Consider the following 54,803-nt stretch of genomic DNA (forward strand, 5'->3'; position numbering starts at 1 on the left):
AGGCCGCAGTGGGGAGCTGAAGGCCAGACTCCGCCTGGGGAGGGCCCTGGTGGCCCGGCCTGCGGAGCGCAGAAGGGTCAAAGCTGGAGGAAGGTCGCACAGACACCCTGTCATGTGGGCTTTTAGAGCGATAAGCCCGTTTCGGCTCTTTGTGTATACACATAGAGATAAATTAGCATCTCCTGCCCCAGTCACACTTCAGGAAGAGTTTGCCCTAGACAGTCCAGGGTTGGAGTTTTTTCCCATAATGGGTCATTACTTTGCATATGATTATTTGAAAGTTACATCAGAAGTGGGAACATAACGTGTGATCTTCCAGCCCTCTGCTCGTTTCATGACATTCATTAGCTATTCACCAAATTAACTGAAGTCATTAAGGTCTCTCATTCCTCTGAAGCCACTCCAACAGCAGCCCATGCAGATTTTCCAGTAAGCTTCCAGAGAGCTGCTGACAGCTCCAGACCTGCAAGCGTAAGAGCGCAGAAAGGTCCCAGCTCCTGGCAAAAAAAGCCTCATATTTACAGCAAGAGCAATCAATCTCAGTGTGATTTCATTAGACGCGCTATAGGCACATTTTCTGAAGCACAAATTTTATGAGCATTATTAGCCCCGTAACACTGATCATGAGATAGACACCAGAGTCGCAAAGCCTTAGATACTTGCACCTGAAGGCTGACGTTTTTGAAAGTGGTTGTTTTCAAGCCATAGCTGGTTTCCGTGAGCAGCTTAAAAAAAAAGAAAGAAAACCAGGAGCAGCACCATCAGCACACGGCCACCAGCTGCTGCCCAGTGGGAACCAGGTAACTACTGCATAATGCCAGAGAAAGATGCTCTAAGCATCCTCCCTCCTCAGCTACTGCACATGGTTTACCAAAACTAGTGAAATGGCATAAAATGCTAAAATCCCAGCACCCTGCCCTCGGGTGTGGGCAGATATACGTGAGACCAGCTTTAGGTAACGGGGAGGGCAACAGAGGGGAATAGCTGATGTGCTCGCCTCTGTTGTCACTTTCCAGGCTTGTTTTTCATCCTCTCTTGCCTCCTCTTCTTTGAGGGACTTCCCATGTCTGATCTGGCTTCGGTACGTTCCGCAGGGATCAAGGTCTTTAGCAGTTTCGAGTTAGCCAGGTGCTAAAGCCAGGAGGAGCGCAAGTCAGGGCAGCTGACCCAAGCTGGTCAACAGAAGTATTCCAAACCAAAAATGTCATGCTCCCCATAAATTTAGGAAGTGTTCTGGGAACAGACTTTTCTTCTGATGGCTGCCATCCCTGGAGGGTCTCGCCCATCATGCTGCTTCCAAGACCCGCTCCCATTTGCTGTTACCGTCCTGTTGTCACTGGAGCTGTGGTACTCACAGAGTGTGACATCCACTGCTGGGAGCGCATAGCTCGTGGCCGCTACTTGGGCTAAGTATAACTTTGTGTACTTTCTACTCATATTAGTGTTAATACTAATATTAGGGGGTTATTACTATTATTTTATTAAATCCCTCTCCATTTCAACCCACGGGTCTCCTTTCCTTTCCCCGATTCCTGTCCTCAGGGGTGGGTGATCATTGGGTGATAGAACAACTGACTAAACAGAGACAATCACACATTCCAGCTCCTTCTCCTATCACCCTGTCCAAAAAAAAAACAACCAACACAAAAGTTCCCTCCCATCATTAAAAAAACTCAGGGTTTTTTTTAAATCAGCTTCCAAAACATGTCATTGTGAGGAAAAGAGACAGTATATGTCTTTCTCCAAACACTCTGCCCCATCCTTCCTGACATTCTTACCCATTGGCATCTCTTTACTGGTATTATTCTCATCTGCTCTTGTAAGGAAAGAGCTACTTCTAGTCAAACTTGAGATCAGCGCTTTGGGGTTTGTGCTCCCCTGGTGTCTGCCCTGTGCTTTCATGGTATCTGGTCCACTGTTTACCCTTCCTCTGTTCCAGACAACTTGATTCTCCACTGCTCTAGACAACCTCCTCCAGCTGTGAAGCATGCCCAGCCCTTGCACAGCTCTGGCCCCGCTCCTCCTCCATCGCCTGACAGTTTTACGCTCACCGCCACCTTCTGCTCTCCTTGTTTGTTTGCTGCATCCATCCACCTACATAGGAAAAATGTATGTTGCTAGGGGCATGGATTGTTCTTTTAAAATATGTACAACACCCAGTCTAGTGGGAGTCCAATCCCAGACTATTGCAAGACTGGCAGAAAAATAACCGAAACCCCTTATTATGCCGCAGGCTTGGGAAAATCTGCTCCTCTCTTAGGCAGCAGCTGGGAAAATGAAGCTGACGGCGCTTCCCCGCCTTGCGCTAGAGAGCCAAGCTCTGGCTGCTGGGACTGAACGAAAGAAAGACTGAGGATGCAGTGAAGAGCACGGCAGGGTTGGTGGATGACAGACCCCACGTGCAGAAGAGCCCGTGCCTGACTAGGACTGTGACACACAGGCTGAGGCACAGCAAATTTGTAGAAAAATAACTAACTCTAGGGATTTTAATTCTAAATTTCCAAGTATTTATATTTTTTCATAAAGCCTCCATTACTTTAGTCCTATTTTTACACTGGAATGTCACTGCTACTATTAACAATTTTAATACATATGTTAATGTCGATATTAATAGCTGATTTAATAATTCACCTTAACAGGCTTGTGCGTCCAATAAAATGCACCTGAGGAACAACCTGGGAAATTCAGTTATCTGAAGACTGAAATAAACTAGCTATTTTAAAAGCTTTCTTTATATTGATTTGTTAGGTGGGTATTTGGGCAAAGCATTTTTTTTTCTTTTTTTTACTAAAAAGATAATCACATTAGCCTCACAGATCTAATACAGCTACAGCCCAGCAACCTAGACTCTGCTCCAATTACAGCAAAAGCTGATGCGTGACAGAATGTGACGGTCTCAGAGCTGAAGCATGACTTGGGTTTTCATATTTCAAGAGGACTTTGTCATGCTGGCAATTTTTTTTTGTAAATAAGCATTTGAGTTGTAATTGAAAACACTTGGATCATGAAATCAGTGAGAAAACCAAACAAGGGACAGACTTTTCTGTGCTCCATTAGGGCCCTTTCTGATGACGCTTATTAATTCATGACATATCACTGTAGATAAGTAAATCCCCTTGCATGTTAACCAATCTATGGCATAACAACCTTGCCTCTAGTGGCTTGTGTTGCTGTTAAGGGTGATTTTTCCTTTCTTGTTTTTGCTTTTCTGTTTGCCCGAGCTGGGCAGACAGGTCGAACACAGTGTTTCCCTGTCCCACTAGCTAAGAGAGGCTGTAACCGTGCTCAGCACCCTGGGGGGAAGCGAAGTGCCCCCGTGAGCTCAGCTTCTCCGGGGAAGGGGGAGCGTTTCAGTGCTGTGCATGACAGATTAGCCACACAACTCATTACTGGCAACTAGAGTTGCATGCATAATCTGCTAGACATGGTACTAGAGATGTGCCCCTTAGGGTTTTTTTGGCTCTGATGTGCAGCAGCACAACACAAGAGTCTTTGTTACACTCACATCTCAGCTTCTGTACTTACAAAACCTCAGCGTCTTAAGAGGGCTGCTTTCCATGCAGTCCTCCACTTCAGGGTTTCAAAATACACGTCTTTTGATACGAGCGAGCGACAAGAACAGTAGAGCCTGTCTGGCATTCAAATCTCAACCTCTGAAACACAAAGCACGATGCAATCTTTTTTTTTCCTGTTTTTTAAAAGCCAGTTGCATTTCATCTTCCCAGGAGATTGCTGCTCTTCAGATGAAATTCACTCTGGAGATAAATTGGCCCAGTTATTGTGGTAGAAGGGAGCCTAAGAAACCAACTGCAGCCCTGGTGGGGCAGCCCCCCTTCCCCCCTCAAGCACAGTAGCGTGCCCCTTCCCCTCCGAGCCTCCCCACCAGAGAGTGCTGCTTTATCAGCCCCTGTGTATAATCTAGTATAATGGAAAAAAACAAAATAATCTTTCCCCCTGCTAGCAGTGTACATGCTTTCCCAACGGCGTAACAGCTTTTACTTACATTATGAAAGAGCTGCTTCACCCTCTTCACTTAAATTATAGATTATCCTTTCCTTGAAGCAGCTATCTTACAATTTAACCTTTTCATGACTAACATTATTTTTCAGTCCTCTCTTACCAGTTGTGGATGAAGGATTTCCAACCACAGTACGTGCACCGCACACCCTAGGGTAATAGCAGCAAATTGCAGACTGGTTTTCATCCATATACACCCTGTATTTTCCATTGTTATGACGGCTTTGTAGATAACTGTTGATGTGGTTAAAAAATAGTAATAAAGCAAGCCCAAACCACACTTCTCTTTATGTATTATATACATGTCAGGCTTATGCTTGAGACAGCAAGTTTTATCAAACTGATCACATATTTGGACTGGGATTTGCCAGGGTTTTGTCCTGGTTGCTATCCCTGACTTCAGTTACTCTTGCTATTCTCAAAATAGCACATTTTGAGACCGGCAGCAGCCTCATCCTCTGTTAAAAACTTGCAATTCATTATTGAAAATACAGGCTTGTTATAATAAAGTCAATCTAGGAGGAAGTAGTCTTTCCTCACATCTTCTTCCCAGGTTACCTCTAAGCATGTACTTGGACACCAAGTCCTCCATATTAACAGATTTAAAATTTCCACAGTGCCCTTTTAAAACTTGAATTTCCTTGTTCACTGTTTTTAGTAATTCAACTCCTTCTAAAACCAACAGGAATTTTATTTGGCTGCACATCCTCTAGAGAAAGTAGAGAAGTTAATCTGACAATACCCAAACCAGAAAGTGTTTCACTGATAGGCTGTGAATTATAAAAGTGTATCAGTAAAACCTTATGAAAACTTATTCATGGAACTGTATTAATTAGACCATAAATGACAAGGGCACAAGCTTGACACTGTAAGGAGAAATCTGTAACACGTTTTTTTTAAGTTGCCTTTGTGCAAAATTTAAGTGGTTTTCCCAGCAGAGAGACTTCTTTAGGAGGAACACTTTGAGACCTTCTCTGCAGCAACATTATTGCACGGGTAGACACTAATAGTATTTTTTCCCCAGTCATTCCCAGGTCAGGCTTTGTAGGGCAGTAGTGGAGTGCCTCAGTCTTTACAACTGTAAGACCAGTTGTTCTCTGGGTACCCAGCCCCTTGAGCTGGAAAATACGGACAGGGAACAGAATGAATCCCCCATAATCCAAGGGGAAAAAGGTTAGTGACCTGCCTCACTACCTAGACATGCACATGTTTATGAGGTGGATCTGTTCCAGTCAGCATGGGTTTGTGAAAGGTAGGTCCTGCTTGACTGACCTGATCTGGGGGTGCTGCTTGACAGCCAGCTGAACATGAGCCTGCACTGTGCTAACAGCATCCTGGCTTGTGCCAGAAACAGTGTGGCCAGCAGGATGAGGTAAGCAATCGTCCCCCTGTCCTCGGCACTGGTGAGGCTGCATCTCGAATCCTGTGTTTGGTTTTGGGCCCCTCAATACAAGACAGACACTGAGGTGCTGGAGTGTATCCAAAGGAAGGCCACAAAGCTGGTGAAGGGTCTAGAGCACAAGTCTTATGAGGAGCAGGTGAGGGAACTGAAGAGAAAAGGAGGCTGAGGGGAAGCCTTATTGATTTCTACAACTACCTGAGAGCACGTTGTAGTGAGGTAGGTGTCAGTCTCTTCTCCCATGTAACAAGCAATAGGACAAGAGAAAATAGCCTCAAGTTGCACCAGGGGAGGTTGGATATTAAGAAAAATTTATTCGCCAAAAGGGTTGTTGAGCACCGGAACAGGTTACCCAGGGAAGCGGTTGAGTCCTCATCCCTGGAAGAATTTAAAAATGTGTGGATGTGGTGCTTCGTGACATGGTTTAGTGGTGGACTGGACAGTGTTAAGTTAATGGTTGGACTTGATAACCTTAAAGGTCCTTTCCAGCTTGAACGATTCTATGATTTTATGCAAACCACATGCGCTGTAGGGTGTTTATTGCTTGGAAAAAGAAATGAGATCACCTCAAACCAGAATATGTCTCATAGAAAGTGGAGCTACAATTTCTCTAGTAGGGCCTGCTGCAGGTATGCTTTTCAGTTTGGAGCAGTGGACACACCATTCACCTAATTCCAGGCATTTGTTTGGATCCAGGCATGTGTGAAGCTATAGCCGTGCAGCACCAGAGGTGGAGCTGAAAAGACCCTTTCACTAATGGGAGACCTTCTCAGCCAGTGGCACACTGAGGCACACAGAGACCACCTATGAGATAGGGGCAGCTTCTTCAGAACCATTCCCACCAGTTATTAACAGCATCTGGGTAAGTGACAGTTACGTTCTCTTGAACATTTTGATCCTCAAAGGCATTTTGGTGGGCAGCTTTTACTTTAGCATCTAACTTTGAGCATCTGAGGCATTGGTCTTTTAGAAAAGGCAAAATAACCTGCAGAACAAAGAAACTGTTAAAGGATAGTATAGGCAAGCAGAGGAAGAGCATGTAAATATTATTGTGTTCTATATAAACCTGACCAGCTGTTTATGATAAATGTTCTCTTACTCCATTTTTCCTGCCCTCATTTCTTCCCCAGATTTCTAGCTGTGGAAAATGAAATAGTACAAGTTCTTGCTTTCATTACGTGCAACACCTGCTGTCTGTTCTGAAACAGATGTCTAAAGTATCATTAGTCAAATATATCTTTAGCTTTTTTTCAGTGGGACTGATTTCAAACATCTTTGTGCTAAATCCTCCTCCCTCAGCTTCCTCCAAATTTCTCATCCTTTCCGATGTTTCCAGAGTTCCAAAAAACCTCCTCTCTCTATCAGTTTTCTCCTGTTATGTCTGTCCTGGATCCACGTACTCATAGAACAAAGAGAGAAACTAAAATTATTTTGAACCAGGAATTAAGTTCAAGAGATTTTATTGGGGAAAAAAGGAAAAGGTGATGGGAGAAAACAATGAGAGCATATTAGTCAGCAGTGTAGGCAGTAGTTTCAGACCAGCAGCTGGCTTGTTACAGCTCTGTGGTATTTTTGTGGATGTTACAGCAAAGAAGAGGTTTACATGCACACAACTCCTACACTCTCAGTGTGAATGACTTAAATTTTGGCAACAGGAGGAAGACCCAAGTCCAAGGACCCTTTTAATTTCCCTATCGCCTATGTACCTAGCCAGGAAAAGCACATTAGAATCAGGTAGGCCCGCAGGGCTTGCACAGTTCTATTGTTGGGGAAGTGATTCCTCCCTCCTATTTCCAAATATCACTGTAACATCTGGATGAGGTCTCCATTCCTGTGAGGAACCATGAACTTTCCAGGTCAATAATGGACTTGGCACATGCTTCATTTAATCACATTGGCTGTTATGCAGTGACATACATTTGTGATTCATCTTCTGTTGTTCACAGCAGAGGTGGGACAACTTTTTGTCTGCTTTATTTTTAATTTGGGAAATTAAAAAGAAGAACAAAGAAATAGATGTCTCAGCCTAAATCTTCTGTGGAAGCGGTAGCTTAGCTGTAGCCATTTCTCAAGTTTTCAAGCAAGACGAGCAGATATCTTGGCCTTTACATGCTTGTCGATTAACAGCTTGTTCATTGCAGGCCAAGGTTCTAGCTGGTAGGGACAGAGCACTCATTCCAATCAATAACAAAAATGCAAGCTAAAACAAGAGCTCTAGGACATGTTGTGCCAGGTTAACTGGCACCGTACTTTTCAGTGGTTCAACACTTGCAGAAAATTGTTCCTTTAGGTTATTTCTTTCACTAGCAAATTCCTGGTTGTGCCCAGGCAATCTTGTTAATCTGGGCTGGTTTCAACTTGTAAATTACTGTGACTAGATTAGCAGAGCCTCCACTACACATTTAAAAAATATTATCAGTAATAGGCTGGTGGCACACCTAACCATCAGTTATTCAACTTCGTACCCTGATGTAGATGCTATAACTTTACCAGATTTTAATGGCTTGACTTGTAGCTTCCCAACATGAATGTCTGCCTTAAGGTAATCTCTCTGAGGAAACTTCAGGAAAAACAGTCCAGTCATTTCTTAAAAGAGCACTGCAGAACAAGTACTTGTGGCAGCTGAAGTTACTGAAGTTAGAAAAACAGGTTCCTTGGGACTGTCGTGTGTGTGTTTTCTTGAGTGTTAGATGATTGAGTTTCTTCCTTCCCCTGAACGGAGGCACTAATTTGGGCTTCCTCCTTCCATCAGTTTTCTAAAAATGTGCAAGACCATACCAGGTCAGGGTCCTTCAGACCTCTTAGCTAGTTAACAAAGTCACTTAGGGAGGCGAGGCAGAAGTTGACAAATGCCCAGACACACAGCATAATCACATCAGAGTATAATCACACTTTCCCGGAAGAAAACAGGCTAAAAGCAGCCACGCTAACTCCTAAGCACACAAACTGCAAGTCCACACCAACTTTCCAGATCATGTCTGCAACGAAACCTGCAAGGACGAGACAGTGGCAGATAGCTTCTGTCAGAGGTGTGACTTGGGCTTCCTCCGCTTTGGGCAAGACACAGGTGGTTTATGTTTTAATCACATTTATTTTGTACTTGGATACCTGCAAGAAAATCACCATTAGAACCTTTAAGAGTGTTACTGAGTATCTGGGAGAGCGGGCTGTAAAAAAGTGTTGTTTTCCTGAAATCACAGCTCTTTGTTGCCACAGATAAATGATATCTATCTCCTCTGGTGCCTGGACAAGCAGCGAGGCACAGCCTGCTGGAATGAGAACAGGCTGTGAACAGTGCCAGGTCAGTTAGGCAAAGGGGTTATACTAGAAGTTTCAATTGCCAGATGCTGACAAGGATATTTGAGTTTGAAAGGAAAAAGGGAACAAAGTAGGGAGGAAAGAGGTTTGACCAGGATCAGTGGTGCAGAGATGAATCATGAGACTGTGAATGAAATGAAGGGCCCAAGAAATGACACTTAGAGAGCAGAAATAGATGAAAGAAATTAGGGGGAAAGCCTCTGTGTCTGACAAGGCATATTGCTGGGAATGAAACCCAAGATCAGTGGCTCAGCACTTCCCTGCTGCCAACAAACATCCACAAAAATGTTTCTGCAATGCTGGGGATCCTGGAGGATGGTAACCAGTTATTAAAACTATTCTTTTATCTTTGTGGCTGAACTTTTGTTTGGGCGCTAGCCTGCAAGTTTGGGGTGGGAGGGCTGGAGACTACACTGAAAGACAGCAATAAAGATCATAGCGCCGCACTGACAGGAAGTTTCACAATTCAGGTTACTCACGGGATCTGAACTTGCTCCCTTCCCATTTAGGGGTAAGTAAAAAGATGCGTATCTCCTAGGCACTTCTTTCCCCCACAGGATCATCTTACTTCCAAAGTAAACCAAACTGTTTCTTTGACAAGTGGATTTTCCATACTTTGTCTCCTAATTCTCCATGTGGCTCCATGCCTCACTGGCTGCTCATTGATGCAATTTCTCATTCTGAATAATGAATTAGCAATTCTCTCCATTTATGGTGTTCATCGCTGTAATACACAATCTGTCTATACAGATCCACAAAACCAACAACTTTCATTCATGTAGCCAATCTTTAATTTTTTCATTTATGACTTCAAAAGAAAAGCTTCATTTCCCAGGTAGCTTGTGTAAAATACATCATCCCTTCATGGGTACGAATTTACAATCCAAAGTTCTGAGAACAAGAACCAGAAAAATATTTGATACAAATGAAAACAGGAAGACCATCATTGTCTCATAGGACCTGGAGCACAAAAAGATGAGACAGGCAAAGCAACATACATGTAGAGTGAGGTAGAGAAAGAATAAAGCTATCAGCAAAAGTGAGGCTTGGATTAGAACCGAGTTCCACTTCAGCATCTATCCATTCACCTTCTCCCACACAGCCACAGAGTTCTTCTGTCACAGCTCTCACTGACAGATCTCGAGCTTTTAATGACTAACATTAAGAAAAATTGAGACTCATACTCTAACACAGGGAGCTGTATTATCTCCAATTCACAAAAGAGGGATGAAGCAACCTCATCTCTTCTCTCACCTACGCAGACAGCTTCAGGGACTGAAGGTAGAGTTGTTCCTTTACTACCTCACCAGAAAAGCAATCGCCTTACATTTTGCTAGAATATGAAGATTCTTTGGTAATTTTTGTTCTCAGGTGCTGTATTTCTGTGGAAACATAGCTTTTTAAGGTAACAAAAATGCTGACTGCTTTTAAAAACTCCGTTTCACTCACCTGCCTTTTACTGCCATAACTGTTTCTATGGAAACTAGACCTGGCCATGAAGCAGTCCTTGAACATGAATTCTCACTTGTCACTTTTACATTAAAGGGCCACCTTCAAACTCCTTTAATAAACCTGTAATAATTGTGTTGCCTAACAAGTTTTCAAATTAAACAAAACGAGAAAGTGTGCTTTCCCTGAATGCTCCACACAATATTTTGTAGGTGTGGTCTAAGAATTTTAACAGTGTGCATGATATGACTCTCTTGGTTAAGGACATGATCTTTAAACAGAGAGACAGTTTATTAGCAGTAAAAGCCCTAGTGTGTGTAGTTAGACTTACATAAAGGTGACTTATACCAATATGGGTATGTCTAGACTGCTGTCACAGAAGCATACTGTAGAGATACTGAGTAAATGGGTAAATCAACCTACAGTGAGCTCTGTGCTCTCACAGCTCGCCGGGGTACTGCTGTGCAGGCGTATGCACGTGGTATTCCCTGTAGGTACAAAAGAGGGAATGCACTTATCCAGAGTGCTAGTCTGTGTTGGGTAGCCACTGTGGAAAAAATAAAGCATGCAAGCTTAAGGCACAACTATTCCACATGGTTATTCAAAATTAGAATCTGTGTAACTCTCTTCCATTAATTCTACCTTAACCATTCACTCTTGTGAGAACTGTAGGCTCCCTTGTGTTCATTCATATTACTTCCCTGAGTTAACTCAAGTGAGAAAAATCCTTTTTCTTTATTTTTGGAGAGCAATCTCTAACAGAACACACTCTCCATCACAAGAGTTCAGCATTGCCAAGAAGGGCCAACTCAAAAACTTCCAAGGATAGGTCCTTTCCAGAGTAACTTACCCGTCTCTCCTGAGATAAGTTCTCTCCACCTCATCTCTGAGGCCTCGCAGTTTGTCGGTGCTTTTAAATTTTAACAGGAGCAGGATGCAGAGGGCAGATGCTTTGTGTCTGCATCAACTTCCAATGCAGAGAAAATAGGTGGCCAGGGGTTTAAGGCAGACTTAGCACACAGAAACACGTCTAAAATACGGGAGGTGCGGCATCAAAGTTGAAGGCAATAGAACCCGTTAGAAGCTGCATGTATGATTACACAATCTCCAAAGGACAAAGAGGCAATCCTATTTGGGTATGAATTTATTTTAAAGAGTCCCTAAAGAACAATATAATTTCCAGACTATCTTCTTCTCCAATATTTAGCTGAGCAGAGCTCCTCTCAAAACTTATCCAGCCCATACAACTTGGCTGACACCTGTAGGAGAACCAGGGACTGTCTGTCTTCTAATCAAAGAGAGGAAGGAGATCACCTTTCCCACTGAGCTAGCGTGTTCCCGTGTTCTTTTAACCCTTTTCCAGTAAAATCAGCTTCTGCTAATACAGAAAATTTCAAGAAAATGGCCAAATCAGTCTCTTAAATTACATGTCACGCTCTTTCATATGGTCCAAGACACCACATAATTTCCTTTAAAATATCCCTAAACTCATGCCAAGTAGGCAATTTGTCCATAATCAAGCAGTAACCATGGTTAACTCCTGAAGTTAGTATGAAGTTTGGAATCAATATTTCAAACTATATTTTCCATAGACATCCTTTGTTTTCAAGCATCACCTCAAACTGATCGGTAGTCAGAACAGGAATGTGAAAAGCAAATCTCCTCTGTGGCCAAACAGATCTTTTTATAGGCAAAAATTAAAGTTGAAATTCCCCTCAGTAACACTTCACTTGGAATCTGGACTTTCTTCCAGGACTTCCAGAGATGGTGGAGGAGGTGGTGGGGAAGACTTCCATAATTCTTTCTTGATCCTATTTCCTCCCGCACAGGTACTTCCTCTCAGCACCTATTCAGGCCCATACAAAGAGGTACCCAACTCAAAAGAGAGCAGTAATGCTAGAAGTAGGGCAGCCTGAAGGAAAACCAACTGTTTAGCCCTGCAGCAAGTCAGGAATTCACAGCAAAAGAATGTTTCCTACATAGTTTTCCACTATGGACAAATGTGCCACCTCTTAAGGGCCACAGTTTTCCACAGGTCTCTGAATGCAAATGCCAAATATTTTGTCATGCCTTTCTCTTAGCCTATGTCTCACTACAGCCAGGGCTTGGAATGAGGCATATAATATAAAAACAAACGAAAGACCTGGCACACATGGGTCTACTCACTGACTTTCCTCATATCTATGGTTTATTTTCCCTGCTACATCAATCCTTATAGGGCTGTACCACTACCTCTGCCTCCTGGGAGTCTGCTATTTCAACTGTTACAGGGAAGGTGCAGAGGAAAGATACATTCAATCCTTTCTACTCTTTTCATGTTAAAGTTCTCACCTCCACACCATTAATTAAACAGATGAGCCCCTGCAGGATAAATATTGGATAAATATTCTAAGGATAAATATGGAACAGCTTCGAGCTTTGAACTGTGGCACTTAACAGAGTTGTGATTATCCCAGATCAAACACCGTGCATGGCAACCTTCTTTAAGCCATTGTTATTTCAGTGTCTTGTGTTCCTCTGCAACCAGATAGGGATAGTATTTTTCCCCAAAGGCAACAAGGAACAGAAGACACAGAAGGCAACAGGGAGCACAGGGATTACAGTGTGTCTTGCTGGCTTTCATATTTTCTCTTTCAAAGCATCTGATTTATGGTTCACCATTTGTGATGTAGGAAGTAATTTAAAAATAGACAGCAAAACAGTGGCTGATTTTGAGAATTCTAGTCTGAACTGAATCCATAACGTGCATCGGTAGCACACATGGTAGCCAGGGGAATCCAGACACGCTTCGCAAGCAGTGGGCAAGGCTACAGGATGGGGAAGGGATGCAGGACCCCACTCCTGAATATTACTTTTCAGAGAGAGGTGAGGACTGCTTTAGGAGCAGGCAAGCTGTGCACATCCAGGAATACACATTTACAGACACACTGCCAGGAAGGACAGGCAAATCTCTTGATTGTTTGCTTGCACGGCCTTTCTCTAACTGTCATAAGGCATACATAAAACCAAAGATCCACAGATACCACCACACGGGAAGATCATAACATCAGTCTTCAAGTCAGAAAAATGAGTCCTGATGTGACCAGTGCTGTAAACGGTGCTCTTCAGCAAAGACTTTTCTTTAAGGCTCTCGGGATGTAAGTGAGGATGGCTCTGCCACATCTGACTGCAAGGAATGAGCCCAGTTTCTTTTTCAGCTCCCCGGCTGTATTAGGATATCTGGAATCAGTTTGATACAGTTTTGACTAAAACAAGTATTTGAACAACTTCTCTGGAGCTGGAGAAAAACAGCATTTGGACAATCACAATGCTCTTTTCTCCCCTCCTCATCTAGATCATACCAGGTGATAGTAGTTTTTCATGGTCACTCAATCTCTCCTTCTTCCCTCCTTTATTCTGAATGGATCAGAATGAATGTATCCTATCTTTAAAACACCACATAATATCCTTCCATAGTGCTGACAACATCACTGTTACTCTCCAGCAGTTCCAAGACACGGTGCATCACCACTTCAGCCAGAGATGGGTTGTAGCTCTGCCGAACACATGTCAGGACATGAAGGAAATGGCAGCCTTTTTCAGCATCTGCAGGAAAAAAAAATGCAGGCAGGCAAGAAGGAAAGACTTCAGTCTAACTGCCTCTTTTTAACTATTATAATCCAGATTAGTCAGGGGGAAAACCCACAGCTGTCAGAGAGGAAGAATGCTTTAGGTACTTAAGCAGACATGCATGTATTCAGAGGGAAGAGATCCACTGTGTGCCTACAGTTCTCCAATTATCAACTGTTCCCACTGACTTTTCTGGGAAGTGTCAGGGTTCTAACACTGGTAGTGAAGGTAAAAAGATCATCAGTGTTGCAAACTCAGGGCTCACAACCTGATGATGAGGTTAATAACCTAAGAGTACCTCCACTGTCCACTTATGCAAGCCATCCAATTCCTGCAAACACAGAAGGAACAAAATGAAAATCCTTTTGCTCATACCAGCTTCAAAAACGTTTAGGTCAATCCGTGGTCAGGACCTGTAACTGCTTGTCCAATGCTGGCATCTTGTGGAAAAGCTGCTGCAGTGCAACTTTCATTGACCTAGCAATGCAATCCCATCCCTGCACTTGAGACTACTCAATTACAGGAGTGGAAAGTCACAGAACTTCTGCATCTAATTTTATCTTCTTTTAAGAAAGATTCCTGAAAATGTAGAAGAGAACAGAAATCTAAAAAATAACATACAGAAATGTCAAAAATAGCCAGAGACAAAAGGTCCTTACTGGCTGCAGTACTGCCCACAGCTACTATGTGCTGGCGGAGCCATCATTTGAAGCTCATCTGTCCCAGTCAACATCTCCTCCAACAGACCCTGTAAGCCCACTCATCATCAGTGCTGTGGGCTTCCAGTTTCCCCAGGTGCTGAATTCCACAATAGATTTCTTTCCGCCGCTAACAATGGAAAACCAGCATAAATGAGACACATCAGCACAAACAACTTTTCTATTCTTCAGCCCACATGACATATGGCAGGTTCGATAAGGGTACTGAGAAATTGCCATAGGCCGAGGAGGTCCCTGTATTTTGGGTTTGCTGCCTCTGTTTTTATTTTTGCTAATGTCTACTCTAGAATCAGCTGAGCTCCAGAACTGCCTTTGAAGCTGGTGAGAAAAGCCACTGGTAGATAGGAAGCAATGCCTGGTAAACAAACAGTTCAGCCTAATTCCTATTAAGCTGTGAACCAGGCAAAGATATTTCTTTAGAAGGCAGTGACCTAGCACTTCTGTGGCTGGTAGCCAAAAATGCATCCACCACAGGTAAGATGGTGCAGAACAACACCTCCACCTGGTCATAATGACTGCTGGTGCAAACGAAGTGGGTAGCTGCATTTTGCATTAGTCATGGATTTGTCATGAGATAGTCAAAGGGCCCATCCCTGATCTACAGTAACTTAGCTTAAGTCTTGATGAATTATATTAGTGACTCAGGTATTACCCAACAGGACAATACATACTTTCTTCCTAGATGCTGGTAGAAAATTGCATTCTGAGGCAGCTGCAGGTACAGACAATTATTAAGTATCCCCAAAACATTCGTGTGGCCCAGCCTTGAGGGAATACACTCCTTGCAGCAATGCTGTCCGTCTTTCACTGACACACTTGATTGTAGTTTTTGCCCACTAGCTGAGGTAAGCCAGGCTGTGATTAACTGTCTTTCCTGACTACCAATATCAGATTCCAGTTATAGAACAACAATGATTTGCTCATTGTGGACATCTCACACAGCGTCCATTCTGAAGTACTGAATTTAACTTCTGGTGGTTCCGTTTTCTTCCTCTCTGCCATTAGTGCCGTCTAAGCCTAAAACCAGAGCAAATTTGTCAAAAAAAAAATCAAACAACACCAAATCAAAACTGGACTAAGCCTACCATTTTGCAGTTCAGTCTGGAGTCAAAATGTACTGCAAGCCTTTTCTGCCTATCTTAAGCCTCTATATAGACTCACAGTGGCCTTGCACGAGGGCATTTAAGATCAGGCTGTTTGGAATTACAGTTTGAGCCAAGGGCTAGGATTGTTACGTGAGCATATTACAGATCAGGGTTTGTGGAGCTCTGACTAGGCACGTCGAGGATTTTTTTCTTTGTACAATAGTTCCAGGCAGCTGGGTTGGGCCCGAGAATGTGTCACAACTAAAGCAATGAGGTGTGGTGCTGCCTTGAGAAATTGGCAGAGAAGCTCCTCATTGGAGAGAAGATTTGGTTTATCGTAAATCAATCTTCCTGTTATGGAAGATTAACATTAATTATTAATTACCACGTTCTTTTTCTCCCTCGGAGCCAAGCGGGTGGCTCAGGCTGCCCTCCCACCCGCAGAGGGCGCCCGAAAGTTACGCTGAGCTCTGCGCTCTTGCATCATTCAGCGACGGTAAAAATACCCGCAGTACCCTGCTGGTTTTGATTGAAGCTTCTTTGGCTTTCCGTCTCAAAAAATCTACTCACAGTAACCAGGACATTGAAATGGTCCTTCTGAAAACTAGCAAAGAGACACTGACCTGGAAATTGTCCTCCTTACAACAGGAAACTAAGTAAGTGGAAAGCTCCCAGGAGAACAAGAGGCTCTGTAAAGCAGTTACTATTTTTAACCTGCTCAGTATGGAAAACATGGCTTTGAGGACTCAGGACTCTTCAAAGTCTTTTCTGTGACTGATCTACAAGTTTCTCTCTGCTGTTGACTCTTCCTGAATGGGAGAAAGAACCTCCCATGGAGCACAGAGTACTTTAATAGTGTGATAACACACAAGAGAGGAGTTAGAACACCAGATAGTGGGTCAGTGCCCTGTATAAAGGTTCTAGTCTTTATAGTGGCACAGTTACTTAAATAAAAAACAAAACAAAACACCACAAAGAAAAAAAACCCAGAACCAACAAAAAAAAAACCCCAAACACCACGCAACACACATCAACAACAAAAACAAACAAACAAACCAACCAACCCCCGTATGTTCCCAGGAGAACCAGCTGGTGTATGAAATTGGCAGAGAAATTATTTGACTCTTCCAGAGAAGATGTTTGTATTTGCTAATTGGATAAAAGACAATAAAACAATGTGATATGGTAACTTGTTGCACTGAAATAGCCTCAGGCAAAGGAGCCCATCTTCACCTGCATGCCCAGTAACATCTACTCCCTCCATCCCCTAAAGACACAGAACTTTTAGCTCCAAACTTTGCCTGTAATTGTGCCAGTGCTTAAGGCAGCAAGCTGAAAACTCAAAAATAGTGCTGCTTCATTTATCCTTTTTTTCACTGCAGGATAACCATCATGTACAAGGTCCTACAAGCACTACTATAGTTTTGATAGCATTAGCATATGAGCAATTTAAGGTTCTATGCCTTATGTCCTAGTCAGTCATTTATTCTGCACTAAAGTACATGCTACCCTACAAATAGCTGCACTCCAGCAGCAAGTGATCCCTGCTGACACATTCTGCCCAATGAGTTGGAAGAAACTCTGCAGCAAAGTACCTGTGTAATTAGCAGGTGTTCAAGCACAAGCTATCACTATGGCAATAAAACACAACAGGCTTGAGGGACAGGGATAACACACACGAGGTGCATTATCTGAAAAGAATTATTTCTGTTAAACTGAAATCCCTATGCGCAAAGAACAACTTGAGCTCTAGCTGAGCATAAAATCTGCTGATTTAAGCAAGTTTAATGTTGACTTAATGGAGGCAGGGATTTCACCTTTCTGTATGGTCACTTTTGTGTCAACTCCCCTGTAGAAACTGAACTAACAAGATTTACTACTTATCCAGAGTACCAAGCAACAGCTGCTAGGTGCCAACCTACCTTCATTACGTTTGGTTCCTCCCAAAAATCTAAGTATTCTCAAAAGATACAGATCTAAGACAATGGCTGCTTATTTCAGATCCGAGAGGTTTGCTTCCTGCTAGGCACACCTGCTCTTTCTCTCTCCATGCCCAAAGGAAGCTGCTCTTGCACTGTTGCTTTTAGCTACACGGCTTAGCTACATCAGCAGCTTAGCTCCAAGTTCAAGGCTGAGGACAGGAAGCATATCTAACCCAGCAGCAGGAAGAGGCATTGTCATCAATATATCAGCACCAGCTCATCAGAGCCCTGATCACTCTGCTACTTACGCCTGGGTTTTTGACAGTCCTCTTTAATCACATCAAGGGTCACTTTAAGCAGCTCCTTATCATGGTCAGTCACCTGGAGAAAATAGAAGAAACAGCAATTTAGAGCAGTCTATTTCACAGTTGATAGCACTGCAGTTGAAAAGCAATCCAAGGCCATGATACATCCTAAGCCAATTCTGTCAAAACTACAGTCTGCATTATCTACTATCTCCAAGACTAAGAATGAACATTAAATCATCAGTTATTATTTTTAGCACCTTTAGCAGCTTCTGTAAGTTAGGTGAAAAAAGATTATATACTGGAAGTCAACCCAAAAGAGGGTGATTGAGACTCTGCAGAACACCAGGTTTCAGCCCACCATGATAAAGAGAACCATCCCAGGCTTTGATGTGCTCAGCTGCATCCACACGGTTTGGCAACCCAGTGAACACAGACTGCCCTTGGAACAGCAGCAGTGCTTAAGTCTGGTGCCGAGTTACAAAAAGTGCAACTCAGCAGGTGATACTGAGGTAAAAAAGCAACAGTGAGGTAAGCTGCAGATAAGACTTTTGAGTAAACAGCACTTGGATGTCCACCTTCTCTTTCTGAAACATTTCTACCACTTCTGTTGACTGTGAAAGTCATGCCCCCAAACCTGTTTGCAACCATAGCTCAGTTCCTTACATGGTATAAATCCTTAGAGCTACTAGGTTTCTGGAAAACCACCCCTTCTTCTTGCAGCATCCTTATTGCTTCCTTAAAAACACTGTGAATCCTTTTGGAACTGGAGTCACTTTTTGACTTCACCTGGATGGGAAGAAAGGAATGACGTAGATAGTGAGAAATCTCAGCTCAATTAAAGTTACCATCAAAAGTTCCAGATGCTTTCAAGAACAAGAGGACTTAAGGTAATTTTTTTACACGTTTTTCTTCATTTAGTAATTCACAAATCTTATCTACTATGTATGAACTAACCAATATCCCTGAGCTTTAAAAAACAAAGAAACAAAACCCAGAAACTTGTGCTATTCTTAAAGAGCCACAATCTCCTAACTGCCACCTTTTTATTTAGCAGATATTTGATTATGTACTAAGAACTCTCTTTTGGAATAGGCTTGTGATGTTCATAGAGCATTTGACTGTTTACCTAATCGAGCTTTGCTTAAAGTTTTCCTGGTACTAAAAAGCAGGGCCATAGGAAGGTTGGTGCTTTGAAAGGTCATACTCAGAAGGAATCCAAGCGCTGGGGATTGTATTCCCATTGCCTGTTTTGAAAGTGACAAAGTGTCCAAGGAAAAGGAGGAAACTAGCAAGACCAGTACTTGTTTCTTGTCCCCTTTGTTTCCAAGTTTTTACACATATTCTAGTCATGCTCTCAAGAGTTTCGCCACTGCCTAATGAATTGAAAGGATAAAGTGCATGCAAGAAATTAAGACAAGTATACGAGATAAGGGAACAATTAATTCAGTTTTGAGGGCAGGTAGGAAATGAGTCTCTTACGAAAGGAGAATAATGTGCCTGGGAGTCCATAACTGAGAAGGTTATTTAGAACAAAGGGTATTGGGTTGCATTTAACAGAGTAGGGAGGAAGTGAAGAAAAAAAAATGTCAGGGAAAAGCAGGGTTTGTTTGAAAGTAGAGCAGAGCTAAGATAGTGGAATGACACCTAGGGAAGCAGAAGGAAATAAAGAATCAGTTGTGGTGAGAAGAAAGTATGGGTAGATAAGAGCAAGACCATGACTTCTTCTCCTCCACCTCTATCTGTCCTACTATGTCCTTCAACCTCCCATTTATCTACACAGACTGCTTCAGTTCCCCAGCTGGTCTTTCCTCAGCTGTTGGGAGCACACTGTGCTGCCTGTGGTTTGCTTTGAGAACGGAGTTAAACTGCTTTCCACAAACCAACATGTGATAACTAGAACCACAATTAAAGCAAGATTTGCCAAGTCATTTCTTCAACTACCACCATAAATGCTCCCACCCTGCTCTGAACAAAAGCATCAAACTTAGATCCTACTTCACTCACCAGATGCACTCACAGAAGCCTCGGGAGTGAAACAGGCAATCCCCATGCACTAGAATGAATTCACACAAATATGTGAAGCAGACACCACATCAGCAATAGAAGAATATCTTGTCGCAAAACGTTCACTGAAGCCATTTGCAAGTCTCAGGTGAAACTCCAACTGCTTCTAAGGCTGGAAGCTGATGTGCCTAACTGGGAATAGTTCAGAGATCCAGTAGAGATACTAGTGTTAGCATGCATCACAAGGTTCTCCATCCCCTTCCTCCAGCTGATCCTCCATATTTCAACAGGCCACAGTTACATCTCTCTCCATCCCACAACAGCTCTCTAACTTTTGCCTCTCAAAGCAACGGTCAGAAATAATTCCCTAACAGTTCAAGATAATTAACAGAGAACAATGGCTATTATTCTCAGTTCAGTTTTCTCCTTCTGTTCCAGAATGAAGGACTTCAGTGAATGAACATTTCTTTGTTCCCCTGTCCTCCACAGCTATATCAGTTTAGATAACAATAGATACTGCCTCTAATTACAAACTTGACTGTACATCTGGACACCATTCCAGCCACAGCATTACTATCACTGCCATATCCCTCTTCACAGAGCCTCTTCTGACAAACTGAAGAAACCAATATAAAACATAGCAGGAAGAGTTAAGTGAAAAGTGAACATTTTCTCATAGAAAAGCACATTCTCATAGCTATATGTAAAATGAAGAGACTTTGCCTCTCACACAAATGCAGTAATAAATCTTTAAGAATCTAAGAAACTGCTAGCAAAGCAACCACCTCAAGACTCTGATCAATTTTTAATGTGAAAGCAAACATTTGGGAAGGAAAAAAAAAAAGATAAAAATATCTCCAAAGAAGCACAATAATTATTCAGTTTGGCTTAACGCTGAGATCCCGTCAGAAAAGGGAGATAATTAAAAACAGACTCTGTGTGAACTGACACAGCTCAGCCTGGATGGATAGCGAAACGGAATCACTAAGAATGCAAGTCAAGGCATTGACAGAGCGAAGGCAGAGAGACAGGCTTGCGAGTGAGAAAATAAGTAAGCAGCTGCTACATATCAGCACCCTCTCATATATGCTGCAGAGTCCAAGGAAAAGGGCTCCATGGCAGAAGGACTGTTTCAGATGAAGAAATGCAGGCTCCTACCCTCTTCAGAGGCTTTAATATTAACCTGAAATGACATGAAAACTTCGGTGAGGGTTTCCTAGTGTGCTCTAGGACATGCTTCCTCTTCTCTATCCCTCCAAGTAAAGCAACAGTTGAGGAGCTCCTTGTGAACACAATCTAAAATTACTTAATCTGTTCTTTTCGCCCACGCAAAATATTTCTAGCATCTCATTCTGCAAATTCCTATGTCAGTAATACTTCTTCCCAATACCTCATCACTGTCTTTTATCCTAAACCATGCCCTTATTTCCTCTGGACTCGGATCATTCCTCAGAGCCAATATACACCTAAGCTTGTGATTTAGTCTATTGAGCAGAAATACACAGGAGACTGAACATGGCGCTATACAGAGAGAGAAGAAATCTAGGACTATGAAATCCTATGTGCTTTCACATCCCTGCTCTTATTTTAGGAGAAGATTAAAAAATGGTTTCATTTCAACAATTACAAAGATGTACCGTAGCTGTTAATGTAGTTCCTTCTGACTCATAGCTTATTAGCCAACACTTTACTTTTTACAAAGATTTTCATCTGAGAAATGCAGATATTAAGCAATTTAACAGCTGATCCAAAGCATCAGCAAGATTTGAATCTAGATTTTGAATTCACCTCTCATCATGTTCACACCTTGTTTTGCCAAGTGCCTCCCTTCAGCATGTTCTAGTTTCAGGGTGCACAATTTCAGGTTTCCTGAAGTGTTAGCAGCAGGAGTTCCCCTCCCCTCTCAAATCAGGTTCTTTTCAAATAAATGAAGCTGTACATTCGTTTAAACACAAAAGCGGCCAAAAATCATTAATCACTTCTGCACAATATGTGTGTGTCCATCCTCTCCCATCCCCAAAAGGGAAGCAGTTATTTAGTAACAATTTTACCGTCACTACCCTCCCCCTCCCAAGACCAGTCAAGGGCTCTGTAGCAAAGCCAACAGAAGAATCCATGTCTCCAGAATTAAGCTGCTATTTTAATCAATATATTCCATCTGATGGGTCTCACACAGCTTAGTGGACTGGTGCTGTGCAACTAGTTATTCTCAGATCTTTAAACAAGACAAATTCTCTGTACAATCAATAATAGGTTGAAGAATGAAGTGGTACAGGAATTAGTCGGTCTGTTGAAAACACTGAAAGTATGTAACCTTGGCTCATTATGAATCACAACACACCCTCATGGCGTTAAAGTTTCCTGGTATAACCACACACGTGATTCTACTCGTGGAATTGCCCTTTGCAATTTCTCATGCAATGTTTAATCCTTGGCTTAGATAGGTGATAATTTTCGTAATAGTAATTCTGGCCATGTCAGTCCTGAAGTCCTATAATAAGCTCTGCAATATACATATTTAAAACAGCAGTGGAGCTTCCTCAAGAGAAAGGAAGACAAGCACATGGCATCAAGAATGTATAAGGCACCATATGATACCTACAGAAAAACCTACAGGGAATATACAGTAAGTATGAACAACATTGTGAAACTCCCTACTCTAACTATTTGTCACTGCTGACCTTGAGATAAAATTCAAATCAAGAGAAGTACAAACAGCCTGGAAAGCACAACCCAAGTTACATGTCCAAGCTAGTGACAAACAGACTGAAACAGTAATACTAAAATAGCACACACTGCAGCTTATGCATGGGAGAAGTGCATAAAAATGTTAATCAAGACTGGCTGGTTGCGAGTCACATTTTACTCAGTTGAGAAACTGTATGGATCAAGATCATACGTAGTTTTCTTAAAAAAAAGGAACCAAAGGCTTGTCCATTTGCCAAATATAATTGTCTAAGTCCAGCAAGTACACTCTTTTAGTTCTCTAAGGACAACATTACTTTTTCTGGTTTTCCGCTTGTAGTCTTCCTTGTGGTACCCACCCCTCCAGTCTCAAAATTCATTTAAGGGATAAGAGAAAGGCTACAGCTTAGGGATTGTGGTGGCACTGGTTATAAGAAATAAAGCTTCACTGATTTTAAAAATCATAACTGATTTGTTAATTTTTAATTATTTTTAAAAACACCTTGCCCATCCGCTGTAGACTACGTAATCAGATGTTCCCTTGCATATGTCTGAGCACAGGATATGATTTGAGTTCTGCCATATGCATCTGCTAGAGGGAAATTTATTCTGGAGAGCAAGATGACTGCACTGCTGGGGACCTGTCAGGACTGGAACGAGGCATTGTAGGACAACTGTGGACAGGGCTCAGGCACAGTAATGCTGAAAAAGAAGAGAGATGCTGCTGCCCTCCAACTATCCCAGCTACCTCCCTCCATCCCTGCTCCACTCTGCTGCCAATGACTCCAGAGCAGCTCACCACCTCCCTGGAGAAAAAACCCATGGGGGAGATACCCTCCCACTGTGATGAACACTGTGCAAGCACTTTAAAAGTTGGGAAAGAGATGAAGGGGGTGTACCACTTCTCCTTGGATCACAGGGAAAGGAAGTAAGAGGGAAGCAAAGAGTTTAACAGCAACTGTGCGACAGAACACTGGAATCAGGGTAAAAAAGTTATACATCCAAATAACTGATCCTTTCACAGCCAGAAAAAGTGCACAGAATGAATAAGTTTCTATATCGTGGTGCGGCCTAATTAGTTTCGTCTACTCATCTAGTACCTGCCTTGTCAAATAGGCATGAAATAACATAGCTGCACATTAGCGCATCCTTTATCCTTTTTGTTTGAAGATGATGCAAAACAGAAGACTACAGAGGGGAAAAGAAAGGAAGAGGAACATAAATCAGATCCATTATGCTTATTTTTGTGGATCAAACTGCATACTTGACCTTTTGCCAATTATGAGAAGTGACACCTTCAAGAGACAGAGCAGAGGAACAATGAAATCATTTCCACAGCATTACTTGGCACTCCTCGTCAGGCATTCAGGTCACTTGACAACTGTAGGTTCTTTCTTATGCAAAGATATATAAGCTTCTTTGCAAGGAATTAATACCAAAAGGGCAGCAGGGAGAACTGCAATTTCTAAATAAGCATCTCTGTGCCCAAATTCCTGTGACATAGACTCACATCCTTGCATCAGGGTCAGGAGCAACTATTAATTATTATGATAGCTCCTTGTGACTGCTAACAATGCTGATGCTACACTGTTTTTGTTGGTTTCGGCTCTTTTGGTTGGGTTTTTTTCTGTGCCTTTTTATGTTTGTTCTGCACCAGCTTTGCAAGCTATTAAATTTTGATCTCTCCTTAAATGCTGAAACTTCAAAGATGGAAGTTTCCAGTATTGGTCACAATGATCACTACTTCCTTTAATGTAAAGTGTTTGGGAACTACCTGTTCCAGGTAGTTTAGCAAAAAATATCCTGCCCCATCCTGGATATTCTAGTATCAAACTTTCCTGTCAAAAAAGAGAGTAGGTCCTGTTATTGTATTTATCCATGCTTTCTTTTAAAGTAAAAAAGAAAAATTTTATTAATTTTTTTTTTTAGAATTAAGCAAACAGATGTTAACATAAGATAGCACTTTACAGTGTGTATCAGAATCAGGCAGTCAAAACGACTGCCATGGATTTATTTTTCTACAGAAAACCAGAAAGTAAACAAGTGAGTCACAGCACTCTAGGTTTCAGTTGCCCTTAGTAACATGGTAAAAGCCGTAACACCACTACTTTTACAGAAATTTACCACTTCACAGCAGTTGAGAATCTGGTTTGTAATTTATCAAAACAGCAGAGATTACAAAATGCTTTTTGTTCTATTTCCCATTCTGCAGTAGACCAAGAGCCTACTGTCTCATTGGAAAGTTTCTTAACAGTTTGGTTACACACAACTATATGTAAACTGACTTCAATTAAATCCTGCCTTCTGATCCCTTCACTGACGGCCTTTCAGAGCCAGGGATTTCCAACAAGACAAGCACATAGCAGAGAGCACTGCTCACCCACTCATAATGTCTCCTTTTGACAGCTACATTTTTATTAATATATGGAGCTTCAAATGAGAAAACAAGACAAAGACTTAGTGCTCCCTTCTCTTGATCAAATTCAGGATCTTAAATATCTGTCCCAAACATCTCAAGCACCTTAAAAGGATCTCCTTTTTTGATACTGTCACCATTTAAAGATCTAGCTAAGTTAGTGCCAGCTCTAGACTGTAAGATTACTTGGCCCTAATAGAAAATTACCCTTGACAACAGAATTTTCTCATCTGGCTTTCTTCAGTCCAGTTTTTTATGTCTCAGGTGACAAGGTTTCCTCAAGCTCCGTAAATAATTCATGCTTAACGCTAAAGCGCTTGTGGTTTTTGAATTCTCTGAAGGCACCACTCTCTTATCCGCTTGTTTATGCTTAAGAAAAGTATATGGTATTATTTCTCCCCACTAAAAGCTTGAAACAGTTACATTTGCTCACCTCCTGACAGCTGGGACCGGGTAGATGCACACCAGCCAGTGACACCAGAGTATCAATCGTTTCCAACTCCTGTTGGTAAAAGGTCTGAATTTTGTTTTCTAATAGAAAGCCTTTCACTTTCTCACGCAGCACATTGACTGAGAAATTCTGACCCTCCAGGCCACTACAAAGATATAAAGGAACATGTCAAAAGGCAAGAAACATACTACTGATGTTTTTTAGAACAATTAAGTAAGGTTAGCCTGTTAGACTGCTTTTCAAAGGTCAAAAGGTATTTTAATGTCCTTTAAGAATCTGAATTTAAATGCTTAATTCAAAGACCATTTTTACATGCAATAAGCATCGAGCTATTCCTCTTGAACCATTTGGTCTAAACAGTGTTGTGATTTTAAATTCTGCAGTCCCTGAAGCCACGCTACATTCATCACATCTCCAACTACCATCCAGCTACCCTTACACTGAATACTCAGTTTACTGAGGTTTTGTATTTGTGATTTGACAGTAGCAAGGGGAGCAGAAGTTGAGAGTATTTTCCTCCATCTCATCTCTTGATCTCACATCCCCAAATCTTTTTCCAGTTTTTTTCTACCTTCCTAATACTCACTTCAGTTCAACATTATCTTTCTTTTCTCAGATTATGGACAGGTATCTCATCTGCACGGATCATCAATTATTTGAGAGAAACGGAACCTGCTACTGTATGCTTGTGTAGAGTCTAAATCCCAGTCAGGCTCTATTCTATCTTTTTCCACATTTATTACAACAACAATACAATCCCACTGTTTGCCCCAAGACCAGTCTGGATCCTGTATTTACCTCTGTCCCTCCTGAGGGCTTTGGAAAGGTTTATCATAAACTTCTCTATAGAGACAGGGGAGCTCCAGCATTCTTGAAATCTGAACATCACACACAGGATCATCTACTTTATCTGGAGCAGAAAAAAGAATACACATATTTGGCCAGAACTGCCATACCAATCGTTAAAGAAGCATACCTGAGACAGCACAACAAAGCTTCACGTGCCAGTATTAAATTGGCAAATTTTGTTCACTGTTCTTTTTATAAAAATAAATCCACACCGGCCACTCCTTTCACAGTTTACAAGGAGGTAAATGACCTGTTGTGGTGCATTGCAGATCATGCTTTTGTCTGACAATGTATTTAACTGGAATTTATGAGCTCTATTTTACCTTTCAGCAGTCTTTATCCATTAGATGAGGTTAACACATAGTAAGGAGCTTTATTTGGGCCAAAGTGAAAGCAGTTTAGATGCTATTTGAATTGCAAGGCTCTCCTTTAATGAAACAATGCTATTATTACCAGTGCTTGAATAGCTTATACATTCATAAATCTTCTGTCTGGAGAGAAGGGTTGAATTCCATCTCAGACTTCAGCCTAAGCTAAAAAGTCTAGTCTTTTATCTGGGATTTTAAAAGATGGTTTTCACCCACCAAAGGAATCATTTCAGCATTGTCTCTGAAGGATTTCATTGGTGAAAACCAACTCTTACACAATGGCACAGACACAGAATAGAGAAGAAGGTGTGTCACTGGAAGCTCCTAAGTTGTAAACAGCGGACTGCAGAACCCCACTGCCCAAAGGGCCAGCAGCCACAGGGGCAGCACCTGCAGATCTATGCCCACGTGACTCCAGATGAGGAATGCTTCTCAGTCACTCTGCAGAGCCAGAGTTTAGGAGGACCTGGGCTTCAGGAGTGCAATGTGTCCACAGGCTGCTGTACAGACATGGAATGGATTACCCAGACTGTGACAAATAGCAACCGTCTCTCCAAAGCAGCTAGTGCTCTTGATGAAGTGTGACATAAAAGGTCAACAACCCCCTTCCCACAGGCTTTGGCTGTTCTACCTCAACATAAGAAAACTGAAGAGCAAGTTGCTCTCACAGATACCCAGTCAGAGTATTTGCACAGAATCCTTGTATGCACGGTAGTCATCTTTTATAGATTCCTCCAGAATGCCTCATTTATAGTCAATCTAATCCCACACATTAAGTAATACGTCTTCTAACCGTACACTGTGAAAATTGAAATAAAGGCCTACAGATGAAAATCTTTTTAGAAAAAAATGAGATGCCAGAAAATAAGAGTGAAAATTATTCAATGAATTACATACAGCTTAGAACTCACAAATTCAGACAACTAAGTTATATATGTCATGGACCCATAACACTCACAAAAACATGAAGCCTGAATTTCTCTTTCTTGCCTGTAGGTTCGGATGTGACCTCTGACTCTGACAACATCCCCGATCTCCAGCTTGGTTTTCTGGCTCACCACTTCTTGGAGTTTCTTCATCTGTTCAAGCACAGCAAGACTGCTGTGTGTGCTTGGAAGACCTGTAAGAAGTGAAGGAAAGGAGATGAGGCATTAAGGCCAAAAGGACCATCTGTTTGCATGCATCCAAACACCTAAGCACCACAGGAGTCATATTAATAAAAAAGTGTGAAGGTCCCAGGCATAACATGTCCTCAGTAACAAAATTTTTGGGGAACAAAGTTAGTTTACAGTATGATATTTATTTAAATAGTTCACTTGGGGCGAGTGTAAAAGGGATGAGATACTGACGATTTACCACTGAAAATGTCAGATGTGTCGCAAAATTGAAACATTAATTTGAAATGGTTTTGTCATTTTTTGATTTTTGTGATCCTAAAATGGGTGAAGTGAAAAGAAAGGTCAGCTAAACTTTTTACATAGAAGAAGAATGAATCATCTGAGGTGGGGCCAAAGTATTCATGTGATGCAATTTGATGCCTACATTAAGGTGAATGTAACTAGACAGAACTTCACATTTACATAACACACCTCTGCAGGAAAGTAAAGTCTTCATAACTTAGAACCTGGTTAATGATCCAGATATTCCTGATCACAGTTATAAAAGGCTGGAAGAAAACTTCCTGTGCCCCCTAGGATTTGCTTTCTGTTAACAGGTACGAATTAATTTCCATTAATAAAATAATGTCCATTCAAGCTCTACTCAAGTACATGTAAAATAAGAACACAAGGCTGAAACAACCATTCTTGGTCCTCATTCCATTTCAAGCAGTATTTCATGCAATTCCTTTAATGAATTTAAGTTCTTCATAAAAAAACTGATTTGATTGTGGGGCCCCCCCCCTTTTTTTTTTTTTTTGGAAAGCTGTGCCACAGTATCACCTCCCTAACAGTGAGGGCTGCCTTCTAGATTTTGGTTGGGATCATTTATACCACTTGTCATATCATTGTTAAATGTAAGTAAGCATTAATTATCTGTCTGTATAAATGGGCTTGTTCCACAGACATTAGAATTTTTAACTTTTAAATCAAGCTTTCCTTCCCCCATTCTATGTGTCTGTAACCCTAACACTGGCAGATAACACCAATAACATTTATTTCAGTAGGATTTGATCAGGTCCTTGTCAGGGCTGTCAATCTACTACATGAGCTTTTCAGAAGGTCCAAAGCAGAAAGTGTTCCATACTTTGATCTATGAGAAATGGTGGGGAAAAAAGGCAAGGAGAACACTAGACACTACTGAGTTCTTTTGTTATTGACTGCAATAACAGATTCACTTTGAATGCACAATTTCTGCACATTTAGAACTTTTCCAAATCATAAAGGATTGCTGGCACTCTCCCACTGGGTTTTAAGCTACTTCAGAGTTCATCACTGACAGTATATGCATGAGCAGGAGGAGAACGTGAATGCAAACAAAAAAGAGAATATGACTCCTGAAACCATTGCATCAAAAAGGCAGGGAACATATCCTAGATTGCTGGTCAGTGGATTGACTTTGGAGACAGAAGTTGTGGCACATGGCACATTTCCAGCCTAGATCCTCACTAGAGGAAGTCACAAAAAGAAACATAAGAAGAAGATTCTCTGAACGATGTCACAACATAGAACTGAAATACCATATTACTCAGATAAGGAAAAGGCATTACATGTCACAATGTAGTGGTTTTACTGGCATCACCATCGGACACAACATAAAAAATAGTATGAAACTCCCAAAATGGCCCAGATTGTAGGATGTGGTGGTTTAAAATTAAAAAAAGTTGAATTTGCTCTTTGACAAGTTCGTTCATTTACTAAATTATTTGATAAATTACCTGATAAAGATGTTTCTGCTATCATGGGATTTTTCCAGCAGATGCAATTTATAACACCAGTACTATCATCCACTGTAAAAAAAAATTGAAATAATTACTGAGTGAGAAAGCAGGTAGTCATGGTGCAGGAAATGAAGATATAGATACATAGGGAGATGGCTGTCAAGTATCTCTCATTCCAACCGGTCTGAAAGGGAAAGTGGGTGCTCAACCACTATTTATACCTCTGAACTAATCTCCATAGTCATTTGAGTCATGGAAGTAGCTCAGTACCAGACACCATGCTTATGTGCATGGTCAGCAAAGTAACAGGTATATTCTCAAAAAAAAAAATAAATCCACCACTAATTTAAGTTATGAGGTTTCAGTACATATATTGGATCCTAACGGGTTTTAATCTCATTGACAAGGTCAATGAAGAATCAGTATTGCAAGCTGAAGCCAGTCTAATTAAAGCAAGAAACCAGGCACAAAACACAGAAGCATTACTCTAACAGTGAGGAAACAGCACTTTAGTATTGGTGGGTGAATAAACTACGCCATGTGAATAGACTAGGAGTGCTGCTACCGCCTGCTGCACTGGTTTCCAGGCTAATATTGTGCACAATGCCTCCTGTACAAGAAGGTGTTCCAGAGAGCAGAAAGGCAGTTCCTCTAGCCAGGAAGGACAGAGGATAGCACATACTTGTGGTTCCACTCTAGGCCAGGAATTCCCATCTCAAAGTACACCTACTGGTTGTATGCAAATCACTTCCGTTGTCAAAAAAAAAAAAAAAAAAGCTTAACTCTTCCTGTTTTGTTAGTACCCGATCAAAATAAGCTTCATAACTTCTGCCCCAGGAACTGTGTTGTCAAGGACAGTAGAAAAAGGTAAAACCCAAAGAAAAGTAAAACGCTATCAAATGAATCAATTGTTCTATGGATCAAGAGACTGTATATATATGGCACATCCAACAAACACTCTCTAAATAGAAAGGCACTAAATGCCTGGTAAACTGCAGCAAGGATCACACTCGGTGTCCAGTGAATGCTCCAAGCACCTTGCTCCTTGGATGTAACCATCTCCAAGACTGAGCTTCCACTCTTCACAAATTGGAATCTGCAATTTCCTTCTGCTCCTTAAACCAGATTCCTGACCACAAAAGTAACTGCAATGTTTACCAGGAAGGTACTGATTGGTACCTGCAGTTGTTTCCTCTGGGAACCACAGCATCAAAGCAAAATGCCTTTGCATTGTCTCATGTGTTTTGAAACAATCTCCCTATTTGGGGGCATCCAATTTCAAATCATTATCTTGCCTTCCTGTTTCCTGGTAGTTTAGCTGCACATACAGCATTTATAAGATGCAGGCAACTCCACATCCTATCACCGAAGTATCCTCATCTCACTGCAATCCCCCTTTTGAGTTGCTGTGTCTGCAGCTACTTCAGCAGCTTTAGTTTTGTACCAGAATAGGATAATGATCTGGCTGCTGGGATTTCCTCTCCTTGGTATGGAAAACCCAACTATTTCAGTGGGAGTTTGAGCCCCCAGGTACCATGCCAAAGCATTTGTGCAAGCCAGCAATGGCAATAAGGAACAAGGCAGATGACATTTCACTAATATATTACTGCAGCTTCTAGATCTTGTGACCAAGTGCAACAGGTAGGCTTCCTAAAACGGGCTTTGAAAGAAACAAACAAGACCGAAGTATGAGGAGGCCAGAATCTGCATCATCAGTGTAACAGCTGGAAAAGGAGTCTTGGAGAAATTGACCTGTTCGTGACCACACAGGGAAGCTGGTAGCAGGGCAAGGCTCTGAAACAAAGTTTTACCAGTTCACAAATAACAGCTTTGAGCAAAAAGACAAAAAACTCCCAAAGCACAGATGAATGAGAACTCTTGCAATTGTATTCTAATTAGACAGGAGAATGTTAATCTATTTTAAATGCACTGATGTGTTGTATAAGCTCTTGAAAACTTCCTGTGCTCCTTGTGCCACCCTTCCTCAGCTCCTTGGGTTTAAACTTTTGTTTGTTTAGTATTTTGTGGGTTTGTTTTTTGGGGTTTTCTGTTTTGTTTTTTTGACTCTTACGTTAACTATTTGAGGGGTAGCACTCTTAAGAGATACCTTGTAAACAGCTAATTTTGTTCATTTTTATTTCTCTATAATAAAAAGGGAATGGTTCTTGTTGGGTTTGTGTGAACCTACTGAGATCCTGGTGAGATTCCTTTTGTTTGTTTTTAAGGGAAGTGCCTTTCAGCCTTTCAAAACAGTTCTGGAGTACAAGGAAAACCACATGTGATGTTTGGTTTTGTTAAAAGAAAAGGGAAGAAAAAGAGGTCAGAAAGGTGCATTTATTAAAATGTGAGCTTGTTCAAAGCTACACTTCAATTAGATATCCTTCCCTTAATTGATTATAAAAATAGCAATAAACAATCAAAAAAAAAAATTCAAAATCAGTTTTACACAGCATGTAATTTTATTTTCTTTCAGGCCCGGAAAGATGCAATTCACTCTCTTTCACAATCAGTATTTTGCCACCAGTTCTGGTTTTATGGTTTTCAGCAGACAGGATCTAAGATTCTCTGAAAACGAGTGGTGTGTGTTCTGAAGCAGACAGATAGGAAATGAGGGGGGGCAATAGTGGCAGCAACACAAAGACCTTTCAGTTCTCTATCAGAGAAAAAGTACAAAGGGGAAATAATTGCTTTGCAAGTCACTTTTAAGCAGATGGAAAGTGAGCAAGTACTGAGCAGCACGAGGCACTTGAACTGATGCAATGCCTGCTCTGTGAGTCACCAGTCAAAGTCTGTTGAAGTGAGAGATGCAAGAAGTTACAAGCAGGAAACTGTCTAAGAAGTTAAAATTTTACGCTGGTGGAGTCAGCTGGCCTGAAAGGGAGGGCAGGCTGGGAGGGACACCCTGGCAGGTAGCCTGAAAGCTCAAACTAGGAACTGCTGGAACAAAGAGTAGAGTTGGATGTGAAAGGACGGCAGGAAGCCAGGCTCGACGAGAGCTGTACTGAAAGGTCGGCTGATCTAACGCTAAAGCCTTAATTCCACTACTCTGCAGTTTCCTTTTATTTCTATTCCTCCATTTTCTGCCCCAATTAAACATTTCCAACAAGTTTACATCCAAATATATGCTGAGAGCAGCATGTGAAAACCTTGCCTGTAGAACTGGTTTGGCCTTGGTCATTTTCATTCAGTTTTCCTCTGTTCTTGTGAAGTGATAACTGTATTTGCATACTAGTGCAATAAAATAATAACAGCTGACATTCAATTTATGTTTCAACACTTCATTACATCATCAATTACACCTCTGCCTCTTAACTTAGGGCTTGTTTAGCCTGTGCTACTTCAAGAGACAGAGAAATTTGTGCTTCAAAATATTTACTGTCAACTCATGATTTAGCATAATAGCAGGGTAATAACAAACATTCAGAAATTTGACCTAGGAAAAAAAATAATCTAGAGAATAACCACTCCAAGAAACAAGCAGGGACATTTCCACAGAGCACAGGCTCAACTCTACGCAGCTGCACCCGGTGCTCTATGCACTTGCAGTTAATGCTACGCCACAGCAGTATGATGCAACTGCAGGTGTTGCAGGAGCTGGAACCTGGTTAAGTTGTCAACTGTATCCTCACAATACTTCTGTGAGTCAGGAAATTGCTGCTCGCTCCATTTTATAAAGCGAGAGAATTGGGTAAGAGGAGGTGCTCCATGACCTACCTCTTCCCTAGGTTTCTACCTAACAGATGACTACATTGCACATGAATTCTTCAAGTGCTTTGATAGGATCTATGCTCTGGGCTCCTCTTTCCTACTATGAGATGACTTGCCCCACTTTCAAGTAACTTGCCACACCAAGCCTACTCCACTCTTTTTTTTCTCTAACTGAAAAAGACAGCTGAACAGCCAGTCAGATGTTTCCACGTTAACAAAATAGTCTGAATACTGACAAAAGCAAGAGGGAGAAGCCCCAGCTGGTCTGGGCAAGGACTGGTACTATGATGCCCGAAATAGATGCATAAGAGTCTTAGCAAATCTAAGTAGAAACAACCTTCTATTAAAAGCTGGCTCCAAGGTAATACAAAACATACAAAAAGACACAACAGATTTTGAGGTTCAAAAAAGGAAAAAGTGACTTCCAATTTGCAGGCATTGTTAAATCCGTTGATATCTGACCCAAGGAAATGCATATCTATACGAGAGAAAGATGGTGGAGTCCATTGGCAAAGCATTACCAAAATTAAGATTTGCTAGATGCCCCCAAACAAATCAGTCACGCTGTTCTACATATTTGTTTCTCTACTTTTGATGTGTAGATAGACAGTAGCTTCCCTAAATTTGCCAAGTAATCTGAGCAGCAGATATACATTCTATTAGGATAAGAGCACAGTTGTTTCAAGAACAGTCAATGATCAAATAAGACAACCTTTAAGTTCCAACTAAGATTAGAATGCTGATAAGTACAAGAAGAAAGAATCTTTTCTTACCTCCGTAACTATAAAAGGCATCTCGCTCTTTCTTTAGAATCACTATCCCGACAACATCCACCTGTCTCACTGGATGTCCGTTATAAAAGAATATACCTAGACACAGAAAATTCTTGGTAAGTGTAACTATTTTTTTTTCAATATCCTACTCCACATGGCCACATTTGGCAGGAAAAAACATTTTCTTACATATTTAATAAACCTTAAATTATGCAATGCCTAGTCACGAAAATTCCCCTGGATCAATGATGACTGGGAAAACTAAGAAGAAATACCACAGCTTTACTTAAGATACCGAAAGCTTGCTTTTGTAGACTGTCAGAACTGTATTAACCTCTTGTTTTCTTGCACATGTGGATATGAAAATCAGTCTGTTTTCAGCAGGCATTAGTGGGTTTATTAGATGCTTTTTATTTTGTTGCTTCATTTTGGTTTGGTTTTGTTTTGGGGGGGGATTTCTGGGGCTTTTTTGGTGGCAGGGCTTGGTTTGGGTTTTTGGTTTGTTTTGGTTGGTTTTGTTGTTTGCAAGTATTTTTTGTTTGGTTCTGATGATTTTTTTTTTAACATCTTCATCAGGCTTCAGAATAAATAACAAAACACAATGGAAGCGGTTTGAGCTTCTCACAATGCAGCTGTTTCTGATTAAGGCAGAGCCTCCAAAAGGAAAGCTAACATAATTCTGTCTTTCGTTTCTAAAAGAACAGGAGCCATGGGGGGCAGGGTGAGAGAAACAACCCTCTGAGACTGCAGAATACGCTCTGCGGTCATCATGGACAGCATCATGAACTTTAGTTTCTGAAATAACATGTTCTAAAAACATCCCTTCAAACCTATTTTTGTGCATCTACAAGGATGACTAGAGTAACATGTAAAAACACATCCAGGAACCAGTTAGAAATCAGAGCCCAATGGACTTTGACAGCACCGAGGTTACCACATGCTGTAATCTCTTTCAAGAGACTGACGCAAAGGTGGTTAAACACAGATGTAAATATTACACACTGAAGCTTCACAGTCCACTAGCAGGAGGATAATAGGAAAATAAGCTCCAGACATATCCTGGGCCAGCTAATTTTCAGTCAATGTGTTTTCTTCGGTTTTTGAGTACCTCTGCTTTACTGAAATATGCCATCTGGGATGTTCAATAGCTGTCTTCTAAAAGCTGGATAACTTAAGGGACTCAGAAGGGAACATTTGGCTCCATACACCGTGTAAGTCTTATTCTTACAAAGGGAAAATGCTGCAGCAAGCGAGCTAGAAAAACGTTCTGTATTTAAAAAAAAAACAAACCACCCAAAACAAAAACTCCACACAAAAACAACTAAAACCAAAATACAGAAATAACTTGTCCTACATAGCTGGCAGCCTTAAATGAGCCCAGAATTAACTTTCTTCACATAAAAAGACAAAACACTCAAATTTTCAGAAAAAAAAATAAAATCAAAAGGTACTCAGCCAAACAGCTCATAAACAGAAGTTTTACTCATAAAAATCCACGGCAATGTTTTGAGGGTGCACCTGTCAAGGTCACCCTAAGAGTTGGCTACAGTAATTGTGCAGTCACTGCGCAGGTGTGGCGTAGAGAACGTTTAGCAGGTCAGTCTACTTTTCTCTCATTCCATTTACCAGGACACCAATAAACACTGCGATAGAAACCCTCAGTGAAGATGCTCCTGCTGTATATAATTATTCACTAAACCTTCCAAAAATCTCTATAAAAGAAGATTTGGGTCAGTGTCAGGGTAAGTTTGTGGAGCAGAGACTCCAAACGCTTGACTGTGCAAACAGGCAACATGTTATTATTATCATTTCCCAGTTAGTAAGCTGAGTTTTGGCAAATGACAGAGACCAGATAAAACTGGTTCTCTCCATCCCCATAAACTCACACAGAACTCCACCCTTACTCTCCACAAAACTACCTGACTTCATTTGAAAGATGAAATTATATTTACATTATCAAAAGCTGGTGAATGTGATGACTTCAAGGTGTAAATTGTTTCTCCTGCCAGCTTATTTGTTCAAATTATGTTCATACTGGTGGCAATAAAACTACACTAAACATTATGCACAGGCACATTCAGGCAAGCTCCCAGTAACCCAGAAAATAACACAGACATTAATATGCTGTTACCACAACAGGAAGCCAGAGCAGCACTACAGGGGACTATAGATACAGAGCTTCCAGGGTAAGTTCTGGTCATGGCTTTACCAGCATTACCGAGCACTGAGCTGTTTGCCATTGCTTTAATTATTATTACCTCCTTTTATGCTATTCCTAGACTCCCTTGCTTGTTCATAAGCTGTCACAATGCAGCGGTGCATGACAGCGCCGAGAGAAGCTCATTTCCATGACGCGATTGTGTGTGACAACTGAGTTTGACACCCACTCTCATTTCAAGGCCTCTAAGACAACACAGTTGCTGGTTTTATCTGGGAGGTTTTCCAGCCTTCCTGTCACCATTTATAGCAGGAGAATAATTGGCCAGGTTTACTGCTTTCTTCTGTGTTGTTTTAACGGATTAGTCATTGTGGCATCAAATCCTAATGCTTAAAAATGGAAATAAAACAACTTATTAGGTCATTCAGTCCATTTCCTCAGGGCCAATGCAAGACTATTCTGTACAGTAAATTCCTGGCAATCTGTACAGTCAGGATATAAACAATCCCAGTGAAGGACATCCCATCTTTTTCCTGGGAAGGCCACCCCACAGTTTAGCAGATGCCATCCGAAGGATGTTTTTCCTGACATTCAGTCTGTGTTTCTTTCCATTCCTCCTAGTTACGACTCTTTGTTTTGCACTCATTCATTCTTAATTAGCATTACTCAATGACTGATTTATAGCCAATCATATGCTTAGCTTCAGCTGGTCTTTAACAAATCCACTAAAGGCAAGAAATATCAACACCAACCACCTACCTTCTTCCTTCTCCACAATATATGTTTTTAGTGTTTCTGTCGTGCTACAATTTGGCGCCAATAAATAAAATGCCTCAGATGAAGGATGCCTGGTTTAATATATACACAGCACCAGGAGAATGAGCAAAATTCAGGATGTTTATGCTACAAAATTTCATTTTACTCTTTAAAGTTTAGTTTAGAAAATGATACAAGATTGTAAGCAAGCTTAGTTCTGCAAAACACCAGATGCACAGGAAGTGGAGAAAGCTCACAGGCACTACTTTTAAACGCTGATATCTTGACATGACAGAGACCACTGAAAGAGTTCCTGGAGCAGAAGACAACTCACTGAAGTAAAAGATCAAGAAGGGAAGCGAGAAGAGAAATTCAGGCAATTTAGAGGTGAGAAAAGAGAGCAGGATTTTACTTTCTAGGACTGTTCCTGCTCTTGTGAAGCGTTTGTTCATGTTGAGAAGTTTTGTTCTTCCAAATATACTTTTTGCATGTGTATGTACAAATGTCCAAGTACACGCTATAATCCTATTCTGCTGACATTAAATTTTGTCTTTTGTCTGAATACAACTAAAATACCTGTAATGGAAGCAGGAACAGCTTTTACCAGATGCATTTGCTGTACCAGTACTACTTAAGACTGCATACTTTGGAAAGGCCTCTAAGTACTACTCACTCTAGTGCAAACCACAGTAACTGACCGTAGCCTCATTCTTGCAGTGAATTTAAGACAAGTCTCCTACCATGTTAAATAACAACAAAAAAAAAATAAAATATATATATATATACACACACACTCAACACAGGGTTTTGCAATTTGTGAAGCCCTTAGGTACCCAAAAATGGTGACAAGAAGAGCAAACTCCATTTCTACAAGAATAGCACTGCTGTTATCCCTGCTGTTGTATAGAAATAAATAACAAAACCTACAAGGCAGAGCATATTCAAAGAGCCAAACAGATACACCTTGTTTCTGTGGGGAGAAAAAAAAAAGACAAACAAAATACCAAAACCAAACAAAAACCACACTCTGCTTCTAAGTTCCTTGGGTTCCTTCCTGATACTCTTGCACCTTGTCAAGCTTCAGTTCGGAGTAATGAACCCTCCTACAGTAGAAAACATTGCAGTCTACTTAAGGTTTTTGTAGTAAAAATAGAAATTCAAGGTCAGATCCACATTGATTTAGACAATGTACACATGTGAGTGATATTGGCTGAAGACCAGCAGGAAGCAGACTGCAAAGTATAAAACCTCCAACAACAGTTAGGAGATAAAAGGTGTGGTATAAGATTCAGCATAGATGCCAGAATTTACAATAAAGTTGTTCAAATATATTAATGTATGAAAGAAAACCCAGGGAAATAGAGACTTATAGGAAATAGAGGTTATCCTCACCTCCATGACACATAAAAATCATGGAACAGATCCTTCTGGTAGCTGTACTGGGGCACATGAAAAATAATGAGGTGATTGGCGACAGCCGACATGGCTTCACTAAGGGCAAATTGTGCCTGCCTAATTTGGTAGCCTTCTATGACAAAGCTACAGCAGCAGTTGACATGGGAAAAGAGACTAATATAATTTATCTGGACCTGTGCAAAGTGTTTGACACTGATATCCTTGTCTCTAAGATGGGGAGACGTGAACTTGATGGATGGACCACTTGGTGGATAAAGAACTGGCTGGAAGTTCGCACTCAAATGGTTGTGGTCAGTGGCTCGATGTGAACACAGAGAGCAGTGACAAGCAGAGTTCCTCAGGCGTGTGTTCTGAGCCCAGAGCTGTTCAGCATCTTTGTCAGAGACATGGAAAACAGCATCAAGTGCACCCTCAGCAAGTTTGCTGACGACACCAAACTGTGTGGTGTGGTGGACTCACCTGAGGGAAGAGATGCCATCCAGAGGCACCTTGATAGACTTGAGAAATGAGCCAGTGCAAACTGCATAAGCTTCAACAAGTCAAAGTGCAAGGTCCTGCACCTGGGTTGGGCCAGTCCTAGGCACAAATACAAACTGGGCACAGAGTGGGTTGAGAGTAGCCCTGAAGAGAAGGACTTGGAAGTGTTGATAGATGAGAAGCTGAACATGAGCCAGCAGCGCGCTCAGGCAGCCCAGAAGGCCACCTGTGTCCTGGGATGTATCAAGAGGAGTGTGGTCAGCAGGTCAAGAGAGGTGATTCTCTCCCTTTACTCTGCTCTTGTGAGACCCCACCTCAAACACTCTGGAATAAATTGTCCAGAGAAGTTGTGGCTGTCCCCTCCCTTTAGGTGTTTAAGGTCAGGTTGGATGAGGCCTTGAGTAACCTGATGTAGTTGAGAGGCATCCCAGCCCATGGCAGGGGGGCTGGATTAGATGATACCTAAGGACCCGTCCAGCCTAGGCCATTCTATGATTCTACGAAGAACATCAGATATCTATTATATATAGACATTAAGGAGACAAAACATCAAAACCTTTGTGTTTTGTAATACACTAACATCCAGAGGAAAATGCAAAACATATACAGCCAGCTATGTCATCAACTGTCAAAATTTTGCAGTGAGGAAGCATAAAATCCTTCTCAAATGTTGTAGAGGCAGTGGAAAGATATGACATACATGGCCACAAATGATCAGCATTTTTAGAATTAAATTTTATCAGAACATAACAAGCACGTAAAAGGGGTTCTGTATCTGTATATATCAGAGGAAAAAAAGCCATTAGAACAAATGCATTTCACTTTTCACATATTTCACACACAACCCGTTTTTCTCAGAACTATTAAAGATACTAATGTGACTTAGCTTAGGGACATGGAAAATTACTGCTGTTCATGAAGCATTCTGCAGTCCCTCAATAAAAGAACACAACGTAAACATATATTTCTGTGTGCATTGTAATCAACCCATATAAGTACATACCTGGCACTTGCTTAGATTCTCTCATTTCTTTTATATCTTTAATATACAGCCTTGCAAATGCAGAAAATACAGGATCCATCCCCCAGTACAGAGAAGGTGTCTCCTCTTCATACTTCTCACCCTCAGACTCCATTCAAAACCTGTGAACACATAACTTTTGAATAGGCAAAGAGCTGTTCATGTTTTAACTGCACAAGAGAAAGCTTGTGATTTTACACACAATAACATAGCAGAGGTGAAGAAGAGACACCAGCAACTTCTGTAATATGATGTTACCTTTGTATCACCACATGAAATACTCAGAGTATCAATACTGATGATTTGCTCCAAATACTGACATTTCATAGCAACATCATTTTGTCCAGCTCCTTGAAATGAAACAGAATTTCAGGGATTTCTCCTCTATGGACCCAGAAACAGAGAATCAAACACAATACTTCTTTTAAAGAGCAGGATTGTGGGATGATGATTGGTTACTTCATTTTTCCCCCCATCATTAAACCATAAGATATTCTACTCATTGTTCATCCCGTGCTTGATTGCTGTGTTGGGGAAGGCTTTTATATAAAAGAAAAGCAGTCAGCTGTTCTTTATTTTGAGCAAACAGTCTCCAATAACTTTGTAATTGTTACTTTCCTCTTTTAATTCTTCATATTTGCCTGTTTAATGCCTGCTATCTTCTGCCATTACCAGAGCCAATTCTCTGCTTATCAGAGGTGATGTCTAAAAATCCACCACTCAGTTCAGGAAGGATCCTTGTTGAGATTTGAAAGCTGAACATACCTTCTATTAGCTTCTCCTGTACGGACAGCTAAATTGTTCCCATGGAGCTTTCCAGGCCACACTTGAATGGGCGCCAGCCACTTAGGGCAAAGGCGGTAAGTGTGCTGATTTTGAATAGTGTGTATCAGGGCTGAGGTTGCCTGCTGAGAGGGAGCAGCTCCCTGCTACGGGTTGCCAGCGATCTCTGTAGTCAGCAGGAGACACTTCTAGCTACTGATGTAGAGGCAACATGCCATGAATATCACAACAGCATCTTACTTGAGAAAGGAATTTGGATTCTGCATGATTTCTGTTTTCACACCTAAACTTTATTTGGGGCGGATAAACAGAGTGCAGAACAACACGCTAGAGCATTGCTGACATCTGCTCTACACTGTGAGAAGAACTGCAGATGACAATTATATAAATTTCCAATTTAAAAAAAACAAAACAAGAAGTTAGCAATACTTTGATCTTCCTTAGACTGATCACTTGCTCTGCAAGATACCTGCACCTTTCAGTAATGAACTAGTCTTGTTTACACCTGCATTTAAGTCCACTACAGGCAGCTCTTCCAAACCTGTTCCTTTTGCACATGCAATGTCTACTCAGAAAGGATTCACCATCCTGTTCTCACTTCAGCCTCCCCACAAAGCACACTTTTTCTGCTGCTGAACTGAAGACACTGCTCAGTAGAAATTTATAAACTAAGCTGTTAACTGCATGATAATAACGCAGAGCTGCTATTCCTCCATATGGCAGTCCTCTGGTTGCTTGCTATAGTATTTGTCAAATTTAGACCATAAACGTTCCCAAGCAGACACATGGTTCGAACCTGTATTTTACTTTGCATGCTTGTTTGCAAAATTAGTTTTCCCCATCCCTCTCTTTTTGCTTGAAGTCTTTAGCACAAAGTTACCTGCATTGTCCCTATGCTACTGTGCTTTTATGCGTTCTATAAAAAAAAGTAGGTAAAGAAGGAAAAAAAGAAAATAAAAAGGAAAAAATAGATTTAGCTCAACAACAGACCACAATGAATGAGAAGAGTTAACATATGACTCAATAAACATTCACACTATAGCCAGTTAAGGTCAACACATAACAAGTTGGAATAAAGAGAAGCGCTACTGGTCAGTGTCATCCTGCCTCCCACCCACAAACAGAACTCTTGTCCTTAATGGTGCTACAGTTCCCCAACTACTCACTTTCAGTGGCCCTCTTTCCTGACAAGAGACCTGGATACAATCAGTCTTGTTCTCTAAGATTATCTTTTATACAAAGTAATATTCCCATCCACACCATGTCCCAAACTTAATCTGTGTAGTTACAAAGTCTGTCATAGCTCAGCACCCTTATTTTTTTGCCTCCTAGACAGGTGGCAGACTGAGCTAGCAAGCCCATTTTTGTATTTTGTACAAACAGCCACTCATTGAAGTAAAAAGCAGAAGTCACTCCTGCACATGTGTACATCTGAGACAAAAATCAATGAAGCAGCATCACTGGAGATTAAAAATATCTTTATTTGGCATTTCAGTAAACAGTTGCCAAGTCTGAAATGCCAAAATGTTAACAGATCACTAGCCAGAAGTCCAAACAACACTTCTAGCTTAAATGAAACACCTCCCCAAATCTTTCACAGCTTCCCTGTCCTGAAGGGAAAAGGGTTTCTGCAGCAAAAGCTCTTTATCTCAGAAAATACTGGGAGTTAAACCTCAAATTCTGGAGCCTTCTTCTAGGTCACAAGCCTTGTTACATTGGAGAAATTTACACTCATCACATCTATCTTCAGGCACGGAACTGCTCTGCTTGGCTCAAGTCTGCTACAGACACATCATGTTTAACCTCACAAATCTGGCAAAGATTCCTTGATAAAAAGGAGATTACACCCTCAGCCCTACGCAGGCATCACAAGAGAAGTCCACAGGACAAACCTGCTCAAGTCAAGAGTTACAGACACTCCACCCACGCCAGGCTGGGACCATGAAACCATCTTCAGCCACTCACTTTCAGCCATGACAGGCACCTGAAGAGCATTCTGCAGCGCAGTCTCAACTTGCATCTTCACCAACCCAACAGCCCACCCAACCTCCAACACCACCCAAAACCAACACCAGTTTCTTTGTTCTGTCCCCAGTAGCCACTTGGTAGCTACATTTGAAGTGACCTACTTCAAGCCAAAAGCTTGTGGCCTGCTGGGAGGTAAAGATTGTTACTAACTCCTGTAACTGCTTGCCTCCACATGCTGTATTACAAATCCAGTGTTAACAGCTGTTGTGTGTTTGCTCCTACAGCAAAGGAAGATGTTAAGTCTGAGAAGCAAGCCTTTCCAAATTACCTATTTTGGAGTTAGTTTCCAAGCATGTTTCAGGCAGATTGATAGTATTTGAAAACATAATTCTTACAAGGCAGATAAAATTCTTCCAATCAATGTCTCTTTTGCTATGTAATAGTACCTTCCCTTAACTTTTTCTTAAACCAGCACAGGAAACCTCTCCATCCCAGGCAGAACGTCCCAGGGGTTAATTAATAAGTGAGTCATCCTAGTGAAAGTGGAACTTTTCCATTATGCTGGAAGTGTTTTCAGCTCTTAACTGGTACCATTGGTGATACCCTATCAGCAAGGAAGATAACAGCTACTCTGTACAATGAAGATCCGAGGAGCAAATAGCAGGCATTGTGGTGATGCACAGCGTTACTATCAATGAGAACACAGAGAGCTAACAATAGACAATTCCTAACACATACTGTATGTACAGATGTTTAAGGATTAAATTGGCTTTTACTGAAAGACATTGGTAAGGCTTAGCAATACAAACAATACAGAGCCCTGGCAAAAGGTCATCCCTTTCCCCATTTGCTTTAAATGCAGTGTAATGACTTTATGGTTGCTGTAGTGCAAGGAATTCAATCCGGCTACAGGAAGAAAAAAAAAAAAAAAAAAGGCAAGAGAAGCATTCAGTCCAGAAGTTTATTAGATGTAAGGTATCTGTATTCTATTTTTACCAAAAATAGAATAAAATTCTGCTATTTGGACCACTTCTTAGGGAAACAATTCTGTTCCAAAGACAAAAAAAAAATCTAAAGTTTACACAGTAGTTATCTAACTACTAATAAACAAAAAGCCTCAATTTCAGATAATTCTAGTCACTAACCTATTAAATCAGGGATGCCTCTCTCATTTACTGCTATCAGTGTTAGCTTTCCGACTGTAGTGGCAATTATCCAAGACCAGAGTCCTCAGAGTTAGCTTGTGAGCTCAGCAAGGTATCATCTTAAAAGGGAAAAAAGGGGAACCAAGGAAAATTGGCAGCTTTCCCAACACTACCAACAAAAACCAAATCCAATTTTCTTTCTCGTCTCCCGAGCAGCCTACACAGTAGCTTTGTTAGAACAGCTCCCCACTTAACACCAGAGTGATTTGTTCAACAGAATCAGCCCTGGCCTACAGATTTCTTGACTCCTATTCCTGTGTTCACCATGTACTTCTTTTTTTTTTTTTTTTTAAATGGTGAATGATTAAGAATTGATCTCCTTTCAATTCCAGTGAAATGAAAGCCTTAAAGAGGCAGATCTGTTTTAATGTTTTGTGTTGTTTTTTTTTCCTCCAGATGTAATTAAGAACTAAAGCTCTTGGAGAAAATTGCCTTGGTTTGAAATTAATCATTTGGAGTCATAGAAAAGGTCTCTTGCCAGCAGTTGTCTGCAACTGCTGGCAGACTGCTGCAAAGATACTTTCTCAGGTTAGCTGTGAATCAGAAATAGAGAATATTTACCCACCAATACAGGCAGCTTAAACACCCTACTAGGCATTCACTCTTTTCTAAAGCCGCACTAGCACTGATGATTTACACAGGAAGCAGTTCCTGAGCTGTTAGGGTTCCCAGCTCAGTGCATCACAACAACTTCAAGTCACCACTTGTTTACTTGAATAAATCAGGCTACAAACTGTGCTGTTAAAGAATTGCTTCACGGGTCAGCCACTCCTGCCACAGAGGAAGCGACTTAGAGAGCCAACAGCTGGGTTTTGTAATAACCACTGTCATCTGAACTGAACTCATCTGTGTTTGAGTCAACACTGTACCTGACAAATGAGGATTATTCAATTCATGATCAGCAGAGGCAATTCCAGCACGATGCAGTTAAAAACACGGTATTTAAAGACATGCTTTTAATTACTCAAGGCCTCATACAACATTTTTAAACAAACAAACCCAATATCTTCTTACACAAGTAGACCTTGGTGAGCTAGGAAGAAAAGATACTCTGGAGTAACAACTCTAAAAACGAAACTCACCCACAGACTTTTTAAAAATACATAACAATGTTTTCAACACCAGTATCAAGACAAAGATCAAAACACATAACTGAAATACAAAAAAAATCCTGAAAAAAAAGTATATTGATTTCAACTTTACAGTTTTAGAAAACTGTAAAACAGTAAGATAAAGTCAGATTGAATCCACTTTCTATTTGGTGATTCTATTCAAAATCAAAGTAAGGTAACCACCTCCAGTCTTTCCTAATAAAATATCTTCTGCTGCTGCTCATGTGAAGTTCTGCAAGTTTAGGTGCTACATGCCACAATAAATGTCAGTAAAGGCACTACATTTCCTGCAGGTCTTACATACAAGACAAATACAATTTCAATTTAAAAAGGTGGGTTTAAAACCAAAGTAAGAAAGCCAGAGCTACTTCAAACTTCCAGAAGTTTAGCAGCTCCTGCAACATTACTTGTACAAGTGTTAATTTCCTGAGGTAACACATGTAGCAAAAAAAAAATCTTAGTTTTTCTTAAAAATACTGCTTGAAATCTTAATCTAGTGGAATTAAAAGGCAAAATGTTTATACTACAGTACACTTCCCTGGAAGGGCAAGATGGTACAAGACAAAAGACCCATCACCACAAACTTTAGCCAGTAGGGAGTCAATTAACAACAAAGACAGGTATTGCCCACAATGCCTGTAATAATCAGCACATAGATAGGAGCAAAAAAGCCTTGTTTTATCAATAAGCTGACTCCACTACTATGTGATAGTCTTCCCATGGAGTTAATCGCTCCATGTCATAACCTGTAATGTATTTCCTTCTCTTTGTTTTATTTTACTTTCCACAACACTGCCTAGAAATCCTTCTGGACAGGCAGATGTGGCTGCAGGAGACCAGACAGACTGGCTCCTCCAACATCAACAGGCTTGGAAGAAAGGGGACAAAGCTTGCAGCTCTAGATTGCCACCTTTGGCACTGCAACTTCCTTCAGATGCAAGTTAAACCTTGTAACAAGGCTTTGGCACCCAGTTTTCCAAAAGCATGATTCTGGAAAACTAACAAGGAAGTGTGCAATAAAATAAATAGTACAAGTAGTGCCTTCTGATCCTTGTCCCATGCATTAGTCACAAGATATTTTTCTACATATCAAGAAATCAGCAAACCACTCAACAGACCAGTAAACTAGCTCTGGTCACGGACAGCTGTGAGCTTACCCCAAAAAGGGCGCAGCAGTCACTACTGACAGTCAGAAAGCTTCACTTGCTATCTGTATTTTAAAGCTATTGGACAATCACACTGAAGCACCTTCTTCAACTAATTCTCTAACCTGTCTTGAGAGAGGGCAGGAGGAAGTGTATGAAGCTGATTAATTCTCTCTGAAAGCTCTTAATTACCCCCAGAGTTGCCAGAATGAGCTGCGCTAGTGAAAAGATATTCTTTCACTGGGAGGGAATGTTCTCAGTTATTGCTGTGAAATAAAAACAAACAAAACTAAAAATAAATGACTTCTTATAAATAATAAGTTTGCTGCTTGGAAAACCAGCAGCATGGCAGCTTTGATAGCTAGAGGATTCCAAACAGGCTCTTGGCAAAGGAAATTTTTTTTGACAGATACACATAATTTACTGATTCAACGTAAAGGAGTATTAACTTATTCAAGTTAACTAACAGAGTTGGAGCTCTTCTGGAAGATTGAGACCCAGTTGTTATTCTTAGAAAGATTAATACAGCTAGCTTGACACTGATCACTGTTTCCTAGACCAGTCGCATTAGTTCGTTGGTTGTTTTATTTTTTACGCTATTCCACAAAATTATTCTTTTCCTCCCTCAAATAAAGACTCCTGTGTGAAGGCACTTGTAGAAAAATCTTTAGACGTTCCACAAGACAACCCTGTGCAAAATGTAAGACAGCAGAGAAAAAGTAAATAAGTAACAAAACACTGAGACTCAATATATTATTACAACATTCTCTCTCTTACTGGTTTAAGTTTGAACAATCATCCCATGTAAGAACAAAGCTCTTGTTACACTCCTCACATAGGTGCTCTCAGCCAACATCTAGGAAGAGTATCAAAAAGGTGGTTTTTGTATCAAAACCAATACAATTCCCAGCCAGCTATTCTGTGAATTTCTTTTGTAACTGCACCTCCTTTCTGAGAACTAAAACTTCTATCCCTGAAGTCAAGCACAGGATTTCCTAGTCACACCCAGTCTGCTCCAACCTCCAAAACCAAAAAGGTTTATAAATGCTAAAGGCATGTAGATATCTCGTGATTCCGTAAGGCAAATTGTTCTGCACAATCTCTTAAACTGCATTCTCTAAGCTCCAAATTATATTAAGAGTAGTTTCTTCTCAGCTAAGGAAAGCTGGCTCATCATCTCTTATTTCAGCTGCTAAACTCTGTTAGGACCTGTTAAAAATCCTGAGACTCTGTCCTCTGCTGACTTCTGGGTTAGGAATCTCTGAGGATGTTCTGAAATAATGAACATCTTACAGATGCTCCCTCTGAGGTCTGTCCAAATCTCATCACAGAGAACTGATACAGGACTGATACAGAACAAAATAAAACTGTTCAGGAACACCAATACTGCAACACAAGTATCTTAATAGCTTTCCCCTAGGTTAGACTTCTTTACTAGTGATGACTTTTGCCCAGCTTTAAAATCTTTTCCTAAATCCAACAGGAAGGCATTAAATGGACATAACACTATTCAGATTCTTAAAAAAAAAACAACCCACAAAACACCTTACCAATGGCTGTGGCTGCAATTTCTTACATTCCCTACATGAATCGCTGTCACAGCAAACATGATAAACTCACTACTATTTCTGACTTCTTGGTATGTAAAAAAAAAACAAAACAGCCTTTTATAAACAGATTTAAGTGTCTCCTTAATTGCATTTGAATAGATGCCACTCCCTACCTCATGCTTCTGAAACTAAGTCATTCCTGTATACATCATCCAGAACAATACATTATAGCTGAGCCAGAAGCAACAGGAATTATTTCTCCTATAGATAATTTTCTTTTTCATCTGCAGAAAACTCAGTCCACTTAACGTAATGGGCTTTTTTGGCTTAATCCATAAATATTGTGTGGTGTACTATGGAACACTGTGGATTAGATATTAAAGGTCCATTCTGTCAAAAAAAATAAAGATTCCAGAGCACTTTAGATAAAAATTGCATCACAACATTCTCTTTTCTCATAAGCAGGTCCTAGTGCCCAAAGTTTGCATATACTATTGTTGAACACACAATAGCTGCTGTTTTCCTTAACAATTGACACGTTATTACAGCTCCACACATTGCTGCTGTACCAAGAAGAGATCCTACATAAAACTGAATTCTACTTTATAACACAGTAAACTATCTTTTCTTGCTTCAAAAATGAGAATTACACAATAACTTATAAAAATCTAGGTAAAAACCTCCAAATACTACACATACATAAACTATTTAAAATGTGGTTGGAATATAAAAATCCCCATCTTCTCAGTGAAAAGCTATGCCATCTCAGTTAAATCAGTTTATATTTTGAAGTCTACCTTTGCATTAATAAACAGTTGGTATCTCACATTCTAAATATTATTTCCCCTTTTGCTAGTAGACATGTCTCCAATATTATCCCACTGCAACGTCTCTCTGGGATATTACTAAAGAAACCGTAGTTTTCAGTGCTCTATTTCTGTCATATTGTCCTTTTGTGTGTGTTAGAGAAATGTTCCCTACTTTTCAGTATGGTATATTTTTAGTAATAGTCGTAGAAGGCATCATAAACTTTCTGCTTATGCTTACCACACAACCAGGCTTGGGCTGGCTGACCAGCCATAATAAAAAGCAGATTTAAAAATAACTCATTTTCATATTACAGAACAAGTTACTCAGCCCCAAGATTCCAGAGCTGATCAGGATCATAAGAGGATACAGTGTCCATTCTGGAAAAAACGGTTGCTGGAAAACGGAGGAAGAAATTCAGGATTTGCAGAAAGAAAACCAGCAATACATGTGGGGTTTTTGTTCAGACATTTTTTGTGCAAGTATTGACTGACTGAAAGCAACACTGAGATGCAAAGCTATCTTTATCCTTTAATAAATTTCTAATCCTAGCTGCTATGTGAACTAATACAAATTTGAAAGCCATAAACAAAAAAAAAAAGAGCAAATCAGCTCATGACTGCTATGCAAGAGGAAAAAGTCTAATTGCCATCTGGAGGAAACACGAACATGGTGAAGCATTTGTAATACATGCTTTCATGTGACTTAGCTAAAGCTTCTAATACCCATCAGATGGAGAGGGCTCTGCAAGTTCTAAATACTTTGTCATGTGCTCATGTATGGTTTTGATCAAACCGATTTTGCTTTAAACAATTCTATAATTCTGTAATCTCAAATGATTAAAATGGTTGGAAAGACTGCAACATGACAGCTAAGAAATCAATACTCTAGACAAACTTTTCAAGTGTGGTTCTGTGAATGATTACTAGTCATCAAGATATGGAAGGAAAGAATTTTTATTAGACCAACTACTGTATTAAAAAATGCAGTTATCTGCCAACATAGCTCAATATTTTAATATTATCTGAAAATTCCTATAGAAGGAGTATTTTTAGTGAAATACAAACCGAAAAGCGTCCAGTCCTCTTGAACAATTTTATCATGAAAGAAGACCTGAGGTTTTTAATTGCATTAGTCAGTTAATCAATAAAGAGAATCAGCTACATAAGCTTCAAGTTGTTGACACTTCCCACTAAATATCTGGTTTGTTTCTCACTCAAATAAGTATAAAAGCATAACTTACCCCTCCAGTTATTTACAACTACATTTCCAAATAACTGGCCTTGGAGGCGGTTTTCTTGCAGACCAACTAGAAGTAATATGAAAAACATACTTTTTCAGAGTTTCAATGAAGTTAACACATTAAAGCCTGAATGCCTTTGACCTGATATGCTTCCAAGAAATATTCTTGCATTGTTTGTTGAAAAATCTAATCCTTATTCTACATTTACACTATTGCTTTTTCTTCTGACATTTCACTTCAGAGAAAGCCTGTTCAATAAAACATCATCAGTTTACTCGGAAACATTCACGTAACGTGTCAACTTTTATAACTGCTCTGTTGTCATTCCCAGAAGTGTTGCCTGATACCAAGAGAACTGCACTCCAAGAGTTCTGCTCGCAGTGGTATCTCCATAGGTAGGAAGAACCATCCACATCCCATGTTTCCAGGACAACTCACCTCACACAGTTAAATGCTGTTTGGTAAAATATCTAAAATGGGAAAGGGTGAATTTCCCTCAGAATATATCTTTCCCCACTGACTACTGAAAAAGCTAGGCCAATTTAGATTAAACGCACAGATTTTTCTGAAGACGAAGTTAGATCAATCCCATTCCTAAACATTTTAGCACTCTTTTTTACTGCAAACATCAAGTAATACCCTTATAGGTTGAAGCTTCCAAATGCCGCATGTTTCTATGGCAATTCTTAGATTAACCAGTGCTACAACAATGTATCAAAAGAAAAAAGAATTCATATAATATATGGTTTCCAGTTTACTGATAGGAGCCTGAGCATTGATCCTAGCTCATGAGAGACGGGTAAGCTCTTGAGCACCTAACCTCTGATATTATAATTTTTTTCCTGTTTGCATCATTTATGACTAAGCTATTCCTATTACTCATATTGGAAAGGCTCATAAAATACCTAGCACAAAACGGAGTCTCTTTTTTTTCCCTTATGAAGACAGCTTGAAATTTCAAATGCAGAACAGAAATACAAATTTCTAAGCTGCAGATCTATCAACTGTACATTTAACAGAAAGCCTTTCGTAGTTCTATATACAGTACAGTCTCCCCTCTCAAGGCTTCCAATAAATGGGTAACAAGGCTTGATGTTCCTTGGAGGAAAACATATAGCTTTTTAGGCCATCCTTGTACATCATGAAGAAATAAAAAGACTTTTTTTAGCTCTCTTTCATATTTCTTTCTTCACCTTGTCATAAACATTGTTGTTGGGTTATTAACTAATGATACTTACCAACTCCTCTGCACTTACCACAATTAATCACAGCATTAAGACACAGGGACAGCATAGCAGGGGGTCACAGAAAAACAACAAAAACTTAAAAACTTGTCATGTATACAAAGAAGATGGAAATGTCATAGCAGGAAGAAAAGGAATATCTCTAAGGTAAACATACAAGACTGAAAGAGAACAAAACCACTACAGTATATAAAATCCATTAAACTGAGGTGCTCCTTACGAGGAGGCAATACATTCAGAGGAGCAGGAAAGGAGAAATGACTGACGATGAACAGAAGGGAAAAGAAGCTCAGGTATGGGAGAGTTACCAAAAATTTCTCATAGAGCCTGAAGGACTGAGGAAAGTTAGTATAGCTATGGCAGTACAAGGTGAAGTACAAGAACTTCATTTGATAAAATCACAAACTCCAAGGAAAAAGGAGTCAGATTCAGAAGGAAGCAGGGGCAGCATTTGGAAATAACTTCAGATACAGAGTCTGGACACACAAGGGCTTGGCAAAAACCAAGAACACAAAAAGGAGGAGGTTTAAAAGGAAGATAGTGGGTTAACTGGAAGGATGTAGAACTGAAATTAGTCCAAATATTAATTTTGGGAACAAAGCAGAGTAGAAATTGTAGTCTATGGAAAACCACTGTCATATAAACAGAAAACACAAAAGTAAACCACAAAAACCAAGAACACAAAACAGAAAGGACAGTGCTGAGTGCCAAAGGTGACAGACAGATTAAGACGGATGAAACAAGAATTATGCTTCAGATTTAACCACGAACAAGCTACCTGTGACCTTAGAGCAGTTCAATGAACTCAAGCATCAGAAAGAAGACTGGAGATCAGTGAAAGCACAGATGGACAGAAAGTCAAGACAATATAAAGATATATCATTAAATATTTTGAAAGAACTGATGGCACGATGTACAAGTTAGGAACAGTAGCAAGTGCAAGCAAGTGCAAGTCAACGGGAAAGGATGGTGATATTGAGCAGCAGAAAGTATAAAGGAGACTTCTAAATCTAAAAAGATGAGAAAAAGCTTGCAGTAAAAAGCTACAGCTATTTTTAAGCCAGTATATTTGATGCACAACCAGGACAGTTCTTTGACATCTTTATTCTGACGTTTTAAGGAAGCATTGAGTTTTCAAAACTCATTGCATTAAATTCCTGAAGAGGAAATCTCATAACACTTTTAACTCACTTTTACATTTTTATCCTTACCATCTGGAAGCATTTACAGTTGCTAAAAACTCATGCTGCCAGGAAAAAACACAAAAAAACCCCAAACACAGAAAACACACCCCGGCTTCATACAGCCTCCTCCATACCAGGAAATCAATGCAAACTGGGAAGGATTTGCTACTAGCACTTAACCTTCACCTTACAGAGTTTTTGCTAGGACTGAGAGGCAAGTTGTAACTCTAGAGTGAAAAATAAGGGGAAAATTGACTAAGCCACAGTTTTCCTTTTCAGATATGATGCTTTTATATTTACTTGATAAAGAGTAAACAAAAGAAAAAAATAGACCTTAAAAGCAAAACTTTATCACTAAATTAATTGCTCCTTTCTTGTGCCAGCCTTTCATCTCATAACTTCAAGATTATATGAATTAAAAGACTATAAAAGTCTAAGCACTATCTACTGACATTTAGTCACTGTTAGTACGACACTACTGTCCCTGTTCTGCTCTGAATTATCACACACACATTCAAAGCAAAGTTATACATTATATAGATGCTGTATGTGAACGACGTACAGTCAAAAGTTCATTTATTGATAGAACTGAGAAAGAACCGTACCCTGGTAACCCAGTCCCATAATTACCAGCCTTATTAAGGCAACAGGCTCAACTACATTTGTTCACCTATAGCTCAAGAAATTTTCTTCTAGTGTTGTATTTATTTCCAGTCATCACAACCTGACATATACCCCCACCCTCACTGCCCCAGGACATTAACCCTGAGGCTAAAGAAAAGCTAATCCTGCCTAGATACAAGGATTTCATACTATGGATTTGGACTCCTTTTTTTTTTGCCATCCTCTGTCAATTAGTCTGTTCAAATAAATGGATGGAAATCAGTTCCGAAGCACTTCTTATCCAAGAGAAAGCAACTTAAAATCAGAATATTCAATATTAAAAATAAATTATTATTAAAGCCATCAGCATATTTTTACACCTAAATAAAAGCTATCATCCCACCTTGAGGGGCACAAAAAATAAATATGAAAAGATATTATAGAAAGGAAAAAGAAATTGAATTTTAGACGTTAAGAATCCAGAAGCTAAGTTGCTGCTGGTAACACTGGATAAAATTTATCAATCACTTTGTTACTGCATTTAATCTGAAGTATCTGCATAACACTTGCAAATTAAGTTAATTAGTGGAGCCAGCCGGCCAGATCACAGAGAAGAAAGGAAAACATCTCATTTGGATTGGAGTTCTTTCTTGGTATTACCCCTACACAAATAAACAGTCTCAGCTTTAACGTCCTCCTTGACAGTTTTACATTTTTCAGCCAAGGAACCACAAAGCCCAAGATCATTTTTGAACAGCAAACACTGGTTATGAAAACAAATCAGGGCTGCTATCAGGGTAGCAAGGGTACTTGAAAGACTCTCTATTCACAGAGTAGTACTATCCTCAAACCTGATGTTATACAGAAATTAACTCATGACATGATATTGTTATTTGGTTCATAAACTCTTTGTGGCAGGACAGCGCCTAGCATAGTGTATTCGTGTACACTATAAATACTATTAGCACCACCAATTACTCAACATACAGTGCCAACATGTTCTTTAAAAGCTTCTACCCCAGCATACTTCAGATAAAAAAAATAAATCATTAACACGTTATGCAAAGTTCAGTTTCAGGATACTTCTACACATTCACTTCCTTCTGAAACACCTTTCTAATATTTATTACTACAAATACCTGTACTATTAGACAACACCTTTGTTGAAATCCCTTTCTGGACTCAGCCCAGCACTTTCTGTTTCTTGAAGTCATATTTCTTTCAAGGAGCCTGTCAAGGTTGCCATATAATTCCCATAACTGGTGCATCTCAAGGCCTTCTTATTATTACTGAGTTTACACACGGACTATCCTCCTTAAATAGCAAACTACTATCACACTAATAAAATAGCCTGAGGAATAAGACACACCAGAGGCTTGATCTTTAGAAGTCTACAATACAGTTTAAATTCACGGTAACTGCAGGCACCAAGTTCAGCTGAGTATAAGGCATTACACGACTTTTCACTGGGTGATTGTCTCACTATGAGATCTCTCTCAGATCTCACACCATTGCCTTAACTGCAAGATCAGCTTCCTGCCTCCTGTCACAGCCTGAACTTCATCTCCAAGATGTCTGCTAATTACCCCTTCTCCAGGCAACAGCAACACCTCTTGCTTCCACGTGAAGAAACACAACACATTTGGTGGCATATATACAACTGTTAAAACACCATCAGCCTTGAGGCTGATGAAGGAATCGCTTTTGGGAAAAGAAGGTTCGAAGATAAGGAAATTCAAGTGTGTCCCACTGATTAAATCTCACAAGATACCAAATACGTGCAGCACATTCACAGCACACACTGCTGTGACTCAATGCTGCGACAAACCAGCAGCAGGTCTAGGAACAACACTGGCCCATAAACAAACAAAAAAATGTCCTCCAACGCTGCCTTTTTCTACAAACACCTTCCTCAAAGAACCACTCCCAATCTCAAACCCTGCAGGAGGCACCACCTACCATCACAACGCTCCTGGCAGACAAAGCAGCCTCCTCAGCTCCCACAGACAGACCTGAGAGCAAGGCGGGAAGAGGAAGGAGCCTGCCTGTGCTGAAAAGAAAAGGTACTGCGCTGGCCCTAAAAGGAAGCTACCCCCCTACCTAGGAAAGGGCTGCCACAGGACCAGGGAGACCTTCCCTGCACGGGGCAGTGGAGAAGAAACACGAGAGGCGC

The 54,803-nt window shown here is 40.5% G+C and overlaps 1 protein-coding gene across 1 annotated transcript; it reads right to left on the reverse strand.

Annotated features, from left to right (window-relative positions):
* Positions 1-13,610: 13,610 nt before the first annotated feature.
* Positions 13,611-39,901, reverse strand: OBFC1 (oligonucleotide/oligosaccharide-binding fold containing 1). The gene is made up of 9 exons (XM_009877670.1): positions 39,769-39,901; positions 33,959-34,054; positions 29,475-29,546; positions 27,558-27,719; positions 26,181-26,292; positions 25,365-25,527; positions 18,490-18,612; positions 17,827-17,899; positions 13,611-13,768 (listed from the first exon to the last, which is right to left on the reverse strand). Exons 1-9 carry the CDS (start codon positions 39,899-39,901, stop codon positions 13,611-13,613), a joined length of 1,092 nt encoding a protein of 363 aa, XP_009875972.1.
* Positions 39,902-54,803: the final 14,902 nt, after the last annotated feature.

This window comes from Apaloderma vittatum, unplaced genomic scaffold (assembly GCF_000703405.1).
Source record: "Apaloderma vittatum isolate BGI_N311 unplaced genomic scaffold, ASM70340v1 scaffold16261, whole genome shotgun sequence".
NCBI classification, from domain to species: domain Eukaryota; kingdom Metazoa; phylum Chordata; class Aves; order Trogoniformes; family Trogonidae; genus Apaloderma; species Apaloderma vittatum.

Excerpts from the sequence above, each read along its gene's own strand:
- OBFC1 (XM_009877670.1), bottom strand. The coding sequence starts at position 39,901 with ATGGAGTCTGAGGGTGAGAAGTATGAAGAGGAGACACCTTCTCTGTAC. Across the intron at positions 34,055-39,768 it reads AGAATCTAAGCAAGTGCCAG|GTATATTCTTTTATAACGGA; the intron begins GTATGTACTTAT and ends TTCTGTGTCTAG. Across the intron at positions 13,769-17,826 it reads GGACTGTCAAAAACCCAGGC|ATGCTGAAAAAGGCTGCCAT; the intron begins GTAAGTAGCAGA and ends TTTTTCCTGCAG.